This window comes from Phascolarctos cinereus, unplaced genomic scaffold (assembly GCF_003287225.1).
Source record: "Phascolarctos cinereus isolate Bilbo 61053 unplaced genomic scaffold, phaCin_HiC Scaffold_4;HRSCAF=312, whole genome shotgun sequence".
Lineage (NCBI taxonomy): Eukaryota > Metazoa > Chordata > Mammalia > Diprotodontia > Phascolarctidae > Phascolarctos > Phascolarctos cinereus.
The window spans coordinates 703157861-703229949 of NW_027555847.1; the positions used below are offsets into that span (position 1 = coordinate 703157861).

Sequence of the window (72089 nt, forward strand, 5' to 3'; positions counted from 1 at the left end):
CTCACAATAACTCTACACGGTAGGTGCTATTATGATACTCATTTTACAACTGAGAAGACACTGCAGCAGACAGAGGTGAAGTGACTGGTCCAGGGTCACACAGCTTGAAAGTGTATGGAGCTGGATTTGAACTCAGGTTTTCCTGACTCCATTATTATTAGACGGTAAGCTCCTTCAGGGCAGAGACTCTTTTTTGCATCTCTTTTTATCCCTAACACTTAGTACAGTGACTGACATATAGTAGTCATTTAAATATATATTGCTTGCTTGATTATCCACTGTGCCACGTAGCTGCCTAGACTAACCTAGCTTTGCTATACTAAGTTATACAACAACCAGATAAATACACACGCGTGTGTGTGTGTGTGTGTGTGTGTGTGTGCAGTGCCCCAAACCCTAGCAGCTAATTATCTATGGGGCTGTGGCTAGGTTACTACAGCTCCACGGACTTAAGCTGCCCCATCATACTAGATAACCTTGAAGGTCCTTTTTGGGTCTAAAAGTCTATGATTCCAGGAGACATTTGCTTTCCTTCTTCTCTGATAGGGCTGATGGGGGAGGAAAGGGCCCTACTTATGGAAGTGTTTAGGGGAGAGAAGAGTATCATGCCGCACGCACACCTTGCCCTAACTCTCAGTGAAGACTCACTTAGACTCCAGTATTCATGGATTCTATGGTAGGTGCCAGTAAATATGGCAAGGATTCACAGGGGGTGGACAGTGGGGTTGGAAAAAACCTAAGTGGAGAAAAATGTTCCCAAGGCTTCCATTGTGAGGGAAGCACTCAGGATTCCTTGCTGGGACTCATTTCATTAAGTTCTCTAGTCCTGTGAAGTTGATCCCGGGTTGGTATAGTTCCATAACAGATATAATACTGTAGAAGCAGGGCAATCAGGGTTCATTTCCCACCTTTAACACTCACTAACTGTGCGAGTCACTACACCTGGTGCTGAGCCTCAGTTTCCTCATTCGTAAAATGGGTGTAGCAATATTTACATGAAAGGAGCATTACGGAACTCCAATTAGATTGTATGGGTAAAGGATTCTGCAAAACTTAAAGCATAATGAAAATGACCATTGAATCTAGAAATTCAGAACCAAAGAGGCTTCTTGTACAGATGAGGAAACTGAGGCTCAGAGAGGTCCAAAGTCAAACAAACAGTGTTGAAGGCATCTCCTCTGATTCCAAATTCAATGCTCATCCCACTTGAACCATTCATTTTTTAGCATTACTTATGGTTGCTCATATTACCTGTCCATAATAGCTGCTAAGAATGGGAAGTTGTCATAGGTTTTAGTTACTTTACATAAGTGGTCACGTTCCAGTTTTCAGGCTGAAAACTGTCAGAAGATGTGGACATCGCTATCCCCAATATATCAGGTACTCAGCAACTCTAGGGAAGGCAGCGACAATTCCCAGCTACGATCCAAAGACAGCCACGAGGGTCCTGCCTCACTCAGCATCTGTCTGCAACACTGTTGTGAGTGCTTAGCCGCCTGAGCGAAGAGAAGTTGGTCCTTTGGCCTCTAATGAAAACAAGTGAAAATTCAAACAACTTTTGCATTGAAAGACCCCTGCCTTAGTCACGTAACAGCCCCTAGATAGTCCAAACACTTCCTCATGGACCTGCTTGAGTACCCTCTCCAGGCACCCGGCAGCCTAGCCCTGGAGTTATTTCTGACTCGGTGGAAGGATAATTGGTATCCCGCCAGTAATAATTACACCCACTGTCGGAACATGAAGCCAATCGAAGCATTTCAACATCAAGGCTGGTGGTGAGGGCAGGAGTAAGGGTGGAGTAAGGCATCCCAAAATAAAATTTGTAATTCCCAGTGATTTAGTGCTCAGAACCGGGGAAGTGGCAAACAGGCCGATCGGTTTGGACTTGCTCGGGTGGCCTCTGCCTAACCTCGGAGTGATGACGGAATCCTACTACAATGATTGCTCTGTAACAGGAACGCCAGCCACATCGCGAGGAGCAAAATGGGGGCTAGCGGAAAAGAGCCAGACTTCGAGTCAGGAAGCCAGATTCTATATGCAGAATCGTCACTCGTTGACTGTGTGGCATAAATTGCCTATGGTGTCTAGCACAGTGCCTGGCATGGAGCAGGAACTATATACATTCGTACTGATTCTTACTCTCTTCTGTCTGGTTCTCTGTCTCTTACTTTGTAAAATGAGAAGATCCATCTGGATGGTTTCTGACGTCCCCCTACTGTTTCCATTCTGTGTTCTCAGATCACATTATAGCCCTGACATTACACATCCTAAGGACTTTCCCTGCTCTGCTGCTCTATACGAGGGAAGCTACGTGATGTAGTGGAGAGAGTACTGTCATGGAGTCAAGAAGACCTGAGTTCGGATCCAGACTCAGACACTTTACTAACTGTATGATCCTGGGCAAGTTATTTAATCTCCATATTCTCATCTGTAACATGGGGATAATCACAATACCTACCTCCGTGTTGTCACGAGGATAACACCATATTTGTAAAATGCCTGGCACGTAGTAGGTGTCATACAAATGTTATTATTGTATGCTAAGGTTCCTCCTCAGTCTCTAATTCTGTTATAAAGGCCCTTCCAACTCTGATATTGCTGTGTCCTAATACTCATTCTAGTGATTTTCCTTAAATGACTCCTCTACTCAATAAACTCTGTGGCTTCTCATTACTTCTCAGAATTTATACAAATACACATGTATGTGTATATGCACACATATATACATGCACATGTATACATACTCAAGGGTATAAATGTATATGTATACACACATACATATATATATATATATATATATATATATATACATATGAATAAACACATATGCACATCTTTGAGAAGACAATTTTGAGTAACAAAAAATTTTCCCAAGATGAATCTGGATATTGGTAGAAGAACACTGGTTCTGGACCTTGATTCAAATTCTGTCTATGATGCCTACTATCTGTGTGGCCTTGCACAAGTCACTGCCCTTCCCTGGGTCTCAGTTTCCTTATTTGAAAATTGAGACTAGACGGACTCTGTGATCCATTCTAGCCTTAGGATCACTTTCATTTAGTTTTACAGCCATAACAACCTGGACCCAACCCATACATCTTTCCAGCCTCACTGAATATTACTGCCCATCCCCACACTCTGCAGTTCAGTCAAGCTGGCCTTTACCACACCTCTCACAAGACACATTCCATTTCATGCCTTTTGCATAGAATGTCCCGTATGTCTGGAATGTGCTCCATCCTTGTCTCCTCAGAGAGTCCTTCTCTTTTTTTCTAAATGTAGCTAAATCAAGCTTTACTTTCTAGCTTTCCTGATCCCCTCACCTGCTATGGCTCTCCCTCCCTGTAAGGACTTTGTATTCTGAATGTATATATGTATATGTACATATAACATATACATCTGTGTGTATACATACATTTTTTTTCATTGTTTTTATCTCTTTGTAGTTTCTTTGAGAGAGTATGGATTATCTCAGTGTTTGTATTTGTATGCCAATATAGTGCAGCACATAGTAGGTGCTTAATAAATGCTCGTTAATTGATGACTTAATTGCTTGATTCTAGTGCCAATGGTCTACGTTCTAAGGTCCTTTCAAATCTGACATTCTCTATTCTAAGGACTCCCCTGATGCTAATTTTGCCTCCTAAGTGCCCTTCTTGGGCTGATAATCTGTATTTTCAAGTCCCTTCCTGATTTAATATTCCGTGTTCTAAGATCCCTTCCAGCTTTGACAGTCCCTGGTTCTAAAGTGAGCTCCACTGGAGAAGACAGGGGAATGAAGCACTGACTGGAAAGCCTTTTCTCTGCCCCCATTATTTAATATTCCCCTTGGGGGAATATTGCTTCTTTCATAGAAAATGAAAAGCTCCCACTCACCCCTCTAGGGGGCACCAAACTCCTTCCCACTTTGCCGACTACACCTCCCCTAGTTCCAACCAGTCATCAGGACTTCCTAGGGAAGAAATCCAGGGAAGATTGGACAGAATAGCTCTTGCATCTCCTCTCAGCTGCATAGGGGAAGAAGAAGAATACTTTTAAAATAGATAATAAAAAAAGAAAAACAATGTGTTTTTAATGATCTTCCAGCTCCTCAAGCTTATAAATAATGTATTTATTATTTCTCACTTTAATAAAAACCAGAAGAGGAAGTAAAGGAAGACTTTAAAGTGGCTATTTTCAGCATCCCAGAGAGCAAAATGAGAATGAGAAATATACGATGGCCTTATGAAACTTTTTTAATGGATCCTGGCAGAGATTTCATGGCACCATCTTTTCCTTTGCTCTTGCACCCCTTTTTTTTCTCGTTCTTTTTTTTTTAGCTAGGCAATGGAGTTAAGTGACTTGCCCAGGGTCACACAGCTAGTAAGTGTTATGTGTCTGAGGCTGGATTTGAACTCAGGTCCTCCTGAATACAAGCCCAGTGCTCTATCCACTGCGCCACCTAGTTGCCCCACCCTTGCCCTTTTTCCTAGAAACCTTGAGCAAAAATGCATAGTGGCTACTACTTCAGTGACCACACCCTTTACAAAGAGTTGTCCTGGAATAGTCTGCTTTCCATGCACCAAACCATCACTGCTCTCCTATCTATTTCCTCTTGGAACTCAGAGCATGTTTGAAGAATGGCTGCCCAGAATGGGGCTGTAGTGTTTGGGAACAGAATAGAGGATAGCCTACTGATCCTGAGAGTTCTGAGAAACTGACCTTATACTTTTATCAACTAAGCAATGAGTCACCAACTGTAGTGAAATGTAAATTCCTTGAGGGCATGACGGATTTCCTGGTTTTTTCATCCTTCGATCCCCAGTACAGGTCCTTATGCCTAATGGATGCTTAATAAATGGTTGCTGAATTGAATTGAATTGCCTTTTTTTAACTCCTTTAAATGTTTGAATTGAGGATTCTGCTCTGACACTAGTCCCATGCCTTTCTAAAGATCATTTGGGGAGAAGATAGAACAAAACAAAAGGGCAACAAGGTAGTGCAGTGGGTAGAGTACTGGGCTTGGAATCAGGAAGGCACATCTGATTCCAAATTTGGGCTCATACCCTTACCATCTGGGTGACTCTGGGCAAGTCACTTAATCCTGTTTGTCTCAATTTCTTCATCAATAAAAGGAGCTGGAGAAAAAAAATGACAAACCACTCCAGCACTTTTGCCAAGAAAACTCCATAAGTTGGACACAGCTAAGCAACTAGAACAAAACTACGGTTCTTGGAAACAAAATAGATAGCTGTCAACTGGAAAACAAGCAAATTGTGGCATGTGAGTGGTATGGGTTATTATTGTATCATTTGTAATGGTGAGCAAAAAAATTCCTGAAAACTTGGGAAGACAATGTGGCTTGATGCAGTGAGAATCAGAACCAGGTGTACAAGAGGAAAGAGCATTGAGTTTAGAGTCAGAGCAGGTGGATTTGAATACTGACTCACCTCTAAGTGCCTTCCTTGGGCTGATAATCTATATTTTCAGGTCCCTTCCCGCTTGAATATTCCATGTTCTAAAGTCCCTTCCAGCTCTGACAGTCCATGGTTTCTGTGTGACCTTGGAGAAGTCACTTCACTTTTATGGGCTTTAGTTTCTTTATTGGTCAATGACTCCTTCAGCTTTGTCTTTGGTTCTACTATATAAAATGACTAAAATAATCTAAAGAAGAATATGGGAATTCTGATCCATGTGATCTACTGTGTTTCCAGCACCATGCTGGATACTATGGAAGATTAGGTCATCTTGGGTTTATTAAGGTTTTTTCCCAGCATAAAATCTTGGGTTCATTATTTCATTGGTGAGAGTCCTCCCTCTACCAGGTTAAACTGTAACCCATCCATTGCTTCTCATTCTGTATGATCATCACGTAATGTTTCTGGGCCTCAGTTTCCTTCCTTATAAAATTATGTGGTGGGAATACATGGACTCCAAGATGCCTTGCAGATTTAGGTTTGTGAGTTGTAATAAGTCACTTATCTTTCCTGGACCTTGATTTGTTCATCTGTAAAATGAGGGCTTAGGACTGAATGTCCTACAAAGTTCTTTTCAACACTACACCTCTGATCCCATGACTCATCATATTTCCAGCTTCCTACTATAAGATTTCTTTGAGATGATCAAGATTGTGGTAACTGGCTATATGGGAAGATATTCAGTAGCAAAGGTTTTATGGGAATTCCATCGTGTCTGAGCTTGGTCATGACTTAAGCTTAACCCTCTGTACAGACTGAGTGTCCTCGCCCTCATAAAGGTTCAGATGGAAGGAATACCTTCTCTATCTCTGAAATGATTTCTAACCAAATACCCACCCCACTTACCCCAGGCTCACCCAACAAGGAGACAGAGTCAGTAGCCATCTATCTGGTGTTGTTTTAAGGGCATCAGGAAAATCTTGCATCCTGACTCTGTAACTACTTCCAAAAAAAAAAATCTCCTCCATTGCTGGTAGATGCCTCAAATTTCACCATCAGCAGACCCCTATCTATCACTTCTAACTTGTATTATTGCAACAATATCCTAATTTGTCTCCCTATATCCATCCTCTCTCTACTTGGATTCATCCTTCACATAGATGTCAAATTAGTATGACTATTCCCCTGCTCGTGAATCTTCAGTGGCTCTCCAGTACCTTTAGAATATAATACTCCTTTGTTTGGCTTTAAAAGCCAATTTATGATTTGCCTCCAACCTATTTTCCCAGGTTCATCATTACTATGTTACTATATTATTCTCCCTCTCTCCGTGTCCCAGAAAACTGTCCAAACAATGTGACATTCCATTCCCACCTCCATGTCTTTGACAGGCTGGAGGCTGTCCCTCCACAACTCCAATGTTCTCCTTCCTCATATGCACATTCTGATACACCTCATTCCCTCCAAAGTTCAGCCCAAGGACCACCTCCCAAGAGAAGACTTTCTTCATTACTCCAGTTGCTAGCACTCTTTCTACCCGGCCAAAGTGAGTTAATATTTATTTTGAATATATTTGGCATATATTTCTCCACAGAATGTGGATTCATTGAGGGGGGAGACTTTCATTTTGTCTTTCTGTCCCCAGTGCCTAGTACATAATGGATGCTAAATAAATTCTTCTTTAATTTAATAACAAAACGACCCTTCTCTTACTGTGGGTGACAACTGTCTGGGTTATTACAACATATTGTAAAACGAGAGGCTTGGGCAAGATGGTCTCTATCTTGATCTTGACAGCATGGCATTGTGAATAGACAGCCAATGTTGCAACTGAGGAAAACTGGGATTCAAACCTGCCTCTGACACTTAGTAGCCATGTGACCTTGGGCAAGTCACTTAACTTGGGAGGATAGCTAGGTGACATTGTGGGTCTGAAGTCAGGAAGAGACAAATTCAAATCTGGCCTCAGACACTTACTAGCTGTGTGACCTTAGGCAAAATGTTTTACCTCCAGCTACCTGTTTCCTCAGTTGTAAAATGGGGAACATAATAGCCCCTACCTCTCAGGGTGGTCCTGAGGATGAAATGAGATAACATTTGTAAAGCACTTTGCACAGTTTAAGCTACATAAATGCTAGCTATTATTAATCAATGAATTAATAAACATTTATTAATCCCCTACTATGTGCCAGGCACCAGATACAAAAAGAGGTAAAAGTCTCTCGGCTTAAGGAGCTTACAATCTAATGGGGGGGACAATATGCAAATATATACAAAGCAAGCTATATACAGGATAGATAAGAAATAATTAGCAGAGGAAAGGCACTAGAATTATTGTTATTGTTACTAATGATATCTTGGTGCCCACAGTCATCTCTCTAAGACCATGAGTTACAGAGAGTTGCTATAGGCAGAGAGGGTTTTTTTTTTATCGTTCAATTGTTTCCCAGTTGTATTTAATTCTTTGTGAGCCCATTTGGGGTTTTCTTGGCAAAGATACTGAAATGGTTTGCCATTCCCTTCTCCAGCTCATTTTACAGATGAGGAAACTGAGGCAAACAGTGTTAAGTGACTTCCCCAGGATTACACAGCTAGTAAGTGTCTAAGGCCAGATTTGAACTCTAGAATCAACTAGTAATTCCCCAATTTAATCTAACAATCCTCTGTGAAGCACCTATTGTGTAAGTTATAATTCTAGGCAACCCAGATACAGGGTCCAAATTTTTTAAAATAGCCCCTGCCTTCAAGGAGTTTGCTTTCTAATGAAAGAACTTACCTTGGACTACAGGAGTTAACTTTCTACTGAGGAAATCCTATTTAGAGGTAGGGGAAAAAAAGAGATCTTTCCCCTAAAAGAAAAAAGCAATCTTATCTATAGAAAGGTGATTGTTAAACTTGATCTCTTCCCCTCCAGGCTTCTCCAACAGATCACCCCTTTAACATCCTCACATGCTTTCTCTAATCTTTCACCTTTCCCAATCTCCTATTTCCTTCATTGCAACCTACAAAGAAACCCTAATCTCATAACCCCATCCCCCTTGCTAGCTCATCCTGGGAAATAATCATCATGACTTCCCTCCTTTCACTCATTTCTAAATACTCTGAAATCTGGCTTCCTGCCTTATCATCGAAATGAAAGTGTTCTCTTCAAAGTGTCCTGCTATCTTAGAACTGTTGAATAGAAAGCTTTTTTCTCCATTTTACACTTCCTGACTTCTCTGTAGCATTTGACATTATTGATGACTCCTGGAGACTGATTTTCATAGGAGCTCTCTTTGGATTGATTTAACTTCTAAAGCTTCTCTTAGCCCCCAAATCACCTTGTACTCTTTTGGGTTTCTCTCTTTCTTGTATATAACTACAAATATTCATGTTGTTTCTCCAAGCTAGAGTGTAAGTTCCTTGAGGACAGAGTTTGTTTTCATTTCTAACAAAGAACCTGGCACATATGTTGATACTTAAATGCTCTTTGATTGATAGATTGAATTGGAAATACAATAAGGGTGACATTTTAAGTTGGAGGTTCTTAATTTTTTATGTTTCCTTTGGTGGCAGGTGAAACCTATGAATCGCTTCTCAGAATCATGTTTTTAAATGCACAAAGTAAAATTCTTAGGGTTACAAAGAAAATCAAATATACTGAAATATAATTATAAGTTTATGGACCCCAGGTTAAGAACCTGTGTTCTAATGGTTTAGAAAGTACTGTTAAAAAAAAAAAAAACAACACTTCATTCATCTAGTGGCTTGGATTCATCACTGGTCTAGTTGCTTTTATGTTCTCTTTGCCCCAACACTTGAAACTAAGTCCACACAACACACACACAGCCTCACAGAGCTAAAGGTCAAGGCTCATTTGCTTTTTATTGATTTGATTTTCTGCTGTCTTCTTTTGAAATCAGATTAGCTAAGGGTTTATCTGTTTTATTAGTCTTTTAGAAGAATCAGCTTTTAGTTTCATTTCAATGTTTTTTGTTTGTTTCCAATTTATCTCTTTCTTCTCTAATTTCCAAAATCTCCTCTTTTGTGTTTGTTTTAGGTTTGTTGATTTGTTGATTCTCTAAATTTTTAAATGCATATTTGGTTCATTAATCTTCCCTTTTTCTATTTTGTTAATGTAAGTTTGTAAGGATATGATTTTCCCCCTGAGGACTGCTTCAGCTGCATCCCAGAAATGTCAGTATATTGTTTCATCATTATAATTTTCTTTTACATAGTTGTTCATTGTTTCTATGATTTATTCTTAGACCCACTCATCATTTAAAATTTCATTGTTAAGTCTCCATTCGGGTCAAGATCAAAGCTTAGAGGAAGCATCCTCATAACACTTGAGTCTCTAAGCCTCTGACAAGCAAGTTTCTCCTACTCTAACTCCCTTCATATTGCCACACAAGCAGTGTGAGTAGGGCTCGTCTCAATAATATCAACAAGGAACATTTTGCGTCTTCTTGATTTTGTATATTGGGTTCCAGGAGACCCGAAGGTAAGGGAGGCTGGTGCACTGCTCACCTCAGCTGAGACCCTCCTGTCCCATCAGCTTGGCTGCATTAGCTTCTTAGAATGCTAAGAGAGTCAGGGGTGAGAAGAGAACCCCTTCGATATGATCAGAGAAGAACAACTGAAGAATATCTCTAAACCTTTGTAAGCTTGACAATCAGTCAACAAGCATTTATTAAACACTTATTATATACAGGTATTGGGCTAAGTACAAAGAATATAGAGAGGTGAGTGGTTGGGAGAATGGAGGAAAAGAAAAAGATGTAATTTGAGTTGAATCTTTAGGGAAGTCAGAGGAGCTAACAAGTGGAGTTGAAGAGGGACCATCTAATAACATACTATTTTTTTTTAAATTTCCCTTTTTACTTTGCTTTTTCAGAAAAACTTTTCTTAACCCTAACCCCGTGGTTGAATTATGACATATTTTCTGAAGGATCTCAAATGTTCCAGGGGGGGTGGGGGAGTAAGAAGAAGGAGGAGGAGGAGGAGGAGAAGAAGAAGAAGAAGAAGAAGAAGAAGAAGAAGAAGAAGAAGAACAAGAACAAGAACAAGAACAAGAACAAGAACAAGAACAAGAACAAGAAGAACAAGAACAAGAACAAGAAGAACAAGAACAAGAACAAGAACAAGAAGGAGGAGGAGGAGGAAAGAAAGAAAGAAAGAAAGAAAGAAAGAAAGAAAGAAAGAAAGAAAGAAAGAAAGAAAGAAAGAAAGAGAAAGAAAGAAAGAAAGAAAGAAAGAAGAAAGAAAGAAAGAAAGAAAGAAAGAAAGAAAGAAAGAAAGAAAGAAAGAAAGAAGAAAGAAAGAAAGAAAGAAAGAAGGGAGGGAGGGAGGGAGGGATGGAGGAAATCTTTGGGGTTAACATTCAGGAAAGGTAATTTCTTCTTCCCTTTTGGCACTCTAGGATGCTTCCCCAATGCCTGCATGACCCTCAGATGAAGGCTTTTGGGTATTCAAATCAGTCGGTCATTGGACATGCGTTAAGTCCTTACTATGTGTTCCAAGGACTGAGTAAATTGGAAATCACGCTTAAAGCTGTACCAGTTGGAGTTTTTTTTTCCTCAGCTAAAAATTAGTTTATCCAGTTAAAATAAATGTTTTATTGATTTCTTTTTCATGAAAAGTGACATGTTGTAGTACCCCTTGAATGTTTGATTGCTAAGACATAGAATTGAGCTGTGAGTCTGGAGACTTGGGTTCAAGTCCTGCTCATCATACATACTGTCTGTTTGACCCTGAGCATGTCATGCTCAGCACTCTAGGCAATTCTCTAAGACTATAAGGGGAGGGTAGGAGGAAGAGGAAAAAAAACCCATTTACTAAATATTTACTGTGTTCCAAGAATTTTACAAATATTATCTCATTTGATCCTCACAACGACTCTGGGAGGTGGATGCTATTATTATCCCCATTTTGCAGTTGGGGAAACTGAGGCAAAGGGCAGTTAAGTGACTATAAGTTACAGAGGATGTGTTGCCTTACATTAAGAGAACTTACTCATTGAATGCTCCCTACACCAATGGAATCCAAGCTTCTCTCCCTCTTAATTTGGTTAACTTGTTATCCTTTCCCAGTGACCCTTCCCCACACAACCCAATTGATTCTGCTTTGTGGCAAAATTCAGGAAGGGAAAACAAACCAATGCATTGTCAATTCCTGACAAAGTCTGCCTTGTTCCACATTCCTCTCTGCCAAGAGGAAGGCAGCATGCTTCATCATCAGTCAAGATTGTTCCCTGCAGCACTGGCCCTGGAGTCAGCAGGATCTGAGTTCAAATCAGGCCTCAGACATTTGACCACTAGCTGTGTGACCCTTGGCAAGTCACTTAACCCTAATTGCCTCACCAGAAAAAAAAAAAAGGATTGTTCTGTGTCTAATGACTTTTCAAATTGCTCTCCTTTCTTCAAATAATTTCCTACTCAGAACTGCTAATAACCAGCAAGGTCTTAAGGACACGAGATAGTTGCCCGCTTCCATTGCAAGCTGGCTTATTGCCAATATGCCAGGACACTTAGAGGAAGTCTATCAGGGATTTGAGCACCTGCTCTTCCCTCCCTTCTGGCAAAAGGAGATACAAAGTACAGGATTCACTGTCCTCCTACCATCCCCTCAACTAGTTACCAAAGCAGCTGGGCTCTTGGTTCATTCATTCTGCTGCCTGGGGTCATGAATGGCCCTCAGATCTTGGCAGGGAACATTGTTCATACCTGAGTCACTTGGAGGAGCCCATATGTTCATCCAAGCTTCAGATACTCATCAAAGTCGAGTGCTCCATATTTTCATTCCAGCGGCTATTTCATCACTGTGCCTACTGTTTTCTACAGGTCAAAGGTGAAGGTAAGTGTGGCAACTGGAGACTGCTGACTTGAAGTCACCTAACTTGAGATGAGGTCATGGGACCAGACATACAGTCTTGGAATGAGAAGGGACCTGAGTTTGGGGTCAGAGTCATCAAGTGCTTAGTGAAGCAAGTAGAGTTTACTGCAAAGAATGCATGTCAGTAAGACATGGATTCTTGAATTCAGAGCAGGAGAGACCTATATATGCATCTAGTCACAGGATCATAAACCCATCCAGGGCTGGAAGTACATTCAGAAGTCCTCTAGTCCAGAGTTCAACCTTCTCACTTTACAGATAAAGAAACTAAGTTCTAGAGAAGTAAAATGACCAACCCTAGGTCACACAGGCAATAAATAGCAGAGTCAGGAAGTCAACCCAGGTTCTCTGACTCCAAAATCTAAAACTTCCCACCATGGCCACACCTTCACTGCATTGTACTCTTAGATCTTACCTCTGACATGTACTAGCAATGCGGCCATGCTCCAGTTACTTAACCTCTGTCTGCCTTAGTTTCTTCATTTGTAAAATCTAGATAATAATGCCTGGAGTACCTATCTTACAAGTTGACTTTGAGACTGAAATGAGATCCAAGCCTCTATTCATGTCAGCTTTTATAAGGATAAGTCAGCCCGACATTTTCCCCCAACATGAGATGCTTCAATCACATCCTTAACAGAACAATTGGCAATCAATGAGTGTTTGTTTATTAAGAGCCTACTATGGGCTAATTTCTAGGGATAAAATACAAGAATGAGGTGGTCCTTGCCTTTAGGGAGCTGCCATTCTAACGAAGGTAAACATCTAGAAGGGGGTTTCTTAACCTTTTTTGGATATCCTGGGCTTCTTGGGAAGTTAAGTGAGGCAATTGACCACTTCTCAGAATCAGTTTTTAAATGTTTTTAAATACACAGAACAAATAACAGAAACCAAAAGCTAAGGAAAACAAAGATGCAGTTTTTCACATCTAAGTTACAGATCGGACCAAACCAAATGATAAATGATATGTGATGATAAATGATATGATATGATAAAGGAATGAATGAATAACTGTATAAATAAATAAAAATTCTTAAAAATAAGTAAATGGAGGAATAGAGAAATAGGTAAATGAATGAACGAACAAAGAAATTAGTGAAAGCCTGAAAAATAAATAGTTTGGGGGCAGCAGGTGGCACAGTGGATAAAGCACCAGCCCTGGAGTCAGGAGGACCTGAGTTCAAATCTGGTCTGAGACCTAACACTTGACACTTACTAGCTGTGTGACCCTGGGCAAGTCACTTAACCCCAATTGCCTCATCAAAAAAAAAAGATACAAAGACAGACAAAAAATCAGTCCCTGCTCTCAAGGAGCTCACAAAGTCTCAAGGAGAAGACAGCAAGTGAACAAAATAGAGGCAAGATAAATTGGGGGGGGAGGGGAAGATAAATTGCCAAGGGAAAGCACTATGAAAAGACCTGCAAATGGTGAGACTTTAGAGACTTAGAGAAACTCAAGGAGGTGCAGATGAGGAGGGAGAGAGTTCTACACATGGGGGACAGTTAATAGAAGATGAAAGCAGTGTTGTCTAAAGAATAGAAAGGAGACCAGTGATGTTGGATCACAGCATAAGTGGAAAGTAGAAGAAGACTGGAAAGGTAGGAGGTGACAGGTTATGAAGAGCTTTTAAAGTGAAATGAGGAATTTTAAAGTGATCCTGGAGAGAATAGGGACAGACTAGAGTTTGTTGACTAGGAGGGTGACATGAACAAATATGTACTTTAGGAAGATAAACTTCACAGCTGAGTGGAAGATGGACTGGAGTGAGGCAAGGCTTCTGGCAGGCAGATCTCTCAAGAAGCTATTGCAATAGTCCAGGTAGGTTGTGCTGAAGGGCCACACCAGAGTGGTGGCAGTGTCTGAGCAGAGAAAGGGACATACTTGAGACTTGTTATGATGGTAGAGTCAGTGAGATTTGGCATCTGATTGGATGTGGGGCTTGGGGAAGAGAAAGTGAAAGTTAAAGATAAGACCTAGGTTGTGAGTCTTGGTTACTGGAAAGATGGTGGTACTCCAGCCAGTAGTGGGAAAAATCAGAAAGAATGATTTTTTTGGGGGGGGGAGAGGAGGGTGAAAGAAGATAATGAGCGTGATTGGACATGATGAGTTTAAGATAGCCTCAGGACATATGATCAAAATGTCTAATAGCCAGTTGGAGATTCAAGATTGGAGGTCAGGAAAAAGGCTGAGACCAGACAAATAGATCTAGGAATCATTTGCCTAGGGCTGATAATTGAATTCAGGGGAGCTGATAAAATCACCAAGCAAAATAGTATAGAAAAAAGAAGAGAGGACCCAGGAAAGAGTGTTGGAGGACATTCATGATAATCGGCAGGACCTGGATGAAGTTCCAGTGAAGACTGAACAATGGTCAGACATGTCAGAGGAGGACCAGGAGAGAGCAGCATCACAAAAACCTAGAGAGAAGAGGGTGATTAACAGGGTCAGAGACTGCAGAAAAATCAACAAGGATGAAGATTGAGAAAAGGCCATTAGAATCAGCAGATGTGAGATCACTAGTACCTTTGAGAAAATAGTTTCATTTAAATGATGAGGTGGGAAGCCATACTGCAGATAGTTAGGAAAAGAATGAGAGGGGGAAAAAATGGAGGGGGACAGCTAGGTGGCATGGTGGATGGAGCACCAGCCCTGGAGTCAGGAGGACCTGAGTTCAAAACCAGTCTCAGACACATGACACTAGCTGTGTGACCCTAGGCAAGTCACTTAACCCTGATTGCCTCACCAAAAAGCAAAAAACAAATAACAAATAACAACAAAAAAAGAAGTGGAGGCATGAATTCTACATGACCTTCTCAAGGAGTTTAGCCACAGAAAAAAAGAGGGGTATAGAGTGATAGCTAGTGAGGACGGATGAACCAAGTGATGGGTATTTTATTTAAGATAGAGAAGTAGACGTTTTTTTTTTGGAAGTAGAGAAATAGCCAATAGATAGGAAGAGATTGGATAGGAAGATTAATGAGCATAGGGATAAGAGAATGGGCAGTCTTCTGGTGAAGACAGAATGGAAGGGGGCCACTTGTCAATATAATGGTATTTGCCTTAGCAAGGAGAAGGGCCACTTCATGTAAGACATAGGTGAAGGAGAAGACAGTGGTAGAGACATCTGAGTGCTATGAGACGAGGAGGGGAAAAGAGGGAGCTCAGTGAATAGTATCAATTTTTTTCAGTAAAAAATGAGGCAAGGTATTCAGCTGAGAGGATGGAAAAGGGAGAAGCATGGGAAGTTCAAGAGACATGAAAAGGTTTGGAAAAGTCATTGTGGTCTAGTGAATGAGAGAGATGTAAAAGGATTCATTGCCTTGCTGTAGGGATGGCCCAGTTGAGATTATGTAATACAGTGAATGTAGTCAACGTGGTTTAATGATCTCCAGCTTTGTTCAGCAATATATGAATAGAAGCAAAGTCAGGGCAACATTGGCAATATACTAGATGGGTAAAGGATTCAAGAGAAGGGCATACTATAGACCAGAACTGGTTCACTAACAGGTCATGATAGGGAAACAGAGGGTAGCCAGTGAAGGGTGATGGCCTGGGAAAGAACTGCACGGTGAAGGGATTGGTAAAGATGAAGAACAGGGCAAGAGGTGCGAACGCAGTGGGAGGGTTGGAATGACACCAGATTGTGATCAGATAAAACAATTTTCAGACTTCATGAACATGGAGTGGAACACTTGTGGGTGATAACAAGATTAAGGACATGAGCATCTCACAGCACACATGGAAGGGAGAGGAGACAGAAATTGTGACTCCCATTTACTAATGGGGAAACAATGGGCCAGGAAGGATTTGGGAGTAAATATCCTGAGTCCAGTCTAATAGTCTTTGCCTATACAGTGTGTGTGTGTGTGTGTGTGTGTGTGTGTGTGTGTGTGTGAGAGAGAGAGAGAGAGAGAGAGAGAGAGAGAGAGAGAGAGACAGACAGACAGACAGACAGACAGGCAGACAGACAGAAGAGGAGAAAGAGAGAAATAAATGAATGAGCAGATAAATGGATAGATAGAGAGACAGATAAATAGATGGATATAGAGACAGACAGAAGGATGGACAGATGGGTGGATGGATGGATGGATGGATGCATGGATGGATGAATATAAGGATGGATGGGTAAGTAAATGGAGAGAGGGAAAGAGAGGGATGCGTAGATACAAAGATGGACAGATAGATTGTTGAATAAATTAATGAATAGTATAAGGAGTGAAATGATTTGGTGATATTCACAATTGGTGATATTCACAATTTGGTGATATTTACAAGGTTTAGATATTTATATGTACTTCATAGAGTAATGCCATACCCACTAAAGCTTTGTTGATAGAACATAGAGAATGCTTTCAAATAATCTTGGATTTCCCTTGTAAGAGAGGTGATCATGAGTGTCCCTGATTAATCATCTTGAATTTCCTGTCTTCTCACAGTGGCACTAGTGTTTATGTCCCCATAAAATAGAGAGGCTTCCCTTAGCTGCTTCTGACATTTCATTCTCTGCAATTGCATTTAGTTGCAGGGAGAGCAGGGAAAAGAATTTGTCAAGTTGATGAAGGACTGCTGTGACTACTTCTTTTATATGAACTTATATTTGTATATTGTTTTAAGGTTTACAAGGTTTTTCAGGCCTGACACTTTTATAAAGTATGTAATATAAGGATTATAATTCCCATTTTCCAGAGGAAGAAACTGAGGAAGAGGCTTAATATGACATTCCATGGAATCACATAGATTTGGACAGCTGGGTAGTGTAATGAATAGAGTGCTGGACTTGGACTTTGGAGTCATGCTTGCTTTTTTTTTTAATGTTATACCATTCATCACATTCATCATCTCTTACAAAATTGTAATATTCCATTACATTCATGTACTACAGTGTGTTTAGCCATTTCCCAGTTGATAGTCATCAACTTTATTTCCAATTCTTCTCAATCACACACACACAAAAATGCTATTATAAATATTTTGATGTATATGAAGACTTTTTCTTATTAATGGCCTCCTTGGGAGGCCAAACCTAGTAGTGGAATCTCTGGGTCAAAGGCTATGGACATTTTAGTTGCCATATTTGTGTAATTCCAAGTTGCTTCCCAAAATGGTTGTACTGATTCATAGATCCACCGTCTATGTGTGCTTATTTTACTATCACCACCACTCAGCATTGACTACTCCCTTTTTTTTCATCTTTGTCAAATTCTAGAGTGTGAGGTTAAAACCTCAGAGCTGTTTTGATTGTATTTTTTTTTATTATTAGTGATTTGGATCATTCTTTCTTATACTTAGTTGTAAATTATTGGCAATTCTTCTTTGGAAAGTGTTTATTCATACCCCTCAGTCATTTATCTACTGGGGAATGGCTTTGGTTATATGCATATAAATATATGTATGTACACACATTTAGATTGTTTATTATACTGGATAGCAAACTTTTATCAGAGATATTTGATTCTAAGAGTTTTTCCATTCAACCGTCTTATCAACTAAGTGCATTGATTTTGCTTGTGCAGAAACTTTTTCAGTTTCATATAATCAAAGTTATTTATTTTACCTTTTGTAGTTACCTCTATCTTCTTAGGTTAAGAATATATCTCGTATCCATAGCAATGAAAGAAATAGTCTGTTTCTCCTAGGTTTTTTTAATGCTCTGATGCTTAATAATGATGCCACATATCTATTTAGAATATTATAGAATATGGTGTAAGGTGTTGATCTAAGGCTAGAATTTTTTTTTATCAACTAGGGAGTTTTTTCTAAGTAATTTATGTATTCTAATTTATTTACCACTAGATTGTGGAATTCCATTCTTTCTGACTCTCCTTATCTAGTCTATTCCATAGATCTACTGCTCTTGTTTCTAATCCAACACCAGTTAGTTTTGATAATTGCTGTTTTAGATATAGTTTGAGTTCTGGAAAGGCTGTTCTCCCTTCATTCCTGTTTCTTTTTATTATTTTCCTTTATATTCTAGATCTTTTACCCTTCAAATAATTTTTTATTATATTTTATTGAGTTCTATAAAGTATCCCTTTGATACTTTGATTGGCATAGCATTAAAACTATAAATCACTTTCATAGTATTGTCATTTTTAAAAATTGTCATCATGTCAACCATAACCTCTTAATATTCTTCCTGCTATTTAAAAGTTGTTCTTCCATTTTTGCCTCTCGGATTTTGTTATTATTATGTAGAAAATCTGTTATTTTTGAGGTTTGGTTCTGTAGCCTGAAACTTTGCTGAAACTATTGTTTGATTACTATCTTTAAAAGTTCCCTAGGATTTTCTCAGTAAAACATCATGTTGTCAACAAATAAGCCCTTGATTTTTTTCTCTAATTTAATTGCTATTTTTAGCATTTCCAGAGCTATATAAAGTAATGGAGTAGAGTGGACATCTTTAGTTTACTCCAGGATTTATTGGGAAGACTTTTAGTATATTCCCATTGCATATGACACACGCTTTTGGTTTTTGACAAATCTATAAAAGAGTGCCTTTATGCTAATACTTTGTAGAGCTTTTGTTTGTTTGTTTGTTTGTTTTTACCATAAACAAGTGTTATATTCTGTCAAGAGATTTTTCCACATGTGTTGAGATAATTATGTAGTTTGGAATATTTTTGTTTTTCATATGATTAACTATGTTGATTGCTTTACAAATGTTGAGTCATATTCACATCCCTAGCATAAGTCCAATTTGATTATAATAATGATTTGTTGAATGAATTGCTCAATATAGTTTGCTTGTTTAGAGATCATGTTTTCTTTTAACATTATTACTTTTGGGGGGCAGCTAGGTTGACACATAACACTCACTAGCTGTGTGACTCTGGGCAAGTCACTTAACCCCAATTGCCTCACCAAAAACAACAACCAAAAAAAAATTATTACTTTTTGCTTTTCTTCTCTCAGATTGTCTTTCACTTCTGCTTATGTATATTCCTAACCCATTATTCTCTTTGGTTTCCTTGGTTAAGTTTTCCACTGTGGATTCAAATGTTTCCATTCTGTGGATTATTTCTTCCCTGCAGACATATATTCTACTTTCATAATTCTTTTTTCTGTCTTAAACCATTCAAGAGCATTCTACTAAAGCTCCATTCTGTTTTAAGAAACTACAGGATCCTCTTTCTCATGAAGTGTGGATACATTTTTCTTTATCTTGCAATATTTATTCCTGTATGTTTGAATTTGTTTAGATGATCTGGAAAACATCTGTCCTTCTATTAATTATGTCTTCTCTTTAGGTTTATCTGTTTCAGCTCTAGCTCTTTAACTGAGTTTTCTTCCTTCTGAATTCTTTGGTTATTACATTCTTTCCCCTTTTTATTTCCTTATTACTCATTTTCTGACTTCTCTTCCCCTTTGATGGTAGTATCTTTGGGGACTATATCTTAAAGCTTTCTCAGTCTTTTCCCACACTTGGGAATTGACTTTTCACCAAGCTCAACTTCTGCCTCAACTGAATTCTATGAGGATAGAACCCAGATGGATATCAGTTCCCTTTGAGTCAGTGCCTAGTGGATACACAAACACACTAAAATCTTGCCCCAGTTTCCTCTGATCCTTAGTTTTCTGGCCATGTAATGTTACCACACTTCAGTCCCACCCACAGCAAATTAAACTGCTTTTTGGTTTTCTACTACATAAGGAAGAACAGTTGAAGGATACAGTAGGTTCTGTTGCAATGGTGTGGGTTGGTTTGTACAGCCCTGCCAAAGCATTGTGTCTGTTAGAGGAAAGATGGTACTGAGTAAGTGCTTTTGGGATTAGCCTTCTCTGCTGCTAGATCATTAGGCTCTTGGTGTCTTAGATCATGGAGACAGATGAAATTCCTTTATCTCAAGCACATGATTCTTATTTTGGAGAGGTTGGAGAGGTCATGAGGATCAGAGAAAGAGTCTAGTTCTCCATCTTGCTGGCTACATGACCCCTGTCCGGTGTTCCAGTGATCTCTTAATTGCCAAATCAAACATCCTCAATCCTCAATCCTCATGCTTCTTGACCTCTCTGTACTAATACTGTCAATCCCCCTCATCTCTTTGATATTATCTTCTCTTTAGTTTTTTCCAACATTGTTCCCTCCTGTTCATCTCTTACTTGTCTGACCACTCCTCAATCTCTTTTGTTGTGCCTTCATCCAAATCATGCCCACTAACCCTAAAAGTCCTCCAAGGCTCTCCCTGGATCTTCTTCTCTTCTCTCTCTCTATTATTTCACTTGGTGATCTCATCATCTTCAATGGATTCAATTATCATCTCTATGCAGATGATTCTCAATTCTCTCTGTCTAGACCTAACCTCTCTCCACTGTCACATCTCTATTGGACATCTTGAAGTGGATATCCCATAGACGTTTGAAATTCAACATGCCCAAAACTGAACTCATTCTCTTCTCCTTCCTTCCAAAAATCCTCCCTTCTTCCTAACTTCTCTATCACTATTAAGAGCACCACCATCCTCCCTATTACAACCTAGGTGTCATCTTCTACTTCTCACTCTCACTCCAATATCCAACTAATTTGCAAGATCCTGTGAATTCTGTCTTTGTAATATGTCCTTTTCCTCTGTGACACTGCCATCACCCTGGTGCAGTCCCTCTTACCTCATACTGGTACTATTTCAATAGTTGATTGGTTTTTGTCCCCGACTCAAGTCTCTCCCCACTTCAGTCCATCATCTACTCAGCTGTCAAATTTATCTTCCTGAACATATCACCCTTCCTACTCAATATGTTCCAATACATCACTATTACCTCAAGGATCAACTATAAAATCTTGTACTGAAATTTTAAAGCCCTTTATAATTTGGTCCCCTCCTACTTTTCTAGTCTCCTTACGTCTCCCTCCTCTCTGCCTTCTCTATGATCTTCCTTGTGGTTCCTTGAACAAGACACTCTATCTCCAGACTTCAGTCATTTTTGTAGGATGAACTCCATGCCTAGAACATTCTTTCTCTTCATCTCTGCATCTAAGTTCCCTTAAATTCCTTTGAGAATCAACTCCCATTCCACCTTCTTCAGGAAGCCTTTCTTGGTCCCCCTTAATGGTAGTGATCCCCTTGGAGATTACCCCCAACTTGCCCTGTCTATGTCTTATTTGTACGTTGCTTCTCCCATTAGACTTTGAGTTTCTTGAGAGCAGACATAGGTTTGTTTATTTGTTTGTTTATCTTTCTGCATCTCCCCAGCACTTAACAAAGTGCCTAGAACATAGTAAGCATTTAACAAATGCTTATTGATAACCTGAAAATATAAAGCACTTTGCAAACTTTAGAGTGCCATATGAATGCAAGCTATTATCACAAAGTAATAATAATTGTATTTTTAACTTTTTTTTTGACTAGGCAATGGGGCTAAGTGACTTGTCCAGGGTCACACAGCTAGTAAGTGACAAGTGTCTGAGGTCGGATTTGAACTCAGGTCCTCCTGACCCTAGGGCCAGTGCTCTATCCACTGCACCACCTAGATGCCCCTATAATAATTGTATTTCGTCCGGGGCTGTTTAACACTTTTATTAATGACTTGGATAAAGCCATAGATGGTATGCATAGATAGCATAGTTGGAACTCCCATGATCTGGGAAATAGGAGTAAAAATTTTTGGCCCTCCTTTCATGTGAGAAAAGAAATCTGATTTTTTTTTTCTTTTATGGGGTGTTTACAGTACTTTATTGTAAAACTTGGTTTAAGTATTTGGTCATAGGCTCTGTGTGGTCTGCTAGCTTTCATTGTCTGTGGCTTCTACAAAACTCCCCCAAAATTCTCATTTAATTGTGGGGACTGGTAGGACGTTGAGGACCACAGGCTGTTCATGAGACTCCACTGTTGGGTGAAGGCCCCTCTCGGGTATTAGTACATGCGCAGAATATCCTGGCTCGGTTCTCCCTCCACGGACCTTGCACCCCCAATCAGCAGAACTCTGATACTAGGCAAGCTCAAAGTATAACACAATGTTGCTGGCTCAAGCACAGTCAGGTCTAGCACAAAGAGGTGTCCAGTATTGCTAACTTAGGTATCAAGTATTGCTAGTTCATGTATCAAGTATTGGGAACATTCCGGGAACGAAAAGTACATGGTGTTTTATGGGAACAGCACTGGAGAAGGACACAGTCAGGATAATGTTGCAAAGAAATGTACTTGTGGATACTTTGATTGTTATTCTCATGGGAAAGATGCCCGGTGTTGCCTATTGGTAAAGATATGTAAACCTTGTTGTTTTGTTCACTGTTAAATTGGGGTATGTTCCCAAGTAAAAGATATAAAATGCTGAAGGCAGGACCAGCAAGAGAGTAGTAGCAGCAGGAGCAGTAGCGAGTAGGGTAGCTGCGTAGTTGATTACCCGCTTGAGAGAAAGGCTGAATAAACCTTTTGAAACTGCACCTCTCTGTCGACTCCACTCCTTTGTTTTCTGGGGACACCCTAAGACTGCAGGTGCAGGTGAGTATGACCCAGGCAGCCCTCCTCAAGTAACGAGGACCGTTACATTTAATTTCTTAGCCAACCCACAATATATGAAAACTGGGGAAAATTATGATGCAGAAAGGATAACTGTACTTGAGGAGCCACCATATGGAGGAAGGATTAGATTTACTCTGCTTGGTCCTAGAAGGAAGAATCATGAGTAAGAGAGTAGAAATTGCAAGAAATATTTAGCCTTGATGTCAGGAAGAAAAATAAACTTTCTAAAAATAAGAGCTGTCCAAAAATAGAATACTGCCTCATGAGGTAGTAGGCAAACCCTTTTTGGACATCTTCAAGCGTAGACTGAACAACCATTTGTCAGATAGGTAATAATGAGGATTCCTTGTCAGGTAGGGATTGCGCTGTGTGGACACTCAGGTCCCTTCCAGCTCTCAGATTCTGTGATTCTAAGTGACATGGTCAGACCTAAGCTTTAGAAACATCAATGTGGCAGTTGTAGAAGGATAGGTTTGAGTAGGAAGACTAAAGAGGCAAGAAGAGCAGTTCGTAGGCTAATATAATAGTCTGAACAAAAGGTGATGAGAGCCTAGAATATGGTGATGCCTATGTGAATGGAGAGAAAAGGATGGGTAATAATGCAAAAAATAATGTTCCCACTGATGCTGATAATCTCACTAGTAGGTGTGTGTTCAAAGGCTTTAAAGCTAGAAAAGAATTTAGGAATAATCTATTTCGATCCCCTCATTTTATAGAAGAGGAAGCTGAAGCTCAGAGAAGAGAAAGGACTTACCCAAGGTCATGCCCAAGCATCATAGCTGGGATTTGTACTGAGACCTTTGGGCTCCAAATCCAGGCCACAATAAGTACTTCATCCCTTTCCTTTCCTATTTTGCCTTAAATGTCCCCTCTGGGAAAATTAATACATTAGGGCCTATAATAAATTCATATCTCCTTGTCACTGAGTGGTCCAGATAGTGTAAGTGCAGAGGTGACAGGACTTCATGAATTCTCCTGAATCAGCCTATCTGCACCAACTCCTTGGAGGAGGCCATCCATGGTCAAGAGAATATTTCAGATGAAGAGACTAAGAAATTCCAAGATATGCCTAAAGGTATAGACTTTGAGTAAGTTATTCACACTGTGCAGATTTGATATGAAAGCGAAATACCTGTAAAGTAGTTTTACAAAGTGTTCTTGTTTCAAGTTTCAATCTTTTAAATGTTTTAAGTATCAGTTTCCTAGGGGGGAATAGCAGGAGTGATTGATTACACTAAAATGGTGTTAAGTATTTGCCGATTTTTTTTAAGACTCTTTGTATTTTAAGCATTCCATCTGGAGTGGAAGAAATAAAGAGCTGTCCAATAGTTGGTCTATTTGATACATCGAGCACCTTTCTATAATTGCTGCTGTTGAATCATTTCAGTCATGTCCAACTCTTCATGACCCTGTTTGTGGTTTTCTTCACAAAGTTGCTAGAGTGGTTTTGCCATTTCTCTCCCCAGCTCATTTTACAGATGAAGAAACTGAGGCAAAGAGGGTTAAGTGACTTGCCCGGGGTCACATACTAAGTATCTGGAGCCAAATTTGAACTCATGAACATGAATCTTCCTGACTTCAGGCCATGCATGCTATCCACTGTGCCGCCTAGCTGTCCTACCTTTCTAGAAGGAACCCTACTGATCCCTTTTGGAGAAACCCTAGACATTCTTAAACTGGATATAAGATCACCTACTTCATATGGTTGTTGTGAGGAACAAATCAAATGAGAATACAAGTGAAGCACTTTGCAGTCCTTAAAGTGCTACATAAATGTTGCTGTTTATTTAAGACATTTTTTTCATAGAATTTTTATAAAGGTGAAATGAACCTGAAATTGAAGGAATTGAATTTAATAAACTTACTAAACCGAAGGTATTACAGAGGGAGACACCTAGGTGAAACAAGGGATACAGTATCCAGCCTGAAGTCAGGAAGACTCATTTTCGTGAATTCAGATCTGGCCTCAGATACTTACTAGCTGTGTGACCCTGGGCAAGTCACTTTACCCTCTTTGCCTCAGTTTCATCATCTGTAAAATGAGTTGGAGAACAAAGTGGCCAACTACTCCAGTACCCTTGCCAAGAAAACCCCAAATGGGGTCATGAAGAGTCAGACATGATGGAACAACAATTACAAATTTAAAAGGGCTAGATGCTGTCTTTAGAGGTTAGTTTCTCATAGTCCACATGGCCCCATATCTAGGGACCGTTACAGAAAGAGGCATGTCCTAAATAAACTGTGGGTTATTTACAAAGGTAGAAACTGAGTGCCAGAGAAGTTATATATCTTGCTTAAGGTCACACAAGAAGTAAATAAGAGGCTTGGGATTTGAATGCAGATCCTCTCACTCCAAGTCAAAAGTTCTCTTCCACAGAACCATTTGCTGACATTTAGTGATAGCTTTAGTGATTTGCAAAATACTTGTAAAGCTTTCTCATGATGGTGACCCCCATCCCATTGCTAGTGCCCTCCCAGTTATTTTCTATGTTCCTGGTTGTTTTGAATGCTGTCTTGTCCATTAAAAGGGAGCTCCTTAAGAGTCAGAATCATGTTTTCACCTTTCTTTGTATCCCCAGCACTTAACACAAGTTTAGGTACTTAATACATGCTTGTGGATTACTCTCATTTGATCTTTCTAACAACTCTATTTATTATTCCTATTTAATAGTTGAGGAAACTGAGGCTGAAGTGATTTGTTCCGGGACCATGCAGCTCAGTAAAAGACAAAGGTGGGATTTCATCCAGGTCTCTTATAATTCTAAGTCAATAGCATTTTCTACCACACGCTACCTATCATGAATGCCAGCTGTGATTTTCAAGAAGAAATAAATCAACTGATGTTGGGGGGTGGGGGGAGACAGAGGCAGGGGAAGGAACACTCCCAAGCCATTAAACAGTAAGGCAAGAGATGTGATAACTAAGTGACTGACAGTTGGCTTTCTCTAAATGAGAATGACATCTTTCTGAACATCGCCACCTGGTGGTTGAATTGAGAATTTTTTCTTTCTTTGGCTCAGAAAAAACAGATCATAAAATAATGTCAACCCAGGACAAAGCTGGGATGGGGTAGATATCCTATCAGAAATTTCCCTGAAATCTGTTGGCAAACTGAAGGGTGAGTGTGTGTGTGTGTGTATGTGTGTGTGTGTGTGTGTGTGTGTGTGTGTGTAATATAGACTGATAGAGAGACAAGAGGTTGACAGAAAGAGACACACACTGAAACAGAGACAGGATCATAGCACCACAAATTAAGGGCTGGGGGAGACCTTTGAGATCATGCAACATAAGCCCCCCCCACTTTATCAGTGTGGAAGAGGAAGAGCGAAGTGACTTCCCAGTTGTATTAGGTGTGTGCCAGGTGATTTATAAGGTTGTCTGCAAGCTCTGAGTTCTATGATCTTCTGCCTTTTCAAAATTCAGAATTTGTAACACATAAGAACTGTACTAATAAAAATGCTTATTATTACTATTAGAATAAAGGGCAATGCCACGTAGTGCAGCAAGAGCTGACTCCAGAATCAGGAAGATCTGAGTTCAAATCCTGCCTCAGACTCTTAATTAGTGCCGACTCTAGGCAAGTCATTTAACCTCTGCCACAGTTTCCTCATCTGCAAATCAGAAATAATAATAGCACCTGCCTCATCGGGTGGTTATGAGCACCGAAAGAGAGAAAATATGTAAAGCACTTTGCAAACCTTAAGACGTTATAAAACAGATTATTATTATTTATTATACATTCCGCAACTGCCCTGGGAAAAGTCACTTAACCTCTGCAGAGTTAGGCAAGTGTAACCATCCATAAAATGTACTAGAGAAGGAGAAGGCAAACCATTTCAATATCTTTGCCCAGAAAATCCCAAATGGAGTTATGAAGAGTTAGACGCAACTTAGCTACAGCAGCAAAAACAAAACTCAGTGACAACCTTTTTGTGGAAGACTTATGAGAAACAGGAATTACACGGGGTGAGAAGGAGTGGAGGGGTTTCAATTGGCATGAGTAGAAGGTCTTTACTCCCACCCTGTGAGCTCACTAATTCAAGCAAGTTTATAGATTTAATTGACGTTTAGTGGGGTCTCAATTGATAGGTGTACCAGAGAGCATCAAGATGAAATGACTGGGGATGATTTTAAGCAGATTCCTTAAAGGCTAAAGAAACGGGGCAGCTAGGTGGCGCAGTGGATAGAGCACCAGCCCTGAAGTCAGGAGGACCTGAGTTCAGATCTGCCTCAGACCGAACACTTGGCACTTACTAGCTGTGTGACCCTGAGCAAGTCACTTAACCCCAATTGCCTATTAAAAAAAAACACCAAAGAAAGGAACCCCAAAAATCAAAGCAGGAATTTTCCCCTTCTTCCTCCTACCTTCCAGTCTCTTAGAATTCACACCTTCATTCAAAGCTCAGCCATAACGCTCCCTCCAGGAAACCTTTCTGGATTACCATAGTTCTCAATACAGCCTCATTTCCACCCTTCCACAAATTATTTTCTGTTTATTTTGTATAATTCCTTATCTAGGTACTTGTTTACTTTAATAGTAGGTAAGCTCCCTTAGGGCAGGAACTATCTTGATTTGAAGGAGAGTGAGTGTTTAATAAATGTGCTTACTCAGAGGTTAGTACTTAACCTTGACCAAAAGCTGGGGGAGAAGTATGGGAGGAATGAAGGGCAGGGCTGGGTATCTGTTTTCAACAATTTGAAAGTTTGTATGGGGAAAAATGACTTACTTTTACTCACCTTTGGCCCAAGAAACAAGCTAGGAGAGGGGGTATAATTGCTGAGGTACAATTAGGTTTAACACAAGAAGAAACTCCCTAACCATTCGAACTAAACAACAATGAAATGGGCTCCCTTGGGACACTGTGGGCTCCCCACCATTGGAGGTGTGTGAGCCAAGGCCTGATGGCCATTTGACATACAGCAGGCTGATGGAGCTCTTTTTCAAGGATGAGTTAGACTAGATGGTCCCTAAAGTCCCTGCCAATTCGACATTCTGTTAGCCTGTGATGGTTCTGTTTCATCAATGAGGTCCCTGGAACCTTCAAAGAGGAAGCTGCAGAGTGACCGTCCTAAGAGTAGGAGTGGTGTGGGAGTCAAAAGACCTGGATTCAAATACTTCCTTTGACAGTTTTTTAGCTATGTGAAATTCAGAAAGTCTTTTCAAGTCTCTATACCTCAGATTTCTTATCTGGAAAGTGGATATGATAATACCTGCCCCCTGCCTAACTCCCCAGGTGCTTATGAAGATCAAGAGATGAAATTTAGTTCTATGTAAATGTAATTTTTATGGCAGCTAGGTGGTATAGTTGATAGAGTGCTGGACTTGGAATCAGGAAGGCCTGAGTTTGAATCTGGCCTCTGATACTGGCTGTGTGACCTTGGACAAGTCACTTAATCCTGTTTGCCCCAGTTTCCTCATCTGTAAAATGAGCTGGAGAAGTAAATGGCAAACCACTCCAGTATTTTTGACAAGAAAACCCTAAATGGAGTCATGAAGAGTCAGACATGACTGAAAGAACTGATCCACAACCAATGTAATGTCATTTTTATTAGTAAGCTCCAAGGTAGTTTTTGTCCCCAACCAGGGTATCTGAAGAAGAATAAGATAGCTGCAATCACCATGGGCGTGATATTTATCCGCACTGTGTCTAGAAAACCAAATAGGGAATATTCTAGACATTACTTTTGTCACGAGGGAGTAATAGAGAATGCAGTGGACTCACTTTACATAAGATAACAGCTTATTTATAGAAATGCATCAAGGTTTTATCATGCTTCCAAACAAATTAAATCAGTCCTTTGTACTGTGATTACCTTTCCTAGGGACAAGAAATAGAAACCTGTGATTTCATTGTTATTGAGAACTACCAGGTGAGGAAACTCCCACTACCGGAGCTGGCCCCCACTTTTCTCTGCATTTTGTATTCTTTGGGAGTTTGCCGAAGGTCACAGGGCAACTATTGTTGCTTCATCCCAAGTATCCTTGGCTTGCAGGCCACTGTTCTGTGCTGCTTCCAAAACCCAGAGAGCTAGAGAGTAATTGTGTCCTTGACAATATGGAAAGTGAGAGTCTTCGAGTTCACTGGCATCTCGAATCTGGATGTCAGATTTTGCATCCTTCTTACTTGTGGATTTCTTGTTCTTCAACCTCAAGTTTAGACAGGTCAACAAGTGTTTATTAAGGTTTACTGCATGCCAGGCACTGTCCTAAGAACTGGAGATAGAAAGACAGGTTAATGGAAGAGACAACCTGCAAACAACTATGTACACATCAAATACAAATGGGATAATTTGGATAAATTGGATAAAGCAAAAAATAAATTAGAGAGAATCTGGGGCAGGGGGAGATTGGCACTAATGGGAACTGGGAAAAGCTGTTTGCAAAAAGTGGGTTTTAGGCTGAGACTTGAAGGAAGCCAAGAAAGCCAAGAGGAGGAGATGAAAAGGGAGAGTTCCAGGCATGGGAGACAGTCAGTGGAAATGCAAACCTCTGTGCCCCAGGTACACCCTGCTGCCAAAGGATGCTGGGAACTCTCACCTACTGGAGGTCAAAAGGCTGCCCTGAGAATTACATGTCTTCAGTTATCACTTTATGAGCCATAACCACAAAGCATTTGATTTGTGGCTGCAAGATTTGCCCTAGTCACATTTGTTGTTTTGACTCATTTCAGCCTGGAGTCATTAGATCTGGTTTTGAATCCCAGTTTTACTATTTATCATCTGAGGTCACTTCCGGCTTTGATATTGCCCTGTATTTCATTGGGGGGAAAAACAAAGCTGAGATCATTTTATGAAAGTTTGTTCTTCTTCCCTTCTCATCCAACATCACTCAAATATATTCCTTCTTGCACATGTCCTGGGCAAGTCACTTAACCCTGTTTGCTCCATTTTTCTCATCTGTAAAAAAAGCTAGAAAAGGAAATGGAGAACCAATCTAGTATCTCTGCCAAGAAAACCTCAGTCAAGGTCATGAACAAGATCTTTTTCATGAAGAAAAATCCTTTTCCATGCATTTTTGATTCCATCCCTTTCCCTACTCTCTGGCAGATTCTTTCCTCTCTTATTCCCACTCTTTTAATCTCCAAACTCTCCCTCTCTACTCACTCTTTCCTTCACTGTTGCACACAAACACCTATGTCTCTGCATTCTTAAAATATCCTCACTTGACCCTACCATCTCTGCTAGCTACTGTGTTCTCTTTCTCAGTTCAACTCTTTGAGAAAGACTTCCACTCTGTTTTAAATCCTCTGCAGTTGGGTTTCCAGCTTCATCATTTGACTGAAACTGCTCTCTCCCAAGTCACCAATTATCTCTTAATTGACAAATATAACAAGTTCTTCTCAGTCTTTATCCTTCCTGACCTCTCCGAAATCTTTGACGTTGCAATAACCCTCTTTGCCATGTCAACCTGGATGTCCCATAGACATCTCCAATTCAACATGTTCTAACCAGACCTCATCATCTGTGTTTAACAGTTGTATGATGGCGACAGCTTTCTGGTTGGTCTCTCTGCCTCTAATCTCTCTCCACTTTATTCCATGCTGCCAAATTCATATTCCTAAAGCACAGATCCATGTCACCTCACTGCTCAGTGAGCTCCAGTGACTCTTATTTTCTCCAGTATTAAATATTAACCTCTCTATTTGCCATTTAAAGATCTTCACAACCTAAGTCCATTGCTCCCCTTAACATGCTTATGATCCACCAGTCCCTTCCTTCTTACTGTCCCTGTCACAGGACACTCCATCTCCACCTTGAGTGCCTTTTCAGTGGCTGTCCCTCATATCTTGAAGTCACTTCCTCCCCACCTCAGGCTGCTCTTGACTTCCTTCAGGACTCAGCTCAAATCTCACCTTCTACACTATACCTTTCCTGGTCCTCTACCAACAACCTTCCAACCAACCAACATCTATACAAAATTCTCTTGTAGATACAGTTGTTCATGTATTGTTTTCCCCCAGTGGAATGTCAGCTCCTTGAGGGCAGCAATCATGTTTTTACTTTTCTTTGTATTCCCTGTACTTAGCACAGCACCCAGCACTGAGCAAATAAGTGCTTGGCTGACTGGATACTGAAATCTAATTATTCTGTTTAAAAAATTGAGGGATAGTCAAATCCATCTTCTTTGATCCTTCCCATTCTTCTATATCTATCTCAGCTTTTATTTTTCTTCAGTCCTTTCAATTAAGTCCAATTCTTCTTGACCCTATTTGGGGTTTTCTTGGCAAAGGTACTTGGAGTGGTTTGCCATTTCCTTCTCTCTCCAGCTCATTGTCTAGATGAAAAAACTGAAGCAAACAGGGTTAAGTGACTAGCCTAAGGTCACACAGCTAGTAAGGGTCTGAGGTTGGATTTGAACTTAGGTCTTCCTGATTCCAGTCCCAGCACTCTAGACACTGCACCATCTAATTGTTCTATAGCACAAGTTAGTCTACACTTAATAACATTGAATCCACAGCACCCTTTCTGAAACCATACCCCTGGCTTGTACTCACAATCATAGGTTGGGGTCCCTGGAGAGTGACTATCTCATACCACTCTCAGGGTTTTAGGGGGATACAGCTGAGAGGCTGTGTTTATTTTACTGCTGTTTATGAACCCCAACCTATGTGCTCCTGATCAATGATTAACCAATTGACTACATTAGCCCTTATAAATGATATTTCTCTAAAAAGGTATTACAAAAACAGTTGGAAAAAAAAACTTGCCTCTGCTCAAAAAAAATTAAAAAAACCTGGAGGTACAGCTGAATCCTCTAATAGTACCTCTGGTTCTCCTGACCTTGCCAACTCATCAGCACGCTCATTTTAGAATATTTATTAACTTAAGATCAAAGAAGAGCAAACACACAAAAGAAGGAGAGACACCACATGCTGGTGGCCACATGGCATGTAATGGGGGAATGTGGCCAGGTACCTTTTCTCATCCCACAATTCCAAATAGCCCAATCTCTTCATATCTGTAAAGGAAAATATACTCAGAGATAGGTTCTCTTTCCTTAGGTTTTTGTATAAGCATTCAAATGTAGCCTAGCAGCTCCTGAGTTAGCTGTTCTTCCAGCTCCCTCACTAATTAGAAGGCTTTTTGTCATCACATGGTACCAGTGCCTGAGTCACTCATGGCCAAAAACTGGCCCCTGAGAGTTTCCATGTGGCTAGATTGGAAGCAGGCAGTGAATATCTGTGCATTCCTCATAGGTCAATCTAACTATGATATAAATGGAATCTCAATTTTGATCTTGAGGTTCCATGGAAATGATCAAAATTTTTAGAAAAAAAAATAAACAAATGTATCTTCCACAATTAAAAAAGAAGATGAAGGGCTCCAGTTTGGCCTCAGACACTTACTAGCTGGGTTGCTCTGGTTCCTTCTATCCCAGGATTCTTTCTCTGATGAAGAGCACTAGAAGGTAGTTTGGTGGGAGGCACCTCAAAAGGTTAGACTTTATTCCCAAAGAAAGAGCCCAAGCTTGGCTTCCCTTTTTGGCTGTCAATGAAAAGTGTTTATCCCCTTATAGATGCCAAAAGAGGTACTTACTACTTATTGGGCTAAGGAGTCCCACAGGTACCAGCCCTTATGTGACTGAAGCAAAGAGTAAAAAACATGAACTCAGGAGTCACAGATGTTAGTTTCAAATCCCTTAGTCCCATCTTGGCCTTGGGCAAATAACTTCACCTCCTTGGGCAGAAGTTTCCTCCTCTGTAAAATGAAAGGGTTAATGGATGGGGGAGGGGCAGACAATTAAGTGCCTATTACCCACTAGACAGTGTGCTAAGCTCTTTTATTAACATCAGACATTACAGCTAAGCTCTTCTCCAGCCATGATATGGTAGAAAGAACACTACCTTTGTTATTGGAGAACCTGAATTCAAATCCTGCCTCTCTCACTCTTTGTGACCTAAGACAAGTCATTCAACTTCTTGGGACCTGAATTTCTTTATCTATAAAATGATTGAGTTGGAAGGCCAGCCATTCTGAAAATTAATTTGGAACTATGGCCCCAAAAGTCACTAAACTGGACATAACTTTTGATGACTTCAGTGATACCACTATTAGGTCTATACCCCAAAGAGATCAAAGAAAAAGAATAAGGACTGACATGCACACACACACAAAAAATGTTTATGGTAGTTCTTTTTGCGGTGGCAAAGAACTGGAAACTAAGGGGATGTCCATCCATTGTGGAATAACTGTACAAAGTATGTTATGTGAATATTATAGAATACTGTGCCACAAGTAACAAAGAAGAGGGTGGTTTCAGAGAAACCTCAGAAGACTTGTATGAACTGACCCAAAGTGAAGAGAGCAGAACCAGGAGAATAATTTCTACATTAACAACAACAGTGCAAAGATAGGAAACTTTGAAAGATTTAAGAACTCTGACAAGTGCAATGCTCCATCACAATTCCAGACCATTTGTGTTGAAAAACTCATCTCCTGAGTGAGAGCTGATGAACTCAGGGTACAGACTAAGATGTGTATTATTTAGACACAATCAATGTGGAATTTCTTTTGTTAGATTGTACCTATTTCTTTCAAGGGTTTTGTTTTTCTTTTATTTTCAATTGGGGGATGGGAGGAAGAAAAGGCGAATTTCCATTCATTGGAAAAAAAAACAAGAGGGTTAAATTGGATGACTTTGAAGTCACTTCCACATCTAAATCTAAAATGTAGGATTTTACGTCCATTAAAGGGAGGGGCAAATAGCACTGGAGAACAGTCCATAATTCAGGCAGATTATGGTGTCTCCAATGATGGGAGTGGGTTGCATTTTAAGAAAGGGATAGTTCTACAATACTCACATCATTGAAAGTGGGCTCTTTCTGAGTCCACCCACCTAACACCCACTTCTAAAGTGAGTTCTTTGAGATTATTGATTGATCCTTTTCTTAGTTCTTTCTCCTATTTGACACCTCTTTCTTAGAAAGTAAACCAGCCCCTGCCCCAGGGGAGTTTGCTGAGAGCAGAGATAGGCTTACCTTTTTGTCTTTATATTTCAAGCACCTTACACAATGCCCCTACTTAATAGGCAATTAAAAATGTTTACTGAATTGAGAAAACTGGGTCTCATAACTTTCCTGAGGGCACAAGCAGGCCCAAGGGGCTAATGATTTTCTAATGAGTGGGGGGCCTTGCCCAAAGTCTCCTCTCTAGTAGGCCACAGCTAGGAAAGAAGCTCCTGTTGTTGATTTTGGGGCTCTTGATAGAAGAAATTGCTCTTTTATTTTGGGGTGGGCATTACGATTGTTCTTTTATTTTGGGGAAGACACATATAGTGTTTCTCTGCTCTTCTCCCCAGAGACAAAAACAGACACTTCAATTCAGGTCAATAAGCATTTGTCAATTTCCTACTGCCAACCAATACATCAATGCATGGGATATAGTAAAGGCTTAGTAAATGTCTGCTTTATCTGTCTATCTGTTCATCCATCCATCTATCTGTCCATCTATGACCATTCTTCTGTCCAATTCATGCATCATTCTCTCTCTCTCTCTCTCTCTCTCTCTCTCTCTCTCTCTCTCTCTCTCTCCCTCCCTGTTTATCTGCCTGCCTATCTAATTAATCACCAATGGGATGAAAAAAATGATAACATGATTGGTCTAGAACTGAAAGGGACCTCAGAGATCATCTATTCAAATTCATTTTACAGATGAGGAACTGAATCCTGAGATGAAGTTAAGTGCTTTGTCCAAAGTCAGACAGTCAGTGATTTCTCTCCTTAATGAGAGGCTGTGGGAGTAGGGCTAGAAGCAGGCCCTGGGCTGAGAGGAGACACTGCTATTCCTAGGACTCTTGGGTCTGAGGGGAGATTGCGGTCAAGGTGGTGGTGGTGATGATTTGACATTCCAGGTACATGCCGCTTCCTCTTTCCCTCAGGAAGCCTTGCCATTTTTATGGAACGTGGATTGAAGAGGGGAGAAGGCAATTGTAATAGTCCATTAAGAAGTGATGACCTCTGGAACCAGGGTAGTAGCTGTAGGAGTGGAGAGGTACTTCATTAAGCGTTCACCATGTGGCAGACACTGTGCTAAGTGCTGGGGATAAAAAATGAGACAAAAGACAGTCTCTGCCATTGAGAAGCTTACAATCTAATGGGGGAGGCAATTTGCAAACAAATGTGTATACAAAGCAAGCTATAGACAGGATAAATGGGAAATAATTAACAGAGGGAAGACACTGGAATTAAGAAGGACTAGGGAAGGCTTCCAATAGAAAAAGGAAAGGAAAAAAAGGAAAGGGAAAGGGAAAGAAAAGAGAAGAGGAAAAAAAGGAAAGAAAATATAACAAAACAAAACAAAAGAACAATTCTTTCCTACCAGTGCTGAAATCAGGTAGTAGGAGTTTTTTGAGCAAATCTCTCCATTAGAAAATCTTTAGCCCAAACTTTTTTGCTGAAAAAGAAGTTAGCATTTTGTGATCATCCACCAAGTAAAGGCCTGGTGTTAGGTACTTGAGATATGAAGACTATACTGTAAACCACTCCCTGCCCCAGGGGACAGGGTCTGGTTTATTTTCTAAAACATGTGGGTCAAAATGGGAGAAAGAGCTGGGAAGGGAAGCATTTAATAATCTCAAAGACCAGAAGAGAGGTGAGAAGTGGGTGTTGAGAGCAAAACACCAGAAGGGATCCTCATTGGAGGATATGATCACTATAGAATTTAAGGCTTCAATGCTCTCTTAAAATGCAATCCACCCCCATTGTTGGAAAGATGTTATAATCTGCCTAAATTATGAGGGACATTCTCTGGTGCCTTTTGAGTCTCCCCTAATGGATGAAAAATCTTCCAGATCTCTGACATTAATATGGAAATTACTTTAAAGGCCACCTAATCTGAGCCTCTCATTTTAGACTTAGAGCAAGAATTTATTAAGACTTTATTATATTCCGTGTGGACAGCTAAGTGGTGCAGTGATTAGATCACTGGGCCTATTATCAGGAAGACCTGACTTCATATCCACTCAGACACTTACTAGCTGTATGACCCTGGGCAAGTCACTTTAATCCTGCTTGCCTCAGTTTCCTAATCTGCAAAATGAGTTGAAGAAGGAAATGGCAAACCACTTCAGTATTTTTGCCAAGAAAACCTTTCATGCGGTTGCAAACAGTTTGATACGACTAAGGAACAACAAAAATATTTCATGATTGATTGCCTAAGTAAAAACTGATAAATGCTTTTTGACCTAGATTGAAGTGATTAGTTTTGTCCTCAGAAGAGTTGGGAAACCAGACCTGTGCCTACCCCCAAACTAAAAGAACAGTATCTCCTATCAAGTCTTGCTATCAGCAGTATGAGAATGGGGACTGCACAAGTCCCTCACCCGAAAGTCATTTGTCCTCTGGGCCTGCTTCTCCCTTTCGGATAGTTATGAGATCCAATTTGCTCATTTCAGTAAACATTTTTTAAATTACCCATTTAATAGGGTGCTAGAGAGAAATAGACTGAATAGAAACCAATCCCTGCCCACAGGGGCATTCCTCTAGGGCAGAGATTAGTATATTTACTAAAGGAGAGGTGTCAAATTGGCAGAAAGAGCTAAGAAAGACCTTCTTACCTCCGAAGTAGGTATTGTGTGGGTGGACCTAGAAAGAACTCACTTTCAATGGTGCGACCATTGTAGAATTATCACTCTCTTGAAATACAACCTGCCTCCTCTGTTGGAGATGTAGTAATCTGTTTAAATTTTCGGTTGTTCTCTGGCACTATTGCCCCTCCCTTAGTGGATGAAAAGGTCTAGAATCCTAGACTTAGTTACAGAAGTGACTTTAAGGCCATCTAATGCAAATCTCTCATTTGAGAGACTGAGGACTGGAGACATTAAGATATTTGACCCATGTCCTAGAGAGGGATAGGGGCAGCATTTGAATCTAGGTCATAGCTGAAAGGAACACAGAATGGGAAATGTCATACCTGGAATGAACCCTGTGTGACATTTATGGAGGTAGAATTGGCAAGATTTAACAACTGATTAAATATATGGTTTGTGGGAGAGTGAGGAAGTGAGAATGGCTCTGAAATTCTCAGCTTTTTGTAACAGTAATGTTGCTATTGTTGTTTTAGTCATGACCCCATCTGGAGTTTTCTTGGCAAAGATACTGGAGTGGTTTTACAGATGAGGAAACTAAGGCAAACGTGCTCAAGTGACTTGCCCAGGGTCACACAATTAGTAAGTGTCTGAAGCCAGATTTGAACTGATGAAGATGAGTCTTCCTGACTCCAGGTCCTGCACTCTATCCACTACAGTGCCACCTGGTTGAGAGGTCCCTTTAATGGAGTGTGGAGGTTAGGGAAAGATAACGAGTTTGGGTTTGAGATGCCCAAGAGATCTTTGATATGTTCTGAACTCTTGTTCTGGGCACTCTGCTAAGTGCTGGTGATGTACAAAGGCAAAAACTAAGTAGTCTTTGCCATCTAGGATTCGGCATTCTACTGGGAAAAGATGAGAAGTACACAGATAGATAAATACAAAGTTCTATTTGAGATTTCAGAAAGCACAGGATTTAGGACTGGGAAAGGTTGAGCAGAAGATTACAATATAAAATTATGTGGTTTAGAACTGGAAGAAACCTCCGAAGTAATAATAATCCAATAAACATTTATTAAGCATCTACTGTGTGCCAGGCACTGTGTTAAACTCTGGGGATATGATTAATAAAAGACAGTCCCTGCCCTTAAGAAGCTTACAATTTAATAAAGGGAGAAAACACAAAAAAAGAGGCAGGAAAGAGGGAAGGGGAGAGTTGTATAGTCCACCTTCCCTATTTTGTTGTTGTTTTCTTGGCAGAGATACTGGAGTGGTTTGCCATTTCCTTCTCCAGCTCATTTGAGGAAACTGAGGCAAACAGGGTTAAGTGACTTGCCCAGGGTGGTGGTTTGTCCTTCATTCTCAAAGAGGACCAAGATATCAGGAAGATGATGATGTGACTTGCAAATGAATTGGATTTGAGGAAGGGAGGGCTGTACAAAGTCACCAGCCTCACTTTCTCCTCCAGAGCCATCTGGGTCCAGTGGCCAGATGTAGATCAGGACTACTGGAGATGGCCTGGCCAGGTCACACAGCTAGTGAGTATCTGAGCTAGATTTGAACTCAGGTCCTCTTGACTCCTGGTTCTATCCACTGAGCTATCTAGCTGCCCAAAATTTGCTGTTGTTCAGTTGTGTCCAACTCTTCATGACTCCATTTTGTGTTTTCTTGACAAAGATATTAGAGTGATCTGCCATTTTATTCTCTAGCTCATTTTACAGAGAGAAAACTGAGGCGAACAGGGTTAAGGCCAGAGTCACATAGCTAATAAGTGTCTGAAGCCAGATTTGAACTCAGGAAACTTCATATTTTACTGGTGAGGAAAATGAGACATAGAGGTGATGTGATGTGCTCAAGATCACATCCTTTGAGACTCAGTCCAGGAAATCTGCCTATCTGACCCTACATTCAGCCCTATGAGAGCTGCCTTTAAATATCTGAAAAACTGTCATGGGGGGAAGGGGTTGGGATTGTTTTCCGTCCCAGAAGCAGAGCCCAAACAGCTCCTGGTGGAAGTTGATGAGAACTTCAGATTTAATATCAGGAAAAGCTGCCTTGGGAGGTAGTTTAGTTTCCCCTCACTTGAAATATTCAAGCAAAGGCTGGACAACCACTTTGAGGGTATCTAGTAGAAGAAATGTTCAGCAAAAGAGTGGACCTCAAGGTCCATTCTGGGTCCAGCATTCCCTATTCCAGGTTTCTCTCAGCTATGACCTGTGTTCATATCCTGCCCTATCACTCTTTAAGACATTGGTCAACTCTCTTAGCCTCTTTGGTCCTCCAATCTCTAAAATGAGAGATTTGCATTAAATGGCCTTCAAGTCACTTTCATAACTAAGGATCTTAGAATTTTTCATCCAGTAAGGGAGGGGCAATAGGGCCAGAGAACTGCCCATAATTTAGGCAGATTATCACTGTCTCCAACAAAGGAATGGGCTGCATTTTAAAAGAGTGATAGCTTTACAATACTCACCTTAGAAAGTAGCTTTGTGACTCCTTTGTGAGTCTCCCTCCCGAGACCTACTTCTCACCTTTTATACAGTGAGAAGGTCTTTGAGGTTATTAATTGATCCCTGTTCTAGCTTTTTCTCCTAATTGGACACCCCTTCCTTAGTAAATAAATCAGTTCTTGCCCCAGGAGAATTTCCTTGTCTGCTGGGACTGGTTTACATTTTAGTCTTTGTTATTTTAAATGCCTAACACTATGCCTCTACTATGCCTCTACTTAGCCTCTACTTAGATAATTACAAAATGCCAACTTCTTTTTGAGCAAAGTGGATCTCACAGCTACTGGGATTAAGTGAACTTCAGTTTCCACTTAACTAAAGATTTTCTGAGGGAGGAAAGGTCTTACCCAAAGTCTTTACCTCTAATAGGTGACAACTTGGAATGAAACTCCCACTGAACAATTTCTGGGCCGGGTAGGAGAGAATGTTTGTCTTTCCCTTTTTTCTACCAGAAGCTTTCCCCAGTCCCTTTAATTCCAGTGTCTTCTCTCTGTTAATTATGTCCTTTTTATCCTGTACTTAGCTTACTTTGTGTATACATTTGTTTGCCTGTTTTCTTCTCCTTTAGATTGTAAGCTCATTGAGGGCAGGGAGTGTCTCCTTTTGTATTACAGCATTTAGCATAGTGCCTAACACATAGTAGATGCTTATTGATGGATTGATTGATTTGGGGATAGGCACCAAGTAGTTTACCTACTTTTTTTTTTCTTTTTTGAGACAATCAGATTTAAGTGACTGGTCCAGGGTCACAGAGCTATCAAGGGTCTGGCATGAAATTTGAACTCAGGTCCTCTTGTCTCCAGGGCCTCTGCACCACCTGACCCCCCACTCTTTAGAGACAAAACCAATCCAATTCAGGTCAACAGCATCAACAACAGAAATAATTATTGTTTTTATATACTTGAAGGTTTGAAGGACTTTGAATATATTGTCTCATACAGGCCATTAGGGGGTAGACAGGACCTGAAGTCAGGAAGGCTTGAGTTTAAATCCAGCCTCAGATATTTATTTGCTGTGTGCTGCTTGCTCAAGCTTTTAGCTTCTGTCTGCCTCAGTTTCTTCCACACTAAAATAGGAATAATAATAGCATCTACTTCCTAGCGCTGAGGCTCAAATGTGATGCCTGTCACATATTAACAAACATTTCTAAAGCATCTACTATGTACTGTATGTAGGTAACACCTAGAATACAATGAAGGTAATTTAGAAATGCCATTTTTCCCCCTTCCTTTAATTGATTCTCTCAGCAATAAGATCCTGTTATGAAGGTGCTATTATTATCCCTACTTTACAGAGGAGGAAACAGGCTGAGAGAGCTTTAGTGACTTGCTTAAGGTCACAAACTAGAAAGTATCTGAGTCAGGATTGGAACTCATCCAGACTCCCAGTCCAATAATCTATCCACTTCCAGTATCTGGCTGTCCCCCTAGCCTTTATTAAACATCTGCTTTCAATCCTATGATCAGTCAAATAATAAGCATTGCATAGGATAACAGAAGTAGAGACAGAAGAAATATCAGGGACCACCAGTCCAACTGCTTCATTTTACAGGTGAGTAAACTGAGAACCAGAGATTTTAGATAATTTACCCAAATTAATACAGTAAATGACAGAAGCAGGACATGGGTTTAAGTTTTTGCAAAATATATACCAAGCAGCTGGAGAGATCAGTAAAGGCTTTGTGCAAGAGATGGCTTTAGAGTTGAACTTTAAAGAAACCTAGAGATTCTGAAGGGTAGAAGTGATGCATGCTTTCCACACCATAGTGGACAGTTATGCAAAGGCTTGGAGGTGGGAGATTAAACATTGTGAAGAATTACAACAAGGCCACTTTGGACCCAGGAGTTCAAGAATGCAAGTAATGAATAGCAAGGTTTGAAATGCAGTTTAGAATCAGACTGTGAAGTTCTTGAATATCAAAACAGGGTTTCTCTCTCTGAAGCTTGGTCCAGAAGATCAGGAAGGAAGTGATAGTCTCCATTCTAATCTATTTCATTAGATATGTGAGCTAAGGAAGAGTGAGGAGCTCAGGATGGCCTTGGAGTCAGGCATACTCATTTTCCTGAGTACAAATTCAGCCTCATACACTAGCTGTGTGACCCTGGACAAGTCACTTCACCTAGTTTGCCTCAGTTGCCTCCTCTGTGAAATGAGCTGGAGAAGGAAATGGCAAACCACTCTAGTATCCTTGCCAAGAAAACCCCAAATGGAGTCAAGGAGAATCAGATATGACTGAACCACAAGAGCAAACACTGTGCATTGGACATTATGCTAAGTGCTGGTGGGAAACAAACATGAAGCATTTTCTACACTCTAGGAGCTTACCCAATGCTGGAGGGCAACACAGTTATACAAATAGTATGCACAAAGTAATTTGAGGGATGAGAGAACACAGGATTTAGAACTGAGAAGATACTAGCCCAAGAAAACAACATAAAAAATATGATAATAAAATTCAGAGCTAGAAGGAACCTCAGAGGTCATATAATCCACAGGTCTCATTTTACTGGTGAGGAAATTTCAACCTTCCTCATGGTCACATTGATAGAGAACCAAAGTAGAAATCTGCCTCTCTGACTCTGTCTACATCCAGTTCCATGAGAGCTGTCTTTAAATGAAGGGCTTTTATATTGAGGAAGGACTGGGCTTATTCTCCTCAGTCCTAGAGGGCAGAGCCAGAAGAGATATGGGGTAAAATTTATGGGTTTAGATTTGATAGAAAAATCTTTATAAGAATGGGAACTGTCCAAAAAGGGAAGACTTCTTCCTATCCAATGATCTCCAAGCAAAAGTTGGATTATCTCTTTGGAAGGATAGTTATTGTAAAGAATATTCTTCTACAGGGCTGACTTGGACTGGATAGGTTTTGAAGTTTCTTCCAAGTTGGGGTTCCAAATTTCTTTAAGGTTAACACGTACACTAAAAGCAGTGCTGTAATGGGGCCCTGGAAATGTGTGTTTAAATCCTGGCTTTGTCCTTGACCGTCAGACGGGTCACTTCACTTCTCTGAGAATCACTTACCTCCAACCCCTAAATGAGGGTTTGAACTACTTATCCTACTTAGATCCTTCCTAATTCTGATATTGTCTCCTAAGGTCCCTCAGGTGGCAAAGTGGATAGAGAGCTGGACCTACAATAGGGAAGAATCGATCTCAAGCATTTACTAGCAGTGTGATGCTGGGCAAGTCACTTAATCTCTGTCTACCTCAATTTCCTGAAGTGAAATAGAGACAACAATAGCATCTACCTCCCCAGGTTACTGTGAGACTATAATTGTAAGCATTATTTAAACTTTAAAGGGCTATATTAATGCTAGCTGTGTTTGGGTTTTTGTTGGCATCACATGAGATAATAGTTGTAAGCATCATTTAAACTTCAAAGGACTAAATAAATGGTAACTTTTGTTGGGTTTTTGTGGTTATTGTGACTTAGTACTGTGCCTGAAATATAATAGGCATCATAAAAATGTCAACTGTTATTGTCTTTGCTATTGTTATCATTATTATTACAGTCCCTACCAGTTCTGATGTTCTCTGGCTTATTCCAACTTTGTCATTCCGTATTTTAAAAGTCTCTCCTAAGCTCCAACGTTATGTTCTAAAGTCCCTTCCAATGCTTATAATCTGGGTTCAAAGAAGCCTTCTACCCCTGCCATTCTATGATTCCAAGCATGGTCCATACTGACTGTTAAAGTCTATGCAGAACTTACTAACCTCTGGGGAAAAGGTCCAGCATGCTTTACTAACTTTGGATACTCTCTTCCAACATTTCCCCTGAAATCAAGTTGAGAAAAATCCCTAGGTTCAAAGGGAAGAGAAATCAATACATTGAAATGCTTTCCAACCAAGATACCAATACTCTGTTTCCTGACCTCCTAGTGCCCTGAACATAGTTGACAGTCAAAAAAAAAATGTTTTTGATTGTTGGTGATTTTAGCTAGTTTTCTTCTTTTCTAGGAATAATTACCAGTGAGAGGCTGAATTAACAAGAATTTCTGGTAAGAGCAACCCACATTGGTTTTTCTTTTTTTTTTTCTGATTCTTCTTTCACAACATGACTAATGTGTAAATATGTTTAATATGATTGATTGTACATATATAACCTATATCAGATGGATTGCTGTATTGGGGAAGGGGGAGGAAAGGGAGGGAAGAGAGAGAAGGAGAAAAATTTGGAACTTAAAATCTTACCAAAATGAATGTTGGAAACTGTCTTTACATGTAATTGGGAAAAAATAAGATATTATTAAAGGCAGAAAAAAAAAAGAGCAACCCACACTGATTTCCTGGCTTGCTATGAAAAGCTGAGATAAGCAAAAGAGATCAGTGACAATCAAATATTTTAGATTTGGGTGGGGTGAAGGGGAGAGAGTACAGTTGAGAGGTGATTTAATCCCTTTCCCTGCCTAGAGGCAAGTTTTGTGCCTGTTTTTCCACAGCCTCTCCAACATTTGCCATATACATTTTTGGATATTACCAATGTGGGAATTGATTTTGCTTAACTATGCATGTTTGTTACAAGGATTTTTTTTTCCTTTCTTTTATTCCCCCTATTGGGACAAATGATTGATAATTGGGGGGGGGGGGAAAGTAAAAACAAAAACACACAAAGCAACGCTCAGTGTTATGAACTCTGCTTTGGCATCCATAATGGCAGAGGGTTCAGAGGGGTCAAGGATCCTACAGTTTCTAGACTATCTACAAACTGGAACTTCGGCTTTGGTGCTTATGGATCTTTTCTTAGCAATTAAGCTGAATTAATAGTCCTACAAGAAATGAAACTAAGCAAAAAAATAAAATGTTAGCTGAAAAGAGGATTATCAAGTCTTTCTGAGAAAGAGCAAGAAAAGAATACATGAAATTGGTTTCCTTATGGGCCCAAGGGCATAAGAAGTATCTTTTCATGCAAATCTTGGTCATCTTGTCTTGCAGCCCTTGGCATATGTCAATAGACCGCCACAGACAATTACAACTCCTGCCAAAATCCACAGTTGAAGAGGTAGCTTGGAACAGAGCACTGAACTTGGAATCAGGAAGATCAGGGTTCAAATCTCACTGAATACACTTATTAGTTATTTGACCTTATGCAAGTCATTTGCCCTCTTAGCTTCAGTTTCTTCATCCGTAAAATGAAGAATTTGGCCTTAATGGCCTCTAAGATTTCTGACAGCACTAACTCCAAGATTCCATCATGCTGAAGATGAAGATACGGGACAATTATATGAAGAATGTGACAAGATTTTCCAAATTATGTTAGCATATTCTCAGAAACCTGACTCAGTGGCATCACTGTGAAGGTAGCCGTAGAGGGAGGGGATTGCAAATCCATGGAAATGTCTAAATTCAATCCTTCTTATTTCAGGCTACCCATTTCTGAGAATTGAAGCAAAATATTTGTCTATTTTAAACTGTCCCTGATACCTACTTCCTAATCAATTTAAACCACTTCTATGGAAATGACGATTTAAATTTTAGAAATTTTGATTTAAATTAGTTGAATTTAAACAATGATTAAGTTAGCATGGAATGAGAATTTATTCATAAAATGGTCATAATGGTGCTGCCTCTTTGGAGGGTGTCAGACTGTTCTGTCTCTGAACCCCATGAAAACAGTACTGGCTTTGGTGCTAGAGGACCTGGGTTTAACCTCACTTAACTTCTCTGGGCCTCAGTTTTCTTATTTGTACAATGAGGTGGTTGGACTGCATGACCTCTGGTATCTCTTCCAGCTTCAAATCTTTGAGGTCTTGGATCTTTCTGGAAGTTAATTACTGATGTCCAATTCCAGTGGACAGCACTGCTCCCCTGGTCTTATCTAGAGTGTTAGTAAAGGGAAACAAAACTGAAAACATATTGAGTAAACACAAAATAGAATACCTCTGTATACTATAAAAGAGATATAATTTCCACCTCTAACAGGGGTACTCCTTCATCAATTCAGAGTGTAACAACAGCAAAAACAGTGACAAGCATTTGTGTAGCTCTTCATATGTGCCAGACACTGTGTTAAGCACGTTACAAATATTTGGTCACTTGATCCTCAGACAACCCTGTGAAATAGGGGCTTTTGTTTTCCCTATTTTAAAGTTGTTGAAGAAACTGAGGCAGAGAGGAGGTGAAATGACTTGCCTAAAGTCACACAGCTACTATCTTGAAGTCACCTCTGTAGTAGTTCTTCATTACTGTAATAATGCCAGAGTTAGAGTCAGGAGATCAGAATGGAAACACAAGCTTTTCTTTTTAATACTTGTGTCACTTTAGGCAAGTCACTTGATTTCTCTAGGTCTCAGTTTCCCTAGGTGTAAAATGAGACGGTTGGACTAAAATATCTTTGAGGTCATTTATCCAATTTAGGTTTGATGTCAAGTCAGGCTTCCTAGACATTAGAACTGCCCCAAAGTGGGATGGGCTGACTCAAGAGGTGGTGGGTTGTCCTTCCTTGGAGGTCTTCAAGCAGAGACTGGACGACAACTTGCTGGTTATAGTAGGAATTCTTTTTGTTTTCGTTTTGTAATTTTTTTAATTTTACATTTTATTTTACATTTAAATGTGAAGTGAGGGGGGGGAAAGCAGACCATAAGAGAGGATTCAATAAAAAGCAATAAATTTCCATTTCATGAAAATCTATGTAATAAATACTACATATGGTTTTCAAAGTTGCCCATGTTTCCTTTACTTCCTTGTTGATTTTCTTTTTTTTCTCTGCTGTGCACTTTTTACTCTATTTTTCCCCTTTCTTCCCCCATAATATAAAGAAGGCTACAATTAAGTGTGGATATATATACATAAACATAGATATCTATAAAAACATACATATATACACATAGACATTCATACACATATGTGTAAGACTGTCCTATGCTCATTTCCACTTGTCATCTGTTTCTCTGAAGGTGGATAGCACCTTCCTTCATTAGCCCAAGTCTTTCCATGTTTTTCTAAATCAACTTGCTCATCATTTCCTACACCACAGCAATATTCCTTTCTGGATGCAAAAGTAGGGATTCTGTTGGTGAACAGATTGCACAGAATGGTTGCTGAGGTCCCTTGAGCTCTCAAATTCTGTGATAATCTGGTTTCCAACCGGTTGGGGAGTATGGCATGAGGTTAGAGAAAACTTTCAAATGACTTTATAGCTAGTTATCCAAAAGCAGGATTGGTTATTTTGGAAGGTCATGAGTTCCCTCACACTTGGGGGTCTTCAAGCAAAGATTACAGAACCGCTTGTCAGAGATGTGGAGGGGATCCTTGGCGGCTAGGTAAAGGGTTCACCTAAATGGCTGCTATTGTGTCTTCTAATTCTGAGATTCAGAGATTCTACAATATATTTGTCATGTAATGTTGTATATCATGGTGGTTATTATATCTTTGTGTCTTAACCTCATGCTATATTGTGAACTCTTTGAGGGCAGAGTCTGTATCTCATCTAAACTTTCTGCCTTTCCTACAGTCTCAGATGATTAATAAATATTTGCATTATATATGCATATATATTAATGTTGTTCAGTTGTTTCTTGGCAAAGATACTGCAGTGGTTTGCCATTTCCTTCTCCAGATCATTTTACAGATGAAGAAACTGAGGCAAAAGGGTTAAATGACTTGTCCAGGATCACATGGCTAGTAAATTTCTGAGGCTGGATTTGAACTCAGGAAGACTCATCTTCCTCACTCCAGGCACAATACTCAATCGACCATGCTGTCTAGCTGCCCCCTGTATGTGTATATATACACCTTATGAATGTATGCAATCTGCTGCCCAAGGGGAATATCTTCTCCCACAAAGGGCCTCAGTTCTAAATTTGCATAGAGCCCAGATTTAGTCTTGGGAGAGCCTGGCTTCTAAAAAGAAAAAAGCAGTGCGGGGGGGGGGGGGTGTAGGTTTTTTTTTTCAAGAACTTTCTGCTTTATTGTTCCTATCCCAGAGTTCTGGGAAGAATCTGTTAAACAATGCTTATATATATTGAGTCATACCTAAGGTCTCCTCCAAAACAGTGAAAAGGTACTCATTGTACAAAGTAGTAGATATCATTAGGTAAGATATTTATTTGCTGCAAAAGAAACAGTTAAAACACAAAAGCCTACTGTGATCAGATTACCAATTCCACGTGGAAAGAAGTCCAGTCTCTATGAGCATGCCCAGAGTGTAGCTGATTACCCACATGGAAGAGTCTGAGAAGACTGTTTCTGAGAAAGTCATGATAACCTGTAATGGAAGTATCTTGGAGACACTTTGGAGCATGTGTAGACATTTTTAACTGAACCTGGTCTACTTAGCACATGGTGAATAGGAGCCTCTTTGATTGACTGTGACTGTACAGATGATAATAGGGAGGATTCCACTAAGTGCCCTTCTGTTTTGATTCCTTCTGTTTGAGAAATGACTTCCTACTAATGGCATCTGGTGAGAGAAGGAAGAGAGAGAGGCCTCATGGCATTTTGGTTTTTTAAGGTAATCCGGATTAAGTGACTTGCCCAGGGCCACACAGCTACTAAGTGTCTGAGGCTGGGTTTGAACTCAGGTCCAGGGCCAGTGCTCTATCCACTGAGTCACCTAACTGCCCTCTCAAGGGCCATGAGTCTCCTGCCCCATGAGAGGTATGTGGTTCTTTTCCTGGCCCATCTATATTCCTTTTACCACCATTCCCCTGTGGAACTCTGCTGGTACCAACTTTTTTTTTTAAAGATTCTATTTCATTATTATTTGTTAATTTTTAATATTCATTTTCAATAAATTTTGAGTTCCAGCTTTTCTTCCTTTTCTTAGTCCTTCCCCCACCCATTGAGAAGGCAAGCAATATGATACTCAATGTACATGTCTCACCAACCTTTTAGGAGGCACTACAGTGCAGTGGAAAGAGAGTCAAACTTGGGTGCCAAATCACCTGAATCTAAATGCTGGCTTTGCTGCTTGTTATCTGAGTGACCTTGTGTAGGTCACTTCTACTCTTCTCTCCCAGTCTCAGTTTATTCATCTGTAAAAGAATGGGATTGAACTAGACTAAGTCCCCTTCTGGCTCTTAATATGTGATCATATGTACGTATACATGTGTCATTGTGTGCACATCAGTATGTATATGGGTGTTAATCTTGTTTCCACCTAGTAGAAGAAATACATGCCTCAAAATTGATATATTTAGATCACTGTTCTCCTGAGAAGCACTGTCTAATTTCCCTTAGCTTTGTTTGTCTGTGTATAACCCTGGCTTGCATCTATGAGGCAGACTTATAAAATGGGAGCCCACATTCGTAGTAATTCTGCATTTACACAGTGGCTCAGTCTTATGATCTCAAATAGAGCAAACAAGTCTCTAACAATGGGCTAGGGGTTGACCTCCCAGACTTGTGCTAGGAAAGATTCCTCTCTCCTGTGTGGTTCACATTGTTCCCTCATGCTGCAAACAAAGGGATGCCCAACAGCATAAAGATGGGGTCAATCTTAGGTGTTTGTAGGAAATAATTTTAAATCTGGCAAATGTATTCTTTAATAAAATCCATTTGAGAAAATCACAAATGAAGTAAGGCTGGAGTAGAGTAAGACCCCACCTGTTCTTCTCAGTTGCCTTGTTTCTCCTGTTACCAGAGCAAACCCCTGCTAGAAGATATTTACAGTCCCATGCATCTCCAAGCTTCTCTATTTAGGTACAGGATATCTCTCAGGGTCTTAAAGAAGGGAACTACAGATGTAACATCAGCTGCTATCCCAGGCATGCTGCTGCTGTGGGATGACCACCACCTCTTCCTTCTTTCCTCCTCCTTCTCTTAAAGAGTGTCCAAAACACCCGCTGTCTTTATATGTGAAAAAAGAAAAAGAAAACCTCTGCAATCTCCTCCTCCCTCAGGGTGTATTTCTACTGAGTTTCTTTTTTTTTTCTCAAATTGGGAAAAGCTATATAAATCCCTGGGAGTTTCGTAGCCAACCAATCCCTTGCCATGGGTTGTTATATTCATAATGGAGTTCTTCCTCTGACTTGGAACATGTACAGTTGCTATTCAAATAAGCCAAGAGGGCACTTTGGGGACCAGTTTCATGAGACATGCATGACTCATCATTGAAAGTACCTTGACTGGTTACTGTGCTGGAATATACGATGATTCAGAGAAACCTTTTATAAGAGAAAACTATTTCCGGCTGATGGCACTGGGGAACATGACTAGGTGAGCTTGTGCATAGGTCATTAACAGTCCCAGCCTCTTTTGTGTCTCCTTGAGTAGCTAAGCATGGTAGCCAATGGCAGCAGCATCTGCCAGAGCTGTCACAGGTGGAGCAGCATCAGGAGTAGGCTGGTGACAAGGAAAGTGTCTGCAATAGAGAAGGGACCTGCCCAAAAGATTAGGCTTAACTTTTTTTTTCTTCTTTTTTTTTTTTTAGGCAATTGGGGTTAAGTGACTTGCCTAGGGCCACATAGCTAGTATGTGTCAAATGTTTGGTCTAAGGCTGGATTTGAACTCAGGTCCTCCTGACTTCAGGGCCGGTGCTATATCCACTGTGCCACCTAGCTGCCCCCTAGGCTTAACTTTTGATGAACATTTGATGAACAGAGCTGAAATGTGAAATGCCTAATTAAGAAGTATTTCTATATTCAGAGAAGTCTAGCTACCAAGCTCCCAGTCAACTGCAGCTGTGATTATGTAAATTGGTATCAAATTCCATTTAAATCATTCTGTTAATGCATGCATATTGTGATTCTTCCAGGTTTAGTATTGCTTTCTGTTTAAAAAATAAACAATCTGTTCCATGCTTGATTTATATTGTGTGTTCTCTCTCTCTCTCTCTCTCTCTCTCTCTCTCTCTTTCTTTCTCACGCGCGCGCGCGCACACACACACACACACACACACACACACACACACACACACACACCCCTCTTGTAGGAGTCCCTTTAGAAACCTGTAACTACTGTTAAAATTTTCAACTTCACTCAAGACTCTGGAATAGAAGTAATGAATAAGTCAGTGATTGTGAGAATGAGGAGTCTATTCCCTTCATGAGAGACCTCAGGCTCCCTGTGAATGAACCCAGCACAGGACGACATATTTTGGGTAAAGGCCAGGGGCATGTTTTTGCCCCTGTGGCATGAGTCAATGTTTTCTCTATGCTTTATGTTACATTTTCTATTGTTGGGAGTTCAGCTCCTGTGGTGAAGAGAATTTGAGGGTATCCATTTGCCTTCAAACTGTCAATTAGCTAGTAAGCATTTATTTTTGTTGCTGCTGTTGTCAGTCTTTTGGAGGCAATCAGAATTAAGTGACTTCCCCAGAATCACTCGTAAGTGCTAATTAGGGTCTGAGGCTGAATTTGAACTGAGGGCCTACTGACTCCAGGGCTGGTGCTAATAAGCATTTATTAAAAGCTTACTATGTGCCGGTCACTATACTAGGTATTAGGAATACTAATAAAGACAACAATGATTCCTGCCCTCACAAAGCTTACCTTCTAATAAAAAAGACAGCATGTAAGTAATGAAGCACATACAAAATATATACAGAACAGATGTAGAGCAATCCTAAAAGGAAAGATGCTAGTGTCTGGGAGGACCAGGAAAAACCCCTCTAGAAGGCAGTGCTTGAGCTAAGTCTTGAAGGAAGCCAGGAAAGCTAAGAAGTAGAGGAGATGATGAGAAATAGTGTTGGAGAGAAGAGACATGGAGGTAGAAAGATAGAAGATGTAGAGTGGAGAGAGTATTCCGTTAATAGGATGGCCCATTACATTATTGTAATAAAGTGTCATGTTTAAGGAAAAGAATATATGTCAGCACGGTTGGAGAAGATAATATAGAAAAGGAAGTTTTAGGGCAGCTAGATGACTCAGTAGATAGAGCACCTGCCTTGGAGTCAGGAGGACCTGGGTTCAGATCTGGCCTCAGACACTTGAAACTTAATAGCTGTGTGACCCTGGGCAAGTCACTTAACCCCAATTGCCCTGCAAAAAAAAAAGGAAGTTAACAAAAATGGAGACAATAATTGGAGACCTCTAATCTGAGCAATCCTAGATAATAAGCTAAACTTAAAAATCATAAAATATTGGCATGAGAAAGGATTTAGAACTCACTTAGGTCACGCTTATTATTTTATAGATTAAAAAACCAAGACCCAAAATGGGGAAGAGGATTTGCCTAAGGTCAAACAGCTACTGATGTTAGCTGGCCTTTTTGTATATTTTCTAGTTTAAAAATTTGCAATGTGCTTTTTTAGAGGTTATTCCACTTAAACCTCACAGCTACCCATAGGTGTGCATGTATGTACATATGTATATATGTATACATATATACATATAATATATACATATAATTAAAGTATATATAATTTAATGCATGAATCATCATGTTAGATATTATATATTCATTCTATATTAAGTATAATATACAATGCTGTAATATACAGCATGCATAATATATAATTTTAAATTAACTTAATAATACATAAAATATCATTAAGTATGTATGATATATAATATGACATAATATAAAATGTGTATAATAGATAATTATTTAAAATTAAGTTATTAAATTTATTGGTTAATTTGAGTGAATTAATTATAAGAGAGAGAGTATGTGTCTGTGTTTTACAGATAGGGAAACTGGAGTTTAGAGGGGTTAAGTGACTGCCCATGGTCATATACCTAGTAAGGGTCAGGAGAAGGATGTGAACCTGAAGCGGTCCAACTCCAGGACAAGCACTCTATCTGCTCCACCAAAATGCAGAGCCAGCATTCCTACTTTTTCCCTGGCTGTCCCCATGATTGGAATCCTCTCCCCTGCCCCCTGTACCCAATTTGGGTCTCTTAGCTGCCCTGGCTTCTTTCAAGACACAGCTGAAAGAAATCCCACCCTCACCCCCCCATGCAGGAGACCTTTCCCAGGCCCCCTCTGTGTCCCCTGCCTCTGCTAACGCCTTCCCTTCGAAATTACCTTGTCTACTCTGTATATGTCATACATGTACACAGCAGTCGGCGTACTGTCTCCCCCATTAGAAGATGAGTTCCTTAAGAACAGGGACCATGTTTGTGCCTTTCTGTGTATCCCCAGCATTTAACATGGTGCCTGGCACATGGGAAGGTGCTTAATCAATGCTTATTGATAGACACTCTCTTCACTCTACATTACTCTGCCTCCTCACACCAATCAATGCCTTCTCCTGACTTCATTCTTTTAGGGAAAAAAAAGCCCTTTACCCTCAGTCTAAGCCTCTTATCTGGACAACCATTCATTTGCTTCTTCCTCGTCATCCCAGAGGCCCCAAATCTGGAGGACGCGAGAAAAATGGAAGAATAGAAAGAAAACATTCCTAAAGAAAGTTTACATCAACAAAAGACTAACTGATAGGGATTTGTCTTAGTCCTCAGGCGAAGCCTTGTAGAACTGTTTTGAAGCCTGAGTGTGTTCAGTCTGGTTTCCACATTCTAGTTTCCCTTAATTAATCTCCAAAGTCTCCCGGGGCTGACTGAAGTGGGCGTCTAGGATGCCCTCTTCTCTTTGAAAAGGGGTCTACTTGAAGCTGCCCCCTTCTGCCCCAAGGGAAGGACAATGGGGCCGAATTCTTTCCTGATTTCCGATTTGCCAACCTCCCTTTCTGAGCCTCAGAAAAAAAAAAAGAAGAAAACACCCCCCCCTCCCTCCACCCTGTCGTAGTTGTATTGTTTGCTTTTCCTCCGTGATGGCTGTTGGTGTAAGCAAGATCAGGGCTATGTTCAGGCACTTCCTCCATTCCCTCATTAGCTGACATTGGCGACAGAAGGGCGATGCAGGGTCTGAGGGGTCCTGGCAGGGGAGGGGAAGACAGGAAGCTGCCCGCATTAAGATGGGAAGCTTGTTAAGTGTCCTTTGAGAGAGCCTCCAGTGGGCCTCTGAAGACCAACAAAAAATCGGTTCTGGATGCTCTGATAAAGGAAGAAAGCACATTTCATCCACTCTGAACTCATAATGTTATGTCCCTGTGGGAATGAAAAAAGGCAAAGGCAATTGTTAGAGACAAGCAGGAGAAGACAGAAACAAAGGGACACATAGAATTGCTCTGGCCTTCATTTATGCATGAAGGGCAAAGCATAACAGGGTTGAGGGAAGAAGACTGACTATGGTGTGGTGGCTGGAGTTGAGAACCTGGAGTCGGGAAAGCCAGGTTTCAGACCTCACCTTGCAAGCCTTGTGACCCTGGAAAAGTCACACCTTCTCTGGGACTTGCTTGTTTGTAAAATGAAAGGGTTCGCCTTGATGACTTGCAAGGGCCTTTCCTAGTTCTAAAACAATGATCCTAGGACCTGAGTTCGAATCTCAGTTCTGCTACCAATTATTTGTATGACCTTGAGGAAGACCCCTGAAGGCTTCAGTTTTTCATTAGAAAAATCAGAGGACTGGATGAGCTGAATTCTTTCCTTTGTCTCTGACAGGGCCTTGGACTTATAAGAAGTATACAACAGAGACATTTTTTTCTCTGCGTTTACTGGAGCAGTGCTATATAGCAAGGGTTTGGGGAATGAATGCTAAGGGTAGTACCACAGCGAGGAAGGTGGAGGAGTACCTCTGGCAGGCAAGAAGGCAGCAGCTGCTGCCAGGAGCTCTGCGGAGGGCACCAGTCTGTCTCTCACTCGGAGGCCACCTGTTGAGTCTGACTCTTCAGGACCCTGTTTGGGGTTTTCTTAGCAAAGATAGCAGAGCGGTTTGCCACTTCCTTCTCCAGCTCATTTTATAGATGAAGAAACTGAGACAAACAGGGTAAAGTGACTTGCCCAGGGTCACCCAGCTAGGAAGTGTCTGAGGCTGGATTTGAATTCAGGAAAATCAGTCTTCCTGACTCCAGACCAGGTACTTAACTACCCTGAAGTTGCCTCTAGTAAGTAAATAAAAGCATTAAGAGCCTGAGCCTCTGGGCTGGTGTTAGGATGGTTGTTCTACTGCTGTGGTAAAGCTGTGTCTTTTGAGAGGAATGCTGGAAGAAGAAATGACAAACCTCTCCAGTGTCTTTGCCAAGGAAATCCTGCTAAAAATCGGACACAGCTGAAAAATGACTGAACCATGATAACAAAGTACAAGAAAGGCAATTAAGACCTCATAGTGGGCCACCAGGCTTTGGAGAATCTGCTTACCTGGCTGACTTCCCTTGTAGGTCTGTGTTTATAATTTCCTGCATGGCTAGTGTCCCAGGGAAAAGTCAAGTGCATGAGGCTCTGCTTTAAGCTGCCTGAAGTCTCAAGCACAGAGAGACACAGACAGAGAAAGAGACAGACAGACAGACAGACAGACACACACACACACACACACACACACACATACACACAGAGACAGACAGATAGAAACACAGACAGAGACACAGAGAGAGAGAGAGAGAGAAACCAGGTGTGAGTAATTTACCCATGTTTCTGCAAATTTTTTAGGATTACAAAGAAGCTTCCTCCCAACAATTCTGTAAAGTTGGTATTGCACGGCTAATTATACCTGTTTTCCAGAAGAAGGAATAAAGGCTTAAGAAAGTAAAGGCATTTGCCCAAATTCATACAGTTAATAAATGTCTGACCCAGAATTTGAACCTAGGTGTCTGGTCCCACGCTATTCACTACCCTAGGAAGACCTCCAAATGGAAGGAGAAAACCCCTGAAAGCTCCCATTTGTCTCTTTCAATGATTTGTCTGTCTTGCTATTCTGCAGACAGAAGTCTCTAGCTCTTGCTTTGCACGTTTTTGTTTGCAGGTTGTCTCCTCCATTAAACTGTAAGCCTCTTGAGGGCAGGGCCTGTCTTTTGTCTCTTTTTGTATATCCAGTACCTAGCACATCTGTTCTTGTGGAGTCTCACGGCATCATCGAGGCAGGTTCTCCAATAACGGCCGGAAGACAATTAAAGCGGATTCCTCTTCTAATGTCTTTGGAGATCCCTTCCACCTTAGACAATATTTGACTCTGTTACTGTAATGGGTGGGGCCTCCAGGGGTGACTGTACTTTGGCTGGGTCACATAATCCAGGGAGTGGCTTATTAGCTCCACTGGTTCAGAAATTCTATACCATTATAGGGTTTAGAATCAGACAGAACACCAGTTAGTCTGGTATTTATTTTGAGGAGCATTTGCTACCTGTGCCTTCCAAAAACTTATATTTTACTGGGGGGAGAAACTGTTCTTGTTTGTCCCTTGTTCTCGAAGAGGACCAAAGTCATCTGAAAGGCGATGTCTTGACTTGCAAGTAAATTGGATTTAAGTGAGGGAGGGCTGTGCAAAGTCATCAACCTCACACTCTCTCTTCTCCGCAAGATGTATAGGGTTAGGTGAATAGGAAAGATTTGCAAAATAAATGCAAATTCATGGGGAGAGGGGCTGGGAATACTAATAACTGAGAAATCAGAAAATAATTTTTGCAGTGGGCAGTAACTATCTTAAAGTTGTATCCTACTCTTCACGACCCCATTTGGGGTTTTGTTGGTGAAGAGACTGAAGTGGTTTGTCATTTCCTTCTGTAGCTCATTTGACAGGTAAGGAAACTGAGGCAAACAGAGTGAAATGACTTGGCCTGAGTCACACAGTTAAGAAGTATCTGAGGCTGAATTTGAACTCAAGAAGATGAGACAATACACAGTCAACCCATGGGTGGGCCCAGTTTAGAAAGATTTTCCAGAGTTTATAAGCCTGGCTAGCATGGCCTTCAAGAACTCAGCTCCATGGTGCTCTCTGAAGATTTTGGTGGAGAGGGATCTAGGGTTATCTTTGGTTGGATATCTCTAAATGGTGCTCTGGACTCCTGACTTTACTTTTTCCAGGATTGTCTCCACCCTGATTCTTGGATTTGTCTTCGTATCACTCATTTTCCTTTCAGGCTTTGTCATTGCCTGCTGCATTTCCCAAATTCTCAGATTACTTTCCCTTGATCCCATTTGTGAATGGATTGACTCCTTTGTGATGCAAGGGAAGCACTTTAATCTCATCTTGGGCTGTCTCTGATTCATAGATATGGTCTGGGAAGGCCTAGGGGAAGGCCCAGAGTAGACAGCTAACTAATCTCATCCATTGAATGCTTTGTCTGGTTCCAAAGACAACCTCCTGACCTTGCCCTTAGATGCTGGGGGTGGGGTAGAATGGACTGGTGGCCTTGAAGAATCTTTTCCCTTTTTTTTAAATAATATATTAATATTGCATTACCCACCCCCAATTACATGTTAAAACTATTTTTAACATTTGTGTATTGTTTTAAGTTTTGAATTCCAAATTCTATCCTTCCCCTCCCTGATCTGACAAGCAGCTAGAAGAATCTTATTTCTTTCTTTGCCCTTTCTCTGTACATTATCCTAACTATCTACTACCATAGGTAACCAAGAATTGGCTGAATAGGTGTTCGATCATGGGGACTGAAAATGGGATCTGAAAGGAAACTGGGGAGCTCCCCCCTAGGAATCTTTGGGCTCTTCATATTTCCTGCTTCATTCTTATCAAAGGAGATGATATTTGTAAAATGCTTAGCATCGTGGTTGACACATAGTAGGTGCTTGCTTTTCCATATCCAATCCATTACTAAAGTTGTGTCAATTCCACCTCCACAATCTCCATCTTGTCCATCCTTTTTTCTCTAGTCACAAGCCCAACACCCCTATTTAGGACTTCATCCCCTGTTCTAGGTGGAGCAGTGGAGACTGATGGGCCTGGAGTCAGGAAGACCTGAGTTCAAAGAGATTTATTTGCTATGTGACCCTGGTCAAGTCACTTAACTGCTATGTAGTTCAGTTTCCTCAGCTGTAAAATGGGGGTCATAACAGCATCTACCTCACAGGTTATTGTGAGTATTAAATGAGATAATATTTCTAAAGTGCTTAGCACAGAGCCTAGTGCATGTTATTCAGTCATGTCTGACTCTTCATGACCCTGTGGACCATATTGTTCATGGAATTTTCTGGGTAAGGATACTGGAGTGGTTTTCCATTTCCTTTTTCAGTGTATTAAGGAAAACAGATTAAGTGACTTGCCCAGGGTCATATAGCTAGTAAGTGTCTGAGCCCTGGTTTGAACTCAGGTCTTCCTGACTCCAGGACCAGCACTCTACCAATTGAGCCATCTAGCTGCCTCCTAACTACCACATAGTAGGTGCTCAATAAATTCATCCTTCCTTCCTTCCTTCCTTCCTTCCTTCCTTCCTTCCTTCCTTCCTTCCTTCCTTCCTTCCTTCCTTCCTTCCTTCCTTCCTTCCTTCCTTCCTTCCTTCCTTCCTTCCTTCCTTCCTTCTTTTTCCCTGTAGCATTGCAATAGTAATCATTAATTTTTGATGAACCAACTTGTCAATACTAGTGTAAATTTGGGGAATGGCCTCGGAGTTGGTTCTACATTTGAAAAGCATTTGGTAAACCTTAAAATGCTCTGTAAATGTCAGCCACTGTTATTACAATGCAGACAGCTGTTCTGTATTGCGTATTTACTTAAATGGGTACATACAGTTTCTAATAGAATGTAAGCTGCTTGAGGACAGGCACAGTTTATTTTTGTCATTATATCTCCATCCCACCCCCACCCCAGTAGAGTACCTAGCACACAATATTGTTGTTTAGTCATTTTCTCAGTCATATCTGACTCCTCATGATCCCGTTTGGGGTTTTGTTGGTGAAGACACCTGAATGGTTTGCCATTTCCTTCTCCAGCTTGTTTTTACAGATGAGGAAACTGAAGCAAACAGGGTGAAGTGATTTGTCCAGGGTCACTCAGCTAGTAGGTGTCTGAGGCCAAATTTAAACTCAGGAAGATGAGTCTTCCAGTCTCCAGGCCCTACACTCTATGCACGATGGAGCCACCTAGCTGTTCTATCCACTGCACCACCCAGGTGCCCCCTCCACACCCTCCACAATGGCAAAGTGCCTAGCACACAGTAGGTATTTATACATACTTTTTGGCTGATTGCTAGATATACTTATCTGTGCTTATGTAATTTCCCTTCTAGTAGATTAAAATCCCATTCAGGGCAGAGACTATGAAGGTTTTTCATCTGTGTATCCTCAGCACTTCAACTAGTGACTTGAATGTAATAGACCCTTAATAAATATTTGTTAAATGCAACATAGTTATTCTGATTATGCTTAATATTGAGCATAATCAGAATAACTAGCATTTATATAGTGTTTTAAAGTTTTGTAAAGAGCTTGACCTATTTACATATGTTAACTCATTTCATCTCCATAAAAACCGTAAGGTAGGTACTATTATTATTCCTCTTTTGCTGATAAGGAAACTGAGGCACAGAGTGTTAAGTGACTTGGCTGCGGTCAAATGGCTAATGTGTATCTGCAGTAGGATTGGAACTCAGATCATTCTGACTCCAACACTTGCCTATTACCTGCTACACTGTTACCTAGCTATCCATACTGGGCTTAGCCTAGTACCTGGCAGAGAGTAAACATTTTATAAATACTCATTCAGGAAAAATGATGAAGCTTTGTGTCCATCTTGTCGTTGTTGTTATCTGTCCTTTGCTCTCCAAGAGGACCATGACATCAGGAGGGGGATGCCATGACTTACACGTGAATTGGATTTAAGTGAGGGAGAGCTGTGCAAAGTCACCAGCCTCCATCTCTCCTCAGGAGCCAACTGGTCCCAGTGGCCAGACACTGATCAGGTCCCCACCCATCTCTTACCAGAGAAATGATAGAGTACATTTGCAAAATGAAGTTTGTTTTGTTTGACTATGTATATTTGTTAGGAATGTTCTGCCTTTTTCTTCTCAGTGAGGGCAGAGGAGAAAAATTAAATGTTTAGTATTTGAAAACAAAATTTACTTGAAAAAATTTTAAAATGCTTATTCATTCATTTACTAGGCAGCTGGCAGGGCCTCTGAAGCTTCCTTAGCAAGCCGATGGTTCAATGGTTGTGGGTTCTCCCAGGGCCCAAATTCCGAGCCTCCCTGCATACCTCCTGGAAGGCTTGACTCCTCTGACAAGCAAGGGATCAATCTCAGTTTGCTGTATTTTTCTGGGGCAAATGGACACGATACTCACCAGAGAATTGTAAGCCCTTCCTCAGGTGCTCAGGTTACACCAGCCCACGGCCAATTCATTTCTCTTATAATAAAATGAACCTGAACCTGGTATTTAAAAACAAAGCAGAGGAAATTAACCCCCTACTCAACTTCCCCATCTCCAGTCTGTATCAATATTCAGCGAAGCAGTGTGAGGAAAAACACAGGAAGCTGGAACAGACCTTAGAAGCTTGCCATCTAGTCTAACTTGGAGTGTGCTGGTAAATGTTTAACAACTGGGTCTCAACAAATGTTTGCAGGACACACTGTTAAATTTAATCTACACTAACATTTTTTTCTATCGCTCTTTAAAATCTGTTGTTGTTCAGTCATGTCTAACTCTTTGTGGCCCTATATGGGGTTTTCTTGGCAAAGATACTAGAATGGTTTGCTGTTTCCTTCTCCAGTGGATTAAGGCAAACAGAGGTTAAGTGATTTACCCAGGGTCACATAGCTAGTGAGATTCTGAGGACAGATTTGAACTCAGGCTTTGACTCCAGGCCCAGTACTCAATCTACTGAGATAGCTAGCTGAGAAATGTAGAAATCAACAAAACAATGAATCAAACATTGATTTGTAGCATTTAACAATTTCTTACATGCTCACCCTAAAATGTGTATATATATATATGTATGTATGTATACACACACACACCACACACACACACACACACACACACACATATTTTTAATCAACTCTTTTCTTTTTGGGCAAGGCAATTAGGGATAAGTGACTTGCCCAGTCATACAGCTAGTAAGTGTTATGTGTGTGTGAGGCTGGATTTGAAATCAGGTCCTCCTGACCCCAGGCCAGTAGTCTATCCACTGTACTACCTAGCTGCCCCTTATCTAATTCTCTCAAGCAACTCTATTGAGCCTCAGAGACCTCATTGTATAAATAAGGCAGCTGAGGCCCCAAGAAGAGAAATTACTTGCCCAGTCATTGCAAGAGCTGGGATTTAAACTAAAGCCTTCTATCTCAGAATTCAGCATTACTTCCATGGCACCAGAAAGTGGGACAACAGTTGACTTTCAGTCTTTCTGAACTTGACTGGACTCCTGCTCCCTCTTCTATGGGATCATAAATTTGAAGCTGGGAAGGGCCCTTAAAGGCCATCAAGTCTGAGACCAACAAGTCTCATTTTGCAGAGAAGGAAACTAAGGCCAAGAAGTGAAGAGTCATGGTTAATGTCACAGCTGAATGTAAACAACAGAACTGGGGTCAAGGTCAGGCGTTCTTTCTCATAGTACTGGCTGCAGCTGGTAAGCATTCTGCATGGGTTTTGCCTGTGTTTTTATTTAGAGCTTGACATTCTTATCTGGGTAAGGCCATGAATAGTTGCATGACCTGAGATCAGTATCTCTGGGCCCCTGTTTCCTCGGCTGTGAACAATGGTTACCCTGATGGACTGGGTAGCATCAGGCCATCATCAGAGGCTCCCATCTCCATTTCCTCCATGTATGTTTCTTTTGAACTGGGCCACCATGGCCTGTAAAACTGTAATGACCATATTTCCTATTGTCTGCCTCTCTGATGTGTCTTTTCCTGCCTGGTCATGGATAAGCTCATGATGTGGCAGGTGGGACGTCCCCTGGCTAGGAGGCCTGTGTATGGTTCTACCATAGGTCTGGGGGATTCCTTTTCCATCCACTGTACTCCCAGAGCCTTTGCCAAGGGCCATGGCCAGTCATCTTCACCTATGTCTTGCCGCTGGACTCCTATGACTCTCGAGAGAGTGAGGCTGATAACTCTGTGCAGCTCTGCGTCATTTAAATCCAATTCACTTGCAAGTGGAGATATCACCCTCCTGATGTCATTGGTCCTTTAGTGAACGAAGGTTGGATGACAACAGGAGCCTTTACCTCTATTGTGGAACTTATAATGTTCTACTTAGCAGTGTAGTATGTCCTCTGCTAGACTGTAAACTCCATGAGGGTAGGATCTGTCTTATTCCTCACTGTAGAACTATAGGAGGCAGAACTGAGTAAACTCTTAATACAAACAATGCCAGAGCTGGAAGGAGACTTCGAACTTAGAATGTCATAGCTAAGAGGGACATTTAGACCATGGAGTGTCAGACATGAGAGGGAACTTAGAACAGGGAATCAGAAATGAAAAGCACCTTAGAAAATGGAATGTCAGAGCAGAGAGGGATCTTAAAACATGGATTGTCAGAGATGAGAGGGACCTTAGAACATGGAATGTCAGAGAAGAGAGGGACTTTAGAACAGAGAACATTAGATATGGAGGGGAGGGAGGCTTAGAACAGAGGATGGCAAAGATGGAAGAGACCTTATAACAGAGAATGTGAAATGTAGTAAGGATCTTAAAACAGGGAATGTCAGAGATGGGGGAGGGGACCTATGAATAGAGAATTTTAATGTTGGGGGGCAATTAGAATGGAGCATGTATGAGCTGGGAAGGAGCTTAATTACCATTTAAGCAAAGTCTCATTTTATAGAGAAAGAAATTAAGGCTTAGGGGGAGGGGGGAGTCTACTGTGAATATTTGCAATATAGTCTCAAAATAAGTTGTTGAAACACACACAAACACACACATGAGCACCCATGCACACACACGTTCACACACACACACACACACACACATTCCCCAAAGCCAGCATTCAACTCAGCTCTGGCCAGCTCTCAGTATGGCTCCTACGATGAACCTGTATTTTATTTTTGAGCAAGCTCCAAAGCCCTTCTCTATCATGGGGCCCACTGCTGTTGGCCATCACCATCGCCAGGTGGGCTTTTTTTCTGTCCTATTCATTTCAGGGACATTTCAAAGCCATGAGCTGCCTGCCAAGACTGTCTAGACAGGAGGCTAACCACTCCATTAGCAAAGAAAAGGTGGGAATGAAGGCAATTCTCTTAATAATTCAGGCAATTAAAAAAATGTAATCCAAGTCTCACTTTCTTCACTGAGCAATCTGGGTAATTGCTTCAACGTTCAGAATTAACTAGGCTGTGGAAATGTGAACTTATAATAATTTCATCAGGACCAACAAGAGAGAAGGGTCTGGGGTCACCTAGTTCCATTCTAAGCAAAAGGGAGAAACTGAACTTCAAATTAAGCAATTAGGCCATAAAATTCGCTGGATGACTTGGGGCCAATCACTTGCCCTCTCTGAGTGACCCTCAGAGATCATTCCTATTATATAACATCTCAGCTTGTTGGTGAGGGGCCAGATGAGGTCCACCTTTGAAGAATAAAACTGACCTGCAGTCACAAGAAAACCAATCTGTTTTTATTAGTTTTATGTATTTGGAGGCAGTTAGGTAACTTGCCTAGGGTCACATAGCTAGTAAGAATCTGAAGCCGCATTTGAGCTCAGGTCCTCCTGACTCCAGGGCTGGTGCTCTTTCCACTTCACCACCTAGCTGCCCTGAGCTTATCTTTAAATAATGAATTCTTTCTTGTTGGTTACTCTGTCACTTCCCTCTCTCCACAAGTTTCCATGGGCCCTCTGCAAAATGGGCCACAGGATTTGGTGCTGTAAGGGGCCTTAGAAGCCATGAATCCAACTCCTTATTTTATTTATTTCATTTTTCCAGTCCCTCATTTTACAGAGGAAACTGAGGTTAAGTTGCTCAAGGTCACACTACCTAGTAAGTGATGGAGACCAGTGTTCCTTTTACTCCAAAGCTATAGTCTTTTCTTCTATCTGAGTAGAATCCTTAAAATTCTTTTACTTTACATGGGGGGAAGTCAGATGGCAGGGGGAACATATGGGAAATGAAGAGATGGCCAAGCCCTGAACAAAACACATTGTTATGACATCAAAGTCAAAGTCTTGTGTTTATACACAGGCAAAGTCAGATCAAAGGAGATGAATCTACAAAACGTACATTTCTACCCAGAGGATCCGTCATCAGTAGGAAGCATTGCGGGTAGCAGCTATGCCCAAAGGGCTACAAGCATAAAGAAGGGAAGATGAAATCATTCACTTGCCCATTTTCCTACTTCTTTGTCCTTCTCATGGACCTACTGTTCAAATGAGTTGGAAGGAGATTCACTGAGGAAATGATAATGTTCAGGATTTTCTCCCCCCCCCCCACCTTTCTGCCCATGCACATAAATCCCCAAGTCACTCACTTGAAAAATAGCAGACTGAACTGATTTAACAATTTAGGTTTTCAAAGTCCTTAACACGTTATTTCAGTGGATCTGCTCTAATTTTTCCCATAGTACAGATGAAGAAACTGAGCCTGAAAGAGGTGAGATGACAGTTTGAGTGAGTGTCAGGGGCAAGACGCAAAGTCAGATCTAGCTGATTCGATGAACAGCCATTCAATTGTCTTTCATCTCCTGGTCTTTTCTTCCTCCCACTGAATTTGGACTTCTAGCCCTGATGGTGAGTTTTCACCTTATCTAGCCCTGACCACCCTATACTATACACCCAGCTACCTACAAGTCATATGACTATGTGGTTACCCTCCTCACCCTCCCCACTGTTACACACCTCTCGCTTCCCTTCATATCTTGTCTTCCCTTCTTAGAATGTCAGTTCCTTTCCATTTAAGACTACCTTGCTTGTTTTTTTTTTTTCTGTGCCCTCAATGCCTAACACAGTGCCTGGCACAGAGTAGGTACTTAATAAATGCTTTTTCATTCATTCATACATGCCCACAGCAGATCACAGTCACAGCAGGGGTCCCCCAGAAAGAAACAGGCTTATGGAAGTGTTTTCTGGGTGAGGAGAGGAGGCAGGGCAGAGGGGGCACTTGAGACTTTAAGAAACCTGATCTCATTTGGGGATGTGCTCTGACTGCTTGTGGCATCTATCTGCAAGTCATAGGGAGGAATTAATGCATTTGTTCATCCTTGTCAAGAAAAAAAAATAAAAATCCACTACCACCTAACCCTCTATCCACAGGCTTTAGCCAGCTGCTCCCTAAACTTCCTCAGTTTCACCCTTGAGTAAAAAACAAACAAAACATAGAGTTAGGTCCTGATTTTATCCCCTTCAACACAGAAATAGAGGGGCCTGCAACTTAAGTTTCAGGGGGGTGTGTATGTGTGGGGTCATCTCTTCTCTGGCCTGGGATTTTCTCCTCTCTAAAATGAAGGGGTCGGAATGCATGATCTCTAAGGATCCTTCAAGTTCTAACATTTTATTTTTGAATAGTCTAGATTATAACTACCTCCTATTTCTGATTTTCTAGCCTCCAGTGCCCCACTCAGCTCTGACATTCCCTGTTCTAAGGCCCCTGCCAGCCCTGACATTGCTTGTTCTAAGGGCCTTCCCAGGTCTGACATCCTCTGTTCTAAAGCTCCTCATATCTGACTTTCAATTAGGACCCCTGAGTTCTCTTCCCCTAACACAGGGGCATGAGGAGGCACTCGGCTGCCCTTCCGCACGCGCAGCAGCAGGTGGCGCCAAAGGAACGGTGTTAGAGATGAGCCAACCCTCAGTTCAGGTTGTGGCTGGATTATCTCAAGACTGGACAGGTAAACTCAGTTCTGGCCCGCCTAGGGCGCGGGTTTGATACTGCTGCATGGCTTTCCTTTACGAAGCTCACGGGATTCGTGTTTGGTTTTTGTTTGTTTGTTTGTTCCCTCCTCCCCCTCTCCAGAGCCAAAGTTCCGAGAACATTGTAAGGTTTTCCAGCGTCAAATAAGAGCAGCTGGTAAAGGAGACTCAGGAGCAGAAGCAGGGGGAGGTTTTTGGTTTTTTGTTTTCCCTGAGCCCCTGTGATTTCCCTTTAGTCTATTAAAGAAGAAGAAACGCTTAAATCCTCTCCCCTGCACCCCAGGGCACAAGCCCAAGCCGAGAGGCCCAACCTGGCTTCTGCTGCCACGTTTGCAAATTACCTGAGGGAACGCGATGGTAGTGGGAAGGCGGAGCCTTGGCAAACCCAGCCTGAGCCTTGGGTAAAGGTTTGGAGCAAACCAGAGGTTGGGGGTTGGGGGAGGACTGGGGGTAGGATAAGAGGGGCTGCCAAAAAAGCAGCGGGGGGGGGATGGTTGGAGGTCTCAGGGAACCGACTTGGGATTCCAAACTCCTCCTTCACTCCTTATCCCTCCCCAGCTTCCAAAGAAATCACTGGAGGTAGATGCAGGAGTGGGGAAGTAGGGGGAGAGCGCTAAGTGGCGAACCTCCGCCCAGGGCACCCCATACAGTGAGGAGGAGGCTTCCTAGGTATTTCCTTTTGGTTAATTTCTCTCTGTACACGTAGAATGACTTCCAGACACTAAACATGAGAGGATATGTTTGGGGAAGGTTATAAATTTTTTTTGGGGGGGGGGAACGGGAGGAACAATATATTCCGAAATAACCATATTTCTGGTAACTTTCGGATTCCAGTTAATATATTGGGGGTGGGTGGTATTTTTCCGGGACAAAAAACAGAGATTGAGGGAAGCGAAAGAGATGAAAGAAAAGTTGAAAAACATTACAGGGAGAGGGGAAAGAGAAACAGATTGAGAGAGGCTGACAACAGAGGTAGAGATTTGAGAACTGGGTTGGAAGATGAGGACTTGCATTTATATTAAAAAAAACATACATTTTTAAAAAAACTGATTTTCCCTGGGCCTCAATCTAGTTTGGCCTCCTTGAACCCCTGAGCTTTTTTAGGATCTTCCCACTTTCACCCCCTGATTAGCCCATGGGATGAACTTTGAAGCCTCAGTCCTGGGGCTACTAGCTATCTTCGAGAGTGTGGCTAGAGCTCTGGACCCGAGAGCAGAAAGACCTGGTTTCCACTGCCCAGAAAACATACCCTCAGTTTTCTCTTCTCTAAAATGGGTATAATGGCCCATTACCTCAAATGAGTTCATGAAAGGAGTTTTGTAAACTTTAAAGCTCTTCATATGAAAGAGGGCATTTATTAATAGCTTAGCTCTATGCTAAAAGCTAGAGATGTCAATACAAAAGCGAAATCTGTCTCTGTCATGTAGCACCTTGCTTTCTATTAAGGGAGCTAATGCATATGGGGAGTGGTGGCCTGTGATGGTGTATTTTGGTAACAGCTGTTATGTTATGGGTTGCTCAAACTGGGACCCCTGAACTGTTCTAGTGGCCTGCACCCCAACAATTTCCAATGCCTTGGAAAGGATCCTTAGTCTCTGAGGTCTTCCATTCATTTCTCCCCCATCCTTGAAAAGGGACTCGAGTCCCTGAGAAACCTTCCCTCCTCTTCCCTCCCTTTCCAGATCCCAATATTTTTCTGGAAACAGGGAACCCCTGAATGTTTCAGACTCCTGTTTTTGACAGTTTCCTTTATTAGTAGCAATTATATAGTAGCAATTGGGGGGGGGGAGAAAATCAAAGACAGTGACCTCCAGGCTCACCACGAAGAGATTCTCAATAATTATAATTAATAGCGCGTAGAGCTTATAAAGGGCCTACTTCGACAGATGCAAAACTGAGGACCAGAGCAGAAAAACAGCCTGTTTAAGGTCACCCAGGTGGTATTTGAATCCAAGCCAATGGCCTTCTTGTACTCCATCAAGGACAGAGTTCTCCCTCCCTCCCCCCATGGCCCGAAGGAGGTGTGAGAAGGCCCTCTTCAAGGTTTTCTTTTGTTTGCTATCCCTGTGCCTAGATTGCTACCTTCCTAGAGTCTTGGCCCTGGGACTCCGGGGTTCCTATCAGGTGGGAGTCCTCAGAATCACATTCTGGGGGCATCAGAATCCTTTCTGGGAAGACTTAAGCCTTGGAGATGAACCAAGCGTGTGCATACGTGCGTGCGTGCGTGCGTGCGTGCGTGCGTGTGTGTGTGTGTGTGTGTGTGTGTGTAAAATTCAAGGAATAACCCCGGAAACGCTGAAAGCGAATTCACTTTCCCCATCCCATTGTCTCCAGGTACTGGCCAGCAGGCGAGGAGCAGATCGCTTAGCCCCCCATTCGACAGATGGAGACACTGAAACCAAGATAAGGGGAATAAGTGACTTAAGTGCCCCGAATCTCACAGTGACTTGCCCAAATCACAGAAGGAGTTAGTGGCAGACTTTTTCCTAAGCCACTTACTTCTGCAGCCTAGTCTCAATTGTTTTTCTTCCCTCGACCATTCATTTCCCTACCCAATTAACTAACTAAACACGCTTTCTCCCTCATTGGATATGTCACCACTCGATGTTTTTCTCTAGGTGTCTCTGTTTCTGTATTTGTGCCAGGCTGTCTCTGCTTTTTTTTCTGCCTGTCTCTTTGTCTCTGTCTCTCTGGTTGTCTCTATGCCTGTATCTGTGCCTGTCTATATCTGTTTTTGTCTATTTCCGTGTGATTGTCCACCTTTGTATCTGTCTCTTTCTCTCTCTCCTCTCCTCTCCCTCCCTTCCTCTCTCTCTCTCTCCCTCCCTCCTCTCTCTCTCTCTCTCTCTCTCTCTCTCTCTCTCTCTCTCTCTCTCTCACACACACACACACACTCTCTCTCTCTCTCTCTCTCACACACACACGTACATTTACTTTGTTGTTTCTTGTGTGAAGGCCATTCCCCATCTCTCATCTTATCTTCCGCACCCCAAATATTTATTGAATTAAATCAAATTTAATTGGATGTCATTGATGGTGTAGGGCGGAGGTGAGGGCAAAAGGGCCATGTTTTTCTCTTTTGCCGTTGAACTGTATTGTTCTCACTCCTTTGGAACCGGGTTTTCAGGTTCGCCTGATCGAAAGGGGAGAAAAGGTGAAATCCACCTCTAGCCTCCCCCTCTGTTCTGTGGACCTCAGTGTGAACTCGGCCTTAAGGGAAAAAGAGGAGGCACAGCCAGCTTGGGTCGGCAGAGTCAGTGCCGTGCCAGGCTGGCACCCAGGGAAGCGATCAGAGAAAACGCCCCCAAGCCTTCTGTCCCGTCTCACGTCCCCACCCCATCCCGCCAACCCTCTCCTTCCCCATTTAAAAGAAAACTGCTCACACCCTGGTCTCCAGTTGGAGTGAGAAGCTGCAAGCAAGAAAATTCTCAGGAGCCTGCCATGAGTGATAGGGCTTTTACGTAAGGGGCTTTTGCTCCGCAGTTTTCGTTAAAAAACAAAAATCTGTCCATTAAATACAGACGCTGGTTAGCAGGATTAAGGAGGTCGGGTTATAGAATTTATAAAGCTTTGGTAGCGTGGCTTAGCGCCAGGCGTTGCTAGTTGAGGTGACCTCTGAGGCCCTCCCACCCCCATTCCAAGGAGGTGCGGGGGATAGGGGCCTGCAGGGTGCGTGGCACGTTAAAAACCAGTCATTCCACAACCAGAAACCAGATCCCCGGGTGTCATTAGGGGGAAATTGAAGTGGCCTGGGAAGGTCACATTTCAAAAGATGAAATAGAACGTGTGAGTTTCGAGGAGGGGGTGAGGGCGAGCGGGGCTGCGAAGGGCCTATAGGGAAGATGAGAGAAGGGTGAAGAGGACGGACCAGGCCTACAAAAGTTTGAAAAATTTTCCCCCTCTTGTGTTAACATCCGCCGAGAGACGTCACACACACGCACGCAACCCCCCCCCCCCGCACACACCTTCGACTTATGAAAGGGGTTCTCCAACACTAAAATTGTGAGTGCAATTCTTCATCCCCCCTCAAAAAAAAAGTGCATTGAAAATATCCCTTTAGGCCACTCTCCAGCTTCACCTTCGTTCCAGAATTTCTGACTCAGCTCTCTTCCCAAGCCCTGAAGGAAAGTAACTACCTCGATTCTCTAATGTCTCTTCAAGTTTTCTAAGGTTCCCTTCGCCTCTGAATCCTCCAATCCTACCGGCGCGGTGAGTTGGGGTCACTAAACACCTGCGTGGTAATCCCACCTCTAACACTTCCTAGCTGTATGACTATGGAAAGGCCACTTAATCTCTGATCCTCCGTTTCCTCTCTGTAAAACGGGTATAATGCTAGCTGTAGAGATGAAACGTGCCCTGGAGTCAGGAAGACGCGAGTGCAAATCCTTCCACACATACTACTGGCTACATGATCATTTTCCTCATCTGCAAAAGTGGTTGATAATATCACCTCCTTCAGCAGATTCATTTTGAGGATTCAACGAGCTAATTTATGCTAAACGCATTGTAAACCTTAAAGAATATAAAGGAATGCGGTCTTTTTTTTTTTAACCTCCCCCGACACTTTATGTCAACAATTCCGTAGAGAAGACGGCTGCAGTCCGTCCCCAACCCAAGGCCCAAGATGACAACTGAAAATCGCTTTAATCCTTCGGCCTTCAAACAGATCTCTAGAAAGTCTGCTTCAGGGAAGTCTACTTTGAGGCCCCAAAGTTCATTGACAAATTGGGGGTACGGGGAGTACTAGGAGAGGGTGATTTCTTCCTAAGGAACCGGGTTAGGATAGAACAGCAAATCTCCTCGCCCCAAGTCCATCCATATCTGTCGTCCTGGCCAGGCTTAGAACATTCGGCCTCCGGGTGAACATTCAGGAGTCTGATGCCAAAGAGAGATGAGGCTGTTTCTTCTGGAAGGAAGGCGCTCTCTCACCAGAAGGGCTGGAAAAGTTCCGGAAACCTCCCCAAAACACTCCTGCTTCTAGGGCTACATTGTGCTCCAGGGATTCAGCTCTCTACTGGAGTTGGAGGATTCTAAAGCCCCGGGCATCTCACCAGGTGATTAAGTCGGCATGCTAACCATCCTTGTCTAACCCCAGGAGCACAGCACCTTGGCATTGCCGGAGGTGAGTTTCAGGAGTTGTGAAGAAAGTTGGGCCAAAGAAACGGGGCGGCGGTGTGGATTAAGGCAGAAGCTTCTGCTTTCACACTTCCTCTACTTCTGAAAACAAACAAACAAACAAACAAACAAACAAAAACCCCAGACGGTTCTTTGGTCCTTCCAGGCCAGTTCTAGCTTCCTAGTCCGCAAGCTGCTCGGGGGGTGCACGGTAGTGGTTGAGGGAGGATGACACGGACAGATTCCCTGGTCGTTGCAGAGACCGCAGTTGGGGACCAAGAGACTAAGGAGATGGCCAGACTGTTTTCCAACAGAAGGATAAAAGAAGCTGCCAGCCTCTCAAATTTCTCTATTCAGTTTCTCTGTCGCATAGGGTGAGTAGTAAGCAAGCCCAAGTTCTTGTGGGTTCCCCTCACTTCTGATCCCTTGGAAAAATCCAAGTGCCCAGTCCTTACGTTGTCCCCTTTTTTTTCCTTCGGAGAGGGGCTTCGGAACACGACACCAGGGGCAAGGTACGAGTGTGATTTCCCAACTAGGGTTCCAGACACAAGGCATTTTAAAAGTTCTTAACCATCTCCTAGTCTTCTCTTTGAATTTTTTTTGGGGGGGCTGCCCTGGAACAAAAATAAACAAACTAATGAATGAATGAATAGAAAGATGAATGGAAGGATAACCAGACAGCTGAGTTAAGTGAACAACAACAACAAAAACCATTCCACATCAAAATATTATCTTTACATGCTCACACCCAAGGCTGGCAGATGGTGGAGAAGGAGGAGTGAGACCACAGGAGCTCCTGGAAGAAAAAGAATGCTTTAAGGGAAAGCTGACTTCACAATAAAGGCAAAATATTACAAAGTTGCAAAATTTTTGGGGAAAATTATACTCCTCACACATCAGGTTGTTTGACTGGTTCTCTAGTTGATATGGTCAGTTACTTCTTCCTTTTTTTCCTTCCTCTTCTCTCTTCTCTTTCTTTTCCTCCTCTTCTCTTTCTCCTCCTTTCTCCTCCACTCTCCTTGTTTTTCTTTTCATTGTCATCAACACTCCCTATTGACCAGTGTCTTTGGACGTTAGGCATACACCCTCTCTTTGTCCAAGGAATGGCCTTCAAAACACCCCAAATTCCATCCATGCAACAATGAGGTACCACAGAAAGACTAGTGGGAAATGGATGTCTGACTGACCCCTAATTCTCATTGTATTTAATGGATCCCTAGTCCACAGATATGCTAAGATACACAGAGATCTAACATACTTGGTCTAACCTGGTGTTAACAGGAATAGAATTGAAGAAGGGTTTGTCATTGTTAACTGGGAACAGTTCTCTTTCTCTAACCTTACTTACCCCAGATATGAACATTATTTCCTGGTTTATAAAGTATCATTGAAAACTTCACTGGGAATAGCACTGAATCTTTTACCACACTTTCCCCAAGGGGAATTTTCTGCAAAACTTACTTGAGAAAACTCTAAACTTCAGACAGAAGGCTAAACAAGGGATAGGCACCTAAGCTCAGGTCTCATATGGTCTGTGACTCAGAGGTTTAGGATTTAGGACTTAGAAATAGGAACCACTATAATGTAGGGACCTTATTTTACAAAGGAGAAAACTGAGGCCCAGAAAAAGAAAGTGATTTTTCCAAGGTCACACTAGTGGAAATCGACAAGCAGCATGGACAGATTTTTCCTCTGACTGGGCAGGCCATCCATTTTTGTCCCCTTAAAATGGCCCCAGATATCCAGACCTTTCTTTCTGACTTTGGGCTTAAAGAAGAGAGGAAAAGCAAAGATTTCCATTGTGAACCCTGAATCTTCCTAGCCTTCCAAAGTTCACCCCTCTTCTGCCCTGTTAAAAGGCCTGCACTCTGAAGGGATCCCCAGATACTTTCAGCAATTGGGTTCCACATTCCCAGAAGCTTTCAGGATAGCACAATGCCTGGGGGCTCTGCTCTTTCCTACACAGTAAAGTTTAAATCAGGGTACTGGGCCTCCAAGACCGAGTGGCTAAAAGATGCAGGACTGTTTTTATTAGGCACTGGAGGCAGAATCTTGGTTCTCCAGGTTTTTAAGAAATTCTGTTCTGTGGTTTTAGTGTTAGTCTGGCAGGGGCAATATGACAAAGGCAAAGAGGTGTGTGGGAGTGGGCTTAATAAATTTTTCCATTCCGTGGTGTCCAAGACTTGTTCACCTCAGGCCAGGAGAAAGGAGAAATAGCTACCAAACCACTGAAAGAAAAAAGACTGAAGTGTCCCCACCATGGGAGGTAGAGGGGAGGTGGGGGGAGGGAGTTAGAAGAGTCCAGAAAAGGATGTGTATGGAGGCTGATCCAGATAAAGCCCAGAGCATCTTGAGCCAGCTTCCTGGCTATGGACTGGGGTGTGAATATGGGAGATGGAGAGTTCTGGGAAATGGGTGATGCTTTGACCAGAAACTGCCAGGATCTTGATTTTTTTTTCCAGATGGGGTGTCAGGAGCCCTACAAACACAAATGCACACCAAAAGATTTGTCCGTCCACAAGCTAGACCTGATTTTCCCCAGATGCCAGAGGCCTTCAACTCTCTTGCTTTTGAGCACACTCTGGCTACTGAGTCCCAGTAGGTGAGGGAGAAAGCAAGTGGAAACTGAAGGGAGAAGAGGAAAGGAAGAGGACTGGGCAGCTGGGAGTGGCAAAGTTCCAGAGCTGAGGGAAACAGAACTGCTAGGTGACCAGGGCTCTGACCGGGAGTGTTTGCTGGATGGACAGATAGGTGGCACTCCAAGCCCGGAGAAA

The 72089-nt window shown here is 41.5% G+C and overlaps 1 long non-coding RNA gene across 1 annotated transcript; it reads left to right on the plus strand.

Moving 5' to 3' along the window:
* Nucleotides 1-22547: 22547 nt before the first annotated feature.
* LOC110222791 (uncharacterized) lies at nucleotides 22548-45396 on the plus strand. The gene is made up of 3 exons (XR_002328487.2): nucleotides 22548-22706; nucleotides 42716-42756; nucleotides 43691-45396. It is a non-coding gene; the product is annotated as an uncharacterized LOC110222791 (long non-coding RNA).
* Nucleotides 45397-72089: the final 26693 nt, after the last annotated feature.